Below are 72,089 nucleotides of genomic sequence, written 5' to 3'. Positions count from 1 at the left end.
TTCCTATCAAACATTATTATCTCCTTTGTTTTTATCCAATGCTACCTTCCCACCAACCTCCGCAACTCACCCCTCTCAGCCTAATTTGTAAAATTTGTTTTCAGCACCGTGTCTTGTACATCTCATTGTCACAATGGGTTAACCTGTATCCCCATTTAAGCATTTTGTTTTTTCTTTCATATCCCAAATTAGAGAAGTGTATGTACAAAATACAGGACACTGACATCAAATACCATGAAAACAGGGGTTATATCGTGTGGGAGGAACATACAAAAAAAATTTTACTTTACAAATAGGTTAGGAACAATAGCTAGAAAGCAAAAAACTCACTTGTGTCCCTATATTGGGGTTCTTTTAGCTTAACATCATATCTATGGTCATACGTAAATAGCTTTAAATCTTTTCTGCTTGTCCCAGACACATATTGTTTATTGCACATATATAAATGAACACAATAGGATCTATGTTATTTTGGGCCTGGCTTACTTCACTTAATATAATTTTTCCATGTTTTTCCATTTTCTAACAAATGGGGCAATGTTAGTCTTTCTGATGGAGGCATAGAATTCTATTATGTATATATAATACATATATTATAGAAAATTATACATAATATGATATATATAATTTTATTTAATTATATATTATTCCATTTCCATATATGATATATATATATATATACCATATTTTCTTGATCCCGTCATCTAGATTGGATTTGTATCTTAGCTATAGTAAATAATTCCGCAATAAACATAGTTGTGCTGATAGCTTTAGTAAGGTTAGGAGAAACCCTAGTATTACTAGGGACAGGCCGAAAGTTTCTCAATACAGATCAAGAAATACAACAAATCAAAGAAAGATTGGACAAATCTGATAGTATGAGCCTCAGAGCTTCTACATGGCACAGGACATAGCAAGGAAGATCAATAGAAAGGTCATGGATTGGGAGAAGATATTCCAAACATACATGGAACTCAAAAGATAAAATCCTCCAAGAACAAATCCTCAAAGGAACAACTGTCTGATAAGTGGTCTAACGACATAAAGAGAAACTTCTCTGAAGAGGAAATGAGAATGCTCAATCGACACATGAAGAGATGCTCAACCTCTTTAGCCAGGAAAGAGATTCAAATGAAAACAACATTGAGATTGCATCTAACATGGTGAGGGAGGCTATAATCAAGAGATCTAATAACAGCAGTTGTTAGAGTGGATGTGGCCAGAAGGAAACCCTATTGCTTTGTTGGTGGCAATATAAACTTGTTCAACCACTTTGGAAAGCTGTATGGAGGTTCCTCACCTACTCCATATAGAGCTCCACTATGACTCAGCAATCCCACTTTTTGCCATTTGCCTAAATAATCACATATTTTCCCATTTTGTGTTTGCGACTCACACTCCAAACAACACTCCTATTTTCTCTTTTTCTGTACAATAAATTTTCTTTCAAAGTCTACCAAATTTTCCTACACAGCTTCGGTTCTTTTAGGTTCAAGAGTACATGATTTGGTCTCTTTCACCTAAAAATAGAAATTTCATCTTGGAAATAAAGTTTCATTCCACTTATGGTGGCACAAACCTGTAATCTCAGCATTCGATTAGTAAAGATAAAATCATCCCAAGTTCAAGGCCAGCCTGAACTACGTGTAAAAAGGAAAAAAATTAATTCTTTTTTCTCTAAGTGCTTGCTTTTCCAAAGACTGCCAAGTGTGCACTTGATTCATCCCACAAGAAAACATGAAAGACTAGCAGGATTTTCACCATAACTATTTGAAAACAAACTCTAGTATTTGTAAATCCAAGCTTAAATATTCTGACATTTAATCTTTTAACAGTAACAAAAGCTAAACCATAAGCTCTTTCAAGGGTTATAACTCCTTCATCTTATTTCACAAATTTCCAGACGATAATAAGAAAAAAAAATTCAAAATGGCATTCCTGATGGTACCTTCTAGAAGTTCAAAACAGTTCAGCTCTCATGTAAATTAATTTAATAACTCAATAATATCATCATAATTCTTCCATTATTTCATTCTGTCAATTTTAATGCTGTATTCATCTCAGAGTTTCAGTAAAATGGTAGTGCCAGTTCAGTTCATGATAATTACAGACACAAATAAATAACCCTAGAATTTACTTAACAAGAAAACCTGTTATAGAATTGCCAGCTACTTTTTTAAAAATCACATTATTTTGAAATAGATGCCACTCTAATGACTAAAGTTTTCCAGGAATTGAATACAAATATATTGACTTAAATATAACAAGAATTTTCCTGTTGTTAACAATAGAAGATAATTGTACATCTGCGCAGCACATAAGTCATCACAACCAGGACATATTAAGTTACGGAAAGAAAAAATGAGGTAGATTGTTAAAGTATTTGCTATCCTTTAAATGTGGTCAAATTGTATATGTTGAAGCAATACTTACCAATATAGATAAACACCTGGAAAATTTATATTAACCTACGTGTTTGCTTAAAAATTTCTGTGTTCAATTTATTTGGAAAATTGTTTCTTACACATAGTTTTGAAGTACTTGGTAGGACATGGTGCAATCCTGTTTCACCCTATACTTCCTTGGTTTCAAAAACAGAATTTTTTTTCTTACATTAATTAGGGAAGCATCGATCTTCCCATTTTTGTAATAGGAATAACCTATATGGCACTTTTACCTAACTCCTGTCTACACTAATGTCTTCTTCAATATACTAAGATAACTAATATCTGCAGAATTTGCAAATATTGATATCTCTATTCAGATGTCAGTCTTCTGAAACTTCTCATGTTGCCCTGTTGAATTGCTATATTCACATAGAGATTTGGCATTCACATATTTATGAAAATATAGCTAATTGTATATAATTGACTATCTTCTCTGTTATGATTTAATATTATGACTGGGACTATTTTACAAACATTTGCATTTTTCACTCATCCTAAAGGGAATAAAGCTTTTCTCTGATTAAACATATAGGCAACATATACATGAAATATCTTTCGTAATTGTATTGAAGATTTTTCTATTGTATCACTTCAAAATTTTGCATACATTGTATAACTTCAGTCAATTCATGTCAGTCGTCTCATCAAAATAATACATACCACTTCACACTTGGATGTGTGAAAGTTTGAGAAATGTGTAAAGGAGTAGAGTAGTCATATAAAATCATGAATAAAGTACTTCCAAATTTAGTAATGTTCTATTGTATTTTTATATTACATTCTGACATAATTTTCAAAACTCTGTACTTCTTTCAGTACACTCAAGTTTATGAAAGAGATGTATTATAAAAGTGTTATAAACCTTTTCAGAAGATTATTTATTCACCATAAGGCTAACTTTGTAAAGGTAGACCTAAACCATAGAACTTCTGCAATTAGTAGTGTTACAACAACATGGTAACAGCAAATGTAACAGCAGTATACAAAAGGTAATATGTTGTATATGATAGTTACAACTTGGGTGGTGGGATATTGGAGATTGAAAGAGAGAAAAATGAGGAAAGAAGTAACATGTATCACAAGAAGTTTATTCAGTCCCTTATTGATTTAATGATACCACCTTTGGATCTCACCTTGAGAATAACATTGAAAGTTAACAAAAGGTAGACCTAAATCATAGAACTGATGGAAATTCGAGTTTCACTTACAGAATTCACTTTTAAGGTGATGAGAATGACAACATCTATTAATAATCCGTTTAATTATTATTTTGCAATTAGCTATCTTTTTGACATACAAGACAAAGACAACATAAAAGAATTTTAGACAAATAAGCCAAGTGGTATATTTTAAATTCTGTTTTCTTCACTAATACCTATGATATACTTGTTAGATATTAAAATCAAATACAGTGACAACAGGGATCTGCAATAAGAGCAAGAAATTGAAATAGAAACAAAAGCTCACATAGTATAGTATAAACAAGAAAAACACATACCAAAAAAACCCTTATGCAAATATTTTGACTTAATTTCATTTGTCATCATTATTTATAGTTATATATATGCATACACATGCATTTAAATGTTTATATACATATACATATGTACATATACATATACAAATGTACATATGCATGTATATGTATAAATATCATGTATATGTACATGTACATATGTATATGTATATATTTTTGAGCTTTTATGTTCATCTGACAAGCTTACCTTAAACATATACTAATTATAGAAAATAAATGATAAATGATAAGCATTATCTTGATGGTGTACAAGTGACAATCCAAATAATTCTGAACAGAAAGACACAAGCAGGATTTGAAACTTACTTCACAAATCCACTGAAAAGAGTTAAAACCTACCTCGAAGAATACATTCAGTATATGTTGTTCAGGCAAAATTACCTCACATAAAACTATTAGATGCCTAATAACAACCATTATGTTAGTTAGGTGAAGATTACAAGATCATTTATTTAAGCCTTTTGATATCCTTTGTTTCCTGTTGTTTGGTGTTGATTAAAATTGAAGACCTTAACATTTGTTCAAATCAGCTTGGTTAAAAACTAATTGACTAAATGGACATGAAAAGTGTTTGACTGATTCATTGTAGTATGAGATAATGAATTTGACAGAATAATAAAAGGCAGAAATTCAAAATTAAGGATCTATATTAATAGCTCAAATTCTCTTTCTATTATCGTTTGTTACATTTAATTTTAGGTGAAAGTCATCTTGGCCAATACTTTGAGATGTCCACTACCCTAGTAATAGAATGATGAAGAAGAGATGAAAGCTACTCATTGAATATTAATAAAATAAGCCAACAAAAAATACATGAAATATGTAGAAGAAAGTGAATCGAGGAACATTCTATAACTTTCTAACTCTTTGAAAGAGTGATGAAAACCAAAATATCCAATATCATTCTCCTTGAGATCAATGCAATGTTGAGTTTTCAAAACTATTTCCTTAAAAGAATTTTAGAATAATGAATTTGACCATTTTTTCTTACTTGAGTCAAAGTTAAAATACAGTTTTCTATTATACAATTAGGATAAATGCTAAGATCTATACTTCCTACATATTTTGAATGTACTGATGTGCCATAAGCAAACCCTGTCCAAGACCTTACCAATTATAGATATGAATTTACAAATGAGTACAATCATTAAGTACTAATGTGTTGCACATAAAATCTTGCATTGTTCATATAAACTGGTGTATTTTCCTTTCTAAAACTACAACTTAGTTTTAGACATTGTTGCACATGAATAAATAATACACTAGCCCCATTTCTGCTGCTAATTGAACTAGTTCTTTAGGCATATTTTATGAAGATCTACATTGTGAAAAAAATTGGAATATTGTATTTAGGATATAGGTTACATATGCGAGTTCATAAGATGATTACCAGACATGCTAGTTTTGAAAACATGTTGTTTCTGGTGATATGCATATCCAGCAGTTTTATTTTTCCTATTGAATAATAATTTAAAAAAACTGAAATATTTGCAAAAAACGTTGAAAATGACTACAATTCTTGTGACTGATTCACTTGTAACAATTATTGAAATCCTGCAGAGTCTATAAGTAAACTGTACCATTTTTCTATTCATATTGCAGTATGTCTCAAGGAACCAATATAAGGAGAAAACTCTCACAAGGCATATTAAAATGGAAGAATAAGAGAATATAAAGAGATTGAGTGTTTCTGCAAGTTACACACAGTGACCAACATAAACTAAGAACAGATATTTTCTGACATATTCCTACATTTTTGCATAAGTGTTAATGGAAGGAAATGGAAGACTGTTTGTGGTGGGTTGAGAAATTATCCATGACTATGTTTTTAGACTCTATGTTAGACTTTTTTCCAGGCATAAAACACCTGTTTAAGGAACGGAAAGCCAGTATAATCACTAAGAAATGGATATATTCTTGATTTTAGAAGCTCCAAATATTCCCTATTGCTAATCAGCTTATGGATGTTTACCTGAGAAAACGGTGATTTCTTTGTATTCATTTTTTGACAGTTATTCAGATTGTTTCCTGTCATTCTGACTCTAGTATTGCCACAAAGGAAAATTTTCATTAAATCTTTTTGCTCAGCCTGTGTGCACCATTTGAGTGAATGTTCTTCATACAAATTCCAAATGTTTAAATACATCAATGTCATTGACTAGAATACAATTTCAGTGATTGTTTCCTGTTTCTTCATGAGTCAATCTGTCTTATCAAGTTATTTTTTCCCAACATATACAATGTGCCCTAGTTTTTTCTAATTGTTGCCATCAGTTGACAACTTCTATGAAGAAAAACAATGGAATTCTACTCCATCTTTCAAACATTGTGTCTAAATTTATATCTCTTACTTGTTTGGAAAATAGTGTTAAGAAAAGTAACTTGTAGGTAGTCTCCTACTGGAACACTAAGGAAGACAGAGAAAATATCACTGGATTAGAAGACAGAATGAGAATGAAGATCAGATTGCAGGCTGGTCAATAACAGGGAAAATTCCATCTAGTGCTCAAATGAACTGAATTTTATTACAGTTGAAATGAATTTCAGATCATTTCACCATAAGAAGAAGGAATTGGATATTATGTTATACATTGACTCAATTGACTGGAGCACATGTGCGGAAATTTCGGGTATCTTGGTTCTTACCTCAGCTCACTAGAATGCTGAACACACCCAAACTAGAGAGTTAGAAAGTGTGATCATTGCTTCTGAGAAGCTTTCTGATTGGAATCATTTCCTGCTCATCTTTGGTGCATCTGATTAATTTCAGGAGATATCAAGTACGACCATACCATCCCTTCTTTTATCAGAACCTGTGTCCAAGTTATTTGGATTGTTCAGAAATTTTGTCAGATTCTCCATTTAAAGAATAAACTGACTTCTAAGTTTTCTCTCCCATGTCAGTCTTATTAAAATCGTCTCAAACCATATGCATAACAATATTGAAATACTTCAGTTCCTTAGGATTCATAAAATAGTAATTCCAAACAGGCAGATTTGGAAACCCACAATAAGATGCCCTTATTATTGTAACACCAAACAGTTTTATTACCATTTTGTTCTTCATATACACTATATATTGATAAAGAACTTGCCACTTAATAATGCATACTTACAATGCCGATATTTAATTACCCTTACTCCCAAAGTTCCCTCAGTGTAACCGTGGTAGAAGATTTAGATTAAAAAAAATTGCGAGGTGTTTATGAAAAATAAGGATTGGAAATGTACCTAATGCTAAAACAGTGACATATAATAGACAATAGCTTCTACATGTCAATGTCTACTGATATATTTTACTCCTACTTTTAAAAGTTGTATAATTAAATCATATTTTTATTAATTCCTAATTGACTTTCATGTTCTAAATAAACCTGTCAACTGAGGCATTACTAAAAAATTATCCAATTATTGTTTATATTCCAGGATATCAGTAAATCATTTATACAATTTTGATTAAATGTAATATCAATGCAAAACCTATATGTATATATATAAATGACATTTTCACTGATATATCTCTATATATTCCATGTTTATTTCTTATATTAGTTAGTAACATTAATATTTATTTAATAAGATATACTATATTTATACATAAAAACTCCTTCTGCGAAACTTTCTCTTTCCTGCTTATTTTATTTAACATTTGCTAGTACTTGTTTTGAGAAATCTTTGCCCGTTTCACTGTTACTTTGAATCAATTTGTATATAAGATGTGAAATAAGAAGATATACACAAAGATAAAGCATATCTATAAGGCAGGCAAAGCAAAATATGTGTCAGAAACTGGATAACTTCTAAAAATGGTTCATATTGAAATTGCCCTCTAATAAACGTAAACATAAAATGAGAGATTTATGAAAAAATAATCACTATCATTCTCATACAAAGTCTACCATTGGTGGAAAGTTGTCACCTTCGTGTTATAATGGTGATCCAGAATGTTCATTAAAGTTTTATATAGAACCAGCATACAAACGTAACCCAAAACAATTTGAAATAGAAAATTTGCACTTGAAATGTTTATATTTGTGTTGTGTTTGCATCATTGTTCAGTAGTCACCATTCATGAACACAAGCATTTTCTGAAAGCTCAAATAACACAGCCTATTTCTTTCCCTAAGAAACCATTTTCAAATTTTTCCTAGCTATCATTACGAAAAAAAGATACTAAAGAAATGAAGAAAATAATATTTGTTTTTGGTCCAGTCGTGGGGCCTGAACTCTGGGCCTGGATGCTGTCCGGCAGCTCTTCAGCTCAAGCCTAGCACTCTACCACTTGAGCCACAGCGCCACTGCTGGCTGTTTTCTATTTTGCTTATGTGGTGCTGAGGAATCAAACCTAGGGTCTCAGGCATGCAAGTGCTCTAACACTGAAACACCTTCCCAGCCCCATGAAAATAATATTTAAAATTGATTTATTGCAGCTGTGTGGGACATAGAAAGACTGCAGAACAACTTAGAAAGAAGGAGCAGTTGATAGTTAGATGAAAATGTGTGAAAAAATTAAAATACCAAGGAGTTTACTAAAGAAGTGAGGGACCTCAATGATGAAAACTTTAAAAACCTGAAAAAGGAAATTAAAATTTGACTAAGGAAATGGAAAAAAAAAGTCCATGCTCCTCTATTCAGAGGTTTAACATCATGAAAATGGCAATACTGCCAAAGACTATCTACAAATTCAATATGATTCCTATCAATATCCTAACCTCATTCTTCAAGGAAATAGAAAAAGTAATACAGAAATTGGTATGGAACAATGAAAGAATACAAATATCCAAAGGAACCTTTACCACAAAGAACACCACTGGAACAATACCAATACCAACCTTCAAACTCCACTTCAAAGACATAGTAATCAAAGGAGCTTGGCACTGGCAAAAGAATATATCTGAGGACCAATGGAATAGAATAAAGAATGGAACAATGGGCTAGACAAAGTAATAAACACACCGTCCTATAGCCATCTAATCTTTGATAAGGGAGCCAAAAAAATAGAATGGAAGAAAAACAGCCTCTTCAATAAATGGTGCTGACCAAATTGGTTAAACCTCAGGAAAACTACTGCTACAACTTTAGATATCACCCTGCACCAGAATCAATTCCAAATAGATCAAAGACATAGAAGTCAAAGAAGACACCCTGAAAATATTACAGGAAGGAACAGGAGAAACTCTAGGGCTACATACCATGGGCCAAAATTTTCTTATTTTTTAGTGGTAATTTTTTTTCTTTTAGTAATAAGTTTCTTATTGTGAAAAATACTGTACAGGGGGTTACAGTTACATGAGCAAGGTAATGGGTAAATTACTTATCGAGCATTGAATGATAACACAGACACACAGCAAATCAATGAAACTTTTGACACGTAGGATCGCATGAAACTCCATAGCTTCTGCAAGGCAAAGGACATAAGAAGCAAGATCTATAGAAATCCAACCGATTGAGAGTAGATCTTCACTACCCATAAAACAGACAAGGATGTCATATCTAAAATATATTTCGAAAAATTAAATCCCCCAAGAAAAAATTCTCAAAGAAACAACCATCAATTAACAGGTGCGCTAAAGACTTAAAGAGAAACGTCTCTGAAGAAGAAATAAGAATGGCCAATAGATATGTGAGAATCGGTCAAGTTCTCTAGCCATAAAATAATTGCAACCCCCGATGTCACTGTATTTGATTCAATTTTCCTGCAACATGTATGTATATTTTTTTTGTAATTCCGGGGGGGGGGGAAGCAAAATAACAAAGTGATGAAATAAGTATATAGGATGACCCATTGTAACAACTAGATGTACAAGACACTACGTTGAAAAGGAACTTTAAAATTTGCAAAGGAATTGAAGGGAGGAATTGGAGGGGGGAGGGAGTAAACGGGTGGTAGGGAAAAGCAAATGAAGGGGAAAAAAGTTCGATATGATATGAACTTTTTACCTTGCTTATAAAATTATAAGCGTTCTGTGTAGTCTCTTTTCAATAAAAATACATATTTAAAATACAGAAATAAAAATAAAAAGAGAAAAACAATATTGAGATTACACTTTACACAGTTATAATCAAGTATAATGAAGAATGTACTACCAACAGATGCTGGAGGGGATGTGGCAAAAAGGGAACACTACTGCATTGTTGGTGGCAATTTAAATGTGTTCAACCACTTTGCAAAGTATAGAGGTTCCTCAAAAACTACACAGACAGCTCCCTTATTACGAAGCAATCCAACTTTTAATCATTTACCCAAATGATAACAAATAAGACTGTCCTAAAGCTACCAGCACAAGTATGTTTATTGCAGCGTTACTTACAATAGCTAAGATATGAAATCAACACAAATGCCCCTCAGTAGATGAATTGAGCAAGGAATACATGAATTCTATATCTCTATCAAAAAGAATGACATGGTACCAATTGTTAGGAAATGGAAAGGCTTAGAAAAAAATATATTAAGTGAAATGAATCGGACCCTAACAAATATAAGTCCATGTTTTCCCTTATCTAAAATAAATAGCATATGTTTAGGATAAGTAAAAGAGTTCTAAAGCTATGTACATTTCACCAGGTAAGCTGATGCTCAATGAAATTAACCCCATAAAGAGATAGAAGTTTTTTTACCTTTCTTACTCTTCTTTTTAATGTACCTAAAATTTACTATGTAATTTTAGTAGTTGCTGATTTTTCTTGTACGTTCTTCCCCCATGGAATGGAATAACTCCGATTGTCACTATATTTGCTTTTAGTGTCTTGCATTTTGTATACACATTTTTCTAATTTGGGAAGGGGGTTAGAAATATCAAAATGCTGGATGACCCATTTTAACATTGAGATGTATAATATACTATGTTGAAAACGAACCTTACAACATTGGGTGGGGGAGGGAACAGTTGGGGATGTAGGGCGGATACGAATGGTAAGGGAAAATCAAGGAAGGTTAACAATGCTCTAGAGAAATGGATTCATCATCTTGCTCATGTATTTGCAACCCCTCTGCAGAGTATCTAAATGACACACACACACACACACACACACACACACACGAAAAATGTGGGAAATGAATTCACAGTGTTTGACTACTGAGTGCTCATGCATTTCTCTTCCACAGAATTATACTCCAACAATGAAAAGTAAGAGAAAGTGAGATGTTGTCTCCCGGGTTCTCGCCAGCAGTAGCCATTTCTGTTTTCATATATGAAAGAGGGTTGACTTTCCTCTGCTGGTTAAAAAGAAATGAGGATTATTGTTACATCACAGTAACTGTGTGCCCACCCAGAGAAGACTCTACACTGAAGTACTGATTGTTGTAGAAAATTACGAGTGGGATATCATCCATCGTTGAGAGGAAGGGATACTGAACATTTTTGGTGAATTCAGTTAACTTTATGAAACAGGTCACAGTTCCTTTCCGTCATTTCCTTCTTCCCCATCTAACATATACTTACTATCTATTTGGCTCGTGACTGTCACGGGGATATTTCTCTCTTAATGGCTTGTTTTCTTTCTTCAAATGACATCCCAAATTATATTTACTAAAATTTTCTCCAAGTGGGCACTATTGTTCAAAAGTACTGATAAAAGTATCAAAATATTTTCCTTACCACACATCAGAAAATAGCAATTTCCATTCTAGTAATCTTGAAATTTACTTCTCCTCCTGTCACTTTTATGTGAGTCCTATGTTTAAATGTCTTCTGGCTCTGCTTCATCGCCTACTAAACACTGTTCTACTGAAAGTTAATTCTTATTGAACAACAGCCCCAGTCTCAATCTTTGATTCTCATGATTCACAATGATTCCTTTGCTTTGTGATATATATCATCTCTAAGAAACAGTTACCTGAATGATTCTTCCTACTGATGTTATAAGCATAGTAGTAATCAAGATAGATGTAAAAGAATTGCAAATCCTCTTTCAGATGAGTGTATATTTTAATAGGTGTTTGATATTTTAAAAGGGTTAATGGAATTGGTTAATTCGGACATCCATACTTTAGAAAATTTTTTCCAAATTCGTTCAAAAGTTGTCCATTTACTCATTGTTCCTTTACTGGTTGTCCATGATGAAGAAAGAAAAGCTAACTAACCAACCTACCAAGCCAACCATCAACCACTCAATCATCCAAACAACCAACCAAATAACCCAACTTCCGATCAGTCGTCCAACTCACCTTTTCTGAGTGAGGTCTGATCTTTGCCAGAGGTCATCACAAACATAATTTTTCCTGGGATGCTATCCCAAACCCTACATCTCTGTGAATGCTTTCTATTTCTTAGACTCCCTACTCCCTGAACCTCCCTGCATCCATCTTCCCCAGTGATTCCTGATACTGGTGCAGGACTTCCTGCTGTCCCTGGCCTTCTATGGCTGAACTGGCTGCAGCATGGTGCTATGCCTTTGGCCAATGCTCATCCAATGCTTGTCCATGCCCTCCTTGTGGTTGATGGAGGTAAAGAAAGAGGAAGAGGACGACAAGGAGGAGGAGAGCAGCTGCTCTCTGTCCCCTCCCCCCCACACACCTACCTGGGGCACGATGGATAATTCAAATGAGGCTCTGAATACACTGTGGAAGAAATAATCAACAAAATCTGACCACTAGTAGCCTATTTTCCCTTTCCTCTCCTTGGCATTTATGTAAAGATATTCCGGCCAACCCTCAGGCCCAAAAAGTGTTTGGGGCTGGATCAAGCCCGGGTAGCCTTGAACTGGCAACTCCAATAGCGTGGAGTTGAACATGGGACCCATTGCCTTTAAATTCCCTCACACAAGTACATGGTCTGGTAACAGTTATTTTCCAGCCACTAGTCCTACCATCCCCAATGTCAGCATCCAGTTCCCTTGGCATCCCACATAGATATCAAGACCCAGGTGGGAAACCAAGCCAATTCAGACACCCCAGCTATGAGGGATGTGTGCAACATGGTCACAACTCCTCCCTCATCCTTTATTTCCCTTAGTTCCAGCTTACCCTTCTTTTCCCCTTCTTCCTCCCTTTCTTTCTTTCTTTCTTTTTATTTCCTCACTCTCATTTTTTATTCCATCCTTCCTTTCCACTTACCTCCCTCCATTACTACCTTCCTTCTTCATTTCACTTCCTCGCTCCTACGTTGCTTGTCCCTCTTTTCTTTCTTCCCTTCTTCCTTCCTGCCTTCAGTCCTCCTTTCCGTACTTTGTCTGTTCCTTGCTGTCTACTTCCCTCCTCTCCTCCCTTCATCCCCTCTTTCCCCTCGCTTACTACCATTCTTCCTTCTTCCTCCCATCCTTTTCTACCTCCTTCTTCCCTCCTTCCCTTCTACCTTCTTTTCTCTCTGCCCTCCTTTCTTTATCTCTGCCTTCCTTCTTTCCTTACATGCTTCCTCCCTTTCTTCCTTCTTCTCTCTCTCCATGTATACATTTCTTCCTTTGCCTTTTAATATTCCCTTAATCCTTAGGCCCTTCGTTGCCTCCTTCCCTACTTTTTTGCCAATTCCACCCTTTAGCCTGGTCCATACTTCCTTTCATCTTCCATTTTTCTATTCCCTTTCCCTTCCCTCTTCTTTCTATCATTCCTTGCTTCTCTTTTCCCTTATGGCCTCCTTTTTCCCACCTTCATTGCCCCACTCCCTCTCTCCCTTTACCACCTTCATTCTTCCTTCTCTACCTACCATCCACTATCACAATTCACACAGCTTGGCTAAAGGAGGAACCTGGGTGTTGCAAGCAAGAACCAGATCCTTAGGATAATATTTCCATCAAACAAACGATCATGCCGAGGCCTTCCCACCCAGGGAGCATCAGGAAAAAGAAAAGGAGGGGAAGGAGAGGAAGAGGAGACAGAAATAGAAACAAAGAATTTAGGAGATTCTTTCACTTCACAAAGGCCCTGTCTCAGGAAACCTGGGTCTTTCTTGATATTGAAAAAAAAAAAAAAAAAAAAAAAAAACAGGTAAATAGCAATGAAACAAAACAACATAACAAGTCCTGTGGTATAATTTTGGGAGCTTTAATCTTCCCACAGCAGGGCAGGTGGGCCTCTGGACATGAAGAAGGTGAGGTGAATGTAGAAAAGGTCTGGGATCAATATCAATCCCTCAACCCTAACCTGAAGGAAAAAGCAGCTGGCAAGGTAGAGAACACCTTATGCAAAGCGGGGCCTGGTTCGTGAAACTTCTCTCAAGCCTCTTTGTGTGCACATGTGTACAACTCTATTCCTGTGTGCTTTATACTTTGGTCTTGCAATTAATTCTTTTTTTGCACAATTGTCTCTGTACCCTGTCCACCTACCTATCTCCCGACAGGTTGGAAGGCCTGATAATGCCCTCTTCTCCCTTTCTATTGAAAGCGTACAAGTGTAGAGGCCCTCCCCACACACACATTACATGCTCCCTGCCTTCCAGCCCACCCCTCCATTTTCACATAAAGGAACTATATACATATAAAGCTGAAGCAAATAAACCCAATGTGAGAAATATGGAACCAGATGAACTGACTTCTCTTGTAGCAAAAAGTACATTTGTGATTCAAAAACTAAAAGAAAACGAAAAATCTTTCTCCATCCATGGAACAAACACAGAAAAACAGTTGAGTCTCCAGTAGTTGAGAAGCAGTATTGAATACAGAGAAGCTCAGAAACTTTACCGAGTTTCCAAATTTAAGACCCCGAACCATATTCAAGGTTTAGATCACTTGTTCAAGGCTCAGAACTGAGTTCAAGCCCCAGGCTCCTAGTTCAAGGCACAGGCTGTGAGTTCACTTTCTAGGTCCAATTTTCAGGGCCCAGGCTACAAATTCAAGGCCCAGAAATGAGTTCAAGTTCCTGGGCCAACATTCATGGCATAGACAGTTAGGTCAATGAACAGAATGGAGTTCAAGACCAAGGCTGAGATGAAGGCCTAGGAACCAGTTTCAAAGCCCCAGCTGTGAGTTCAATTCCCAGGCAATGAGCTCAGGCAAGGATCTCTGTTCAGATCCCATTCTTGGAATTATGTATGCCATGCCCTAAAGACAAACAATTATCAACCAAGAATACTGTACTCAGTAAACTCTCTTTCATAACCCAAGGTAAAATAAAAAACCTTCCATAACAAAGAAAAAGGGAAAGAATATATCTCAACCAAAGCAGCCCTACACAAGATACTTAAAGTTGTCCTACACATATAAAACCAACAAGACCACAATAAAGGCCAGGAAACCGCACCCAAACTGAGAATTCAAGAACCATAGGAAGAATCCAGTTGCCACAGGTCCCAAGAGAGTGGATAAAATGGCTGGACATCCCAATTACCTCTCAGTCCTATCTCTCAACGTTAACGGATTTAACTCTCCAATTAAGCGACATAAACTGACTAGTTGGATTAAAAACCAAGATCCTCCTATCTACTGTCTTCAGGACTCAAACCTTGCCCATAAAAACAAACACATTTTGAAAGTGAAAGGATAGAATAAAATCTACCAAGCCAATCACCCCCATAAACAAACAGGAGTTGCAATCATAAAATCAGATATAATAGACTTCAAATTAAAATTAGTGAGAAGAGATAAAATCACTGCATAATAATTAAGGGATCTCTCCCTCAGGAGGATATTATAATTCTAAATCTCCATTCGCCAAAGAGTAGAGCACCAAAATTTATGCAAAAAACACTACTTTCCCTCAAATCTCACATAGATCTAAAGACGTTAATTGTTGGGGACATTAACACACTACTATTCCTACTAGGTAGCTCAACTCGGCAAAATCTCAACAGAGAAAATACAGATGTAAACAACAGTCTAGATCAACTAGATTTAAAACCATGTACCGAATATTTCACTCAGCAGCATCAAAATGCACGTTGTTCTCAGCAGCACATGCAATATTTTCCACAAAGCACACTTTTCCAAGTTCAGAAAAATTGAAGTTATACTATGCATTCTCTGAGGCCATAGGGAATAAAATGCAAACTCAACACAAAAGCCACCAAAGAAAGTCCCGTAACACCTGGAGCTGAACAACACACTGTAGAATCACAAGTTGGTCATGGATGAGATTTGAAATGAAATTCAAAGATTCACGATATTCAACAAAAATAAACACACAAATGACCAGCTCCTCTGGGACACAGCCAAGGCAGGACTCAGAGGCAAGTTTATAGGTCTGAGTTTCTACATCAAAATATTGGAGAGATCTGAAACCAACAAGTTAATGAGACATCTGAACATCTTTGAAAAAGAGCAGCAAGATAAACCCCAATCCAGTGGACGGAAATTTTCCAAAAGAAGAAGGATTTAGGGTTTTTTGTGTTTTTTTTTTAATTCCTCATGATTGGCAACCCAGAGTGCTCTAGACTTCACTGGTCCACACCAGGTACTTGCTAGATAAAACTGGCAGATAAAAAACAAAAAACGGAATTAAATAAATTAGAATAAAAAATAGAATCAACAAAACAGAGATTTGGTTCTTCACAAAAACTAACAAAGTTGACAGACCATTAGCAAATCTTATCAGAAGAAGAAGAGAACACACCCAAATAAATAAACTTAGCGATGAGAATAGAAAATTCAGAACAGAAACAACCATCAATCAGACATTCTAAAGGAATACTTCTCAAAACTTTATTCTAATATGTTTGAGACCTTGGCAGAAATGGACCTCTTCCTAGCAAATATCCACATAAGGAAACAAAACCAAGATGAGTTAAACGGTCTTAACAGTCCCATATCAAGCATTGAAATAGAAAAAACAATAAGAGACCTCTCATATATGAAAAGCCCAGGACCAGATGATTTTACCCCAGAATTTTACCACGCCTTAAATAAGAGCTCACACCAATACTCCTCCAAACTCTTCAAGGAAATTGAAAGAGAAAGTTCGCTAACAAAGTCATTCTATGAAGCCATCATAACTCTCATCCGAAAACCAGGCAAGGATTCATAAAACAAAGAGAGGTACAGACCCATTTCTTTGATGAGTATTGATGCAAAAGTTCTCAACAAAATTTTGGCAAATCGACTTTAACAATTCATGCAATAAATAATCCACCATAATGAATCCACAGGATTCATTTCAGGAATGCAAATCTGGTTCAGTATATGTAAATAAATTAATATAATTCATCACATCAACAAGAGCAAGGATAAGAACCACATGGTTATCTCAATAAATGCAGGAAAAGTATCTGACAAAATCCAACACCTTTTTATGATGAAGAATCTGGAAAAAATTAGGACTCCAGGGAACATTCCTCAATACAATGAAGGCTGTATATGACAAACCACAGCCTGTAATATACTCAATGGTGAAAAATTAAAGCCATTTACTCTTAACGCAGGAACAAGACAAGGAAGTCCAGTCTCTTCACTTCTCTTTAATCTAGTATTAGAGTGCCTAGCTACAGCTTATGACAAGAAGCAAACATAAGTGTTCCAAATAGGGAAAGGTGAAGTAGAACTCTCTCTCTTGAGAGATGACATGATCTTGTATTTAAAGAATCCAATGTACTCTATCCCCAAATTACTCAAGATGATTCAAAACTTTGGCAAAGTACCAGAGTGTGAAATTAACCCTCAAAAATCAATGGCTTTTCTGTATGCCAACAATGAGAAAAGCGTTGCTGAAATTAAGAAACTCCATTCATAATATCCACACACAAAATAAAATACCTACGAATTAACTTAACCAAAGAAATGAAGTACCACTCTGATGACAACTTTACAAACATGAAAAAGGAAATCACAACAGAACCCAGAAAGTGGAAAAACCTCTCATTCTTCTGGATTGGAAGGATCAACATCGTGAAAATGGCAATACTTCCTAAGGCTATCTACAAATTCAATGCGATACCTATCAATATTCCAACCTCATTCTTCAAGGAAATAGAAGAGGCAATCCAAAATTTCATATGGAACTATAAAAGACCCCAAATACATGGAGGAATACCAACACCATATTTCAAACTCTTCTACAAACGATAGGAATCAAAATAGCTTATTACTGGCACAAGAACAGAAATTAGGATCAATGGAATAGAATTGAAACCCGAAACAGAACCTACAGCCCTATAGCTAACTAATCTTGGAGTAGAGAGCTAAAAAAATAGAATGGAAGAAAGACAGCCTCTCTGGTAAATGGTGCTGGCAAAATTAGTTAATCACATGTAGCAAACTAAGCTAGATCCTTATATATCACCCAGCACCCGAATCACCTCCAAATGGATCAAAGCCCTGGGAGTCAAAGCAGACACTGAAAACATTACAGGATGGATGGAGAAATCCTAGGTCTCCTTTGCAAGGGCCGAAATTTTCTTAATAAAGACTCAGAAACACAAAAAATCAAAAAGGTTGGACAAATGGGATTCCATGAGCTTCTGCATGGCAAAGGACATAGCTTGCAAGATCAATAGAAAACCCATGGATTGGGATAAGATCTTCACTAAACATACAACGGATAGGGGTCTTATATCTAAAATATACCTCAAAAATCTAAATCCCACAACAACAAATCCTCAAAGAAACAACTGCCCAATAAGTACGTGGGCTAAGGACTTAAAGAGAAACTTCTATGAAGAGGAAAGAAGGATGACCAGTAGACACATGTAGAAATGCTCTACCTCCGTAACCATAAAATAAATGCATATCAGAACAACATTGAGATACCACCTCACCCCAGTTAGAATGGCTATAATCAAGAACTCTAATAACAACAGATGTTTGAGGGGATGTGGACAGAAATGGACCTTACTGCATTGTTGGTGGGAGTGTAAACTTGTTCAACCACTTTGGAAAGCAGTATAGACGTTCCTTAAAAAACTTCACATATGACACAGCAATCCCATTTTTGGGTATTTACCCAAATGATCACAAACAAGACTATACTAAACCTACCAGTACAACTATGATTTTTGCAGCATTATTTACCATAGCTAAGATATGGAACCAACCCAGATGTCCCTCAGAAGATGAATCGATCAAGAAAATTGGTATATATACACAATGGAATTCTATGCCTCCATCAGAAAAAATGACATTGCCCCATTTGTAAGGAAATGGAAAGTATGAAAGACTTGGAAAAAATTATGTGAAGTGAAGTAAGCCATGCCCAAAGAAACATGGGTCTTATAGTTTCCTTTATTTCCAATAACTAGTATATATCTGAGACAAACAGAAAAGTTCAGATATGGTGATGTTAGGTGAAATGAACCCCAAGATAAGCATTCAAATATTGTTTCTTTCTTGGGATTGTTTCTAACATATTCATAAGATGAATTTTTGTTATTTTATATGTCCCTCCACCACTGTATAACCCCTGTTATCACTTTATTTGACGTTGGTGTAATTTGTGGTGAGGAAGAGTAAAGAAAAATCATTCAAATAGGGATACAGGTGGGCCCACTGCAACAATGAGAGTTACAAGGCATTATGTTGTAAATCGAGCTGGGGTGGCAGGGGGGAAAATGTATGGGGGTGGGAGAGTGGGAGATGATAAGGGATGGGAAGGGTAAAGAAAGGAGCAGGCAACTATGCTTGAAAAGAAATGTACTCCTTACATGCGGTTCCAGGAAGATGGCAGAGGAAAAGCTGGAGGCTAAACAAGCTCTCACATAGAAAGCAGTTTTAGAGCTCCAGTGAACAGTCCCAAGCCAGAGAAACACCAAGTGTGCCATCACAGGACAGAGAGTTAGACCAGAGAGGGAAAATCCAGGCAAGGAGACAGATCTGAGCGCTTGCCAGCAGCCGAAGCTGCGGCAGCAGTGGTGGGGGCGGTAGCCACAGTTGCCATACCTGCAAAACAGAGAGTTCAGGAAGAAGGAGCCAGATGCTGTGGTTGAGGGGATTCTACTCAACACCAGCAAGAACTGGACATCTTCAAGGAGTGGGCATCTTCATCCTGCAGTTTGCAGACCAGACACGACCCAGGAACCAAGACTCATAGTGAGTAAAAGCCTGTTGTCCTAACTCCTTCTCAAGATAGAGAGGAGGGAAAGCCACCCCTCCCCCCAGTACAGGAAATCTCCATCTTGAATACTGACAAAGCTCTGCGGAGCTGCTAGTTCCAACTCAGGCCTTGGAAGAAAACTAGAGTCATTTAGCAGGTCACAAGAACATAACCTGACCTGCCAGACTCAGCTCCATCCAGGGAAAATTCACCCAGCTAGGACACCAGCCCCAGGAGTGGCTTTCTTCACTGGGTAATCAGAGCCAGAGGCTGCCCCTCCATTTAGCAGCCCTGACAATCAATTGAAATTCGGTAAACATAAACCCTGAGAGTGGCTCCAACCTGGGCTCTGTGACTTTTGCACAAACTAGCCCCTGGAAAAAGCTACTGTTTGCTGAAAGGCCTCAACTCTACCCAGAACCTAGCCTCATCACAGCATCTCCAAAGTTGAGGAAAAAGCCATATCCTTCTTTTGTGATACCCAAGGCAGATCTCCCTCCCATTGAACTAGCCTGGGAAGAGGATCACAAAATCCTGGGATAAGCAGAGCATTTTTCTGCCTGTTCAAACAAACTGATTTAAGAAACCAACCAAGCCACAGAAAAATCAAACTCCACAATCAGACCAGAGACTCCAACAAGAGACTGGTTATGGACACAAGGGAGATGCAGGATTTTTCCCACCCCTCCTCCACAAAAACAAATCAAAAAAACTTTTTTTCCTTTTTTTTTTGCATCTTTTATGAAAATTTTTTAAACTTTTTTTTTAATTTTTACCTTTTTTGAAAAATATTGTTTTATAGTAACTTTTTTTCCTCTTAAAATTTTTATTTTAAGGGTATATGTGTGTGTGCGTTTTTATTTCTCTTTTTTTCCTTTGTCAAAAAACATTTTTTTTGTTTTTTGTCTAGCTATACTGAACTTCTGATCTTTTTCTTCTTTCTTATCCTTTTCACTTTTTCTTCTCTTTCATTTTCTTTATGTGACTTAATTGTTGTTCTGCACATCCTCAGATAAACCCGTACTCGATTATTAGACCTTATCGTCCGTTGTGTACACACTTTGTCCTCAAATTTATTACTCAATTCAAAACCTCTTATACTTAAATTCCTTAATAGCAGTACTACCTCTTTATACCTCTATAATATTTTAAGTATTTTTATTTTTAAGTTTTTCACATTTCGTCTATATCCCTCCCTTTCTCTCACTATATCCATGTTCATCTCTCCATATTTTGTTTTCATTTCTGCATAATATGTTTAATTATTACTTTTCTATTTTTTCTGGTCTCATTTTTCCCCTTTCTCTTAATTCTTTTTTGCTCTCTCTTGGCTTTCATCCTATTCAACCTATTTCCTTCTTTGAGATTAGGACTTATTTAACTCTCCCTGTGCCTTCCCACATCACCCTATTCCTATTTTTTAGACACATCTTTCCCTAAACCTAATAATTTCTGGTTTAATAAAATTCTTCTTTGTAGTTCGTAGCCCATTAATACATAGTTGTTTGATGTTGAATAGATGTATCTGTTGAATCAGATTGTATCTACAGACTATTGACTGTGCAAATACAGACTTTGGTTGATGCTTGCCTTAAGTTAGTGTTCTAGCACAAAACGTGTTATTTTCATCCCAAATCGGCAGAGTAAGCTGGAAAAACACACAAAAAATGGCAAGTCTGGGTATCTCAATTGCCAATCATGATAATCAGGGGACAGAACAGATAATGAATAATTCAGAGGAGTGTTCCCAAATAGCTATACAAACAATGCTGGCAAACACGATAAATGAAAATATTGAAAACATACAAAGGACTCTGAATGAGCATGATAGGGAGAGCGAGGAGGCAATCCAAAGGTTTATACAGGAATATCATGAGCTTGAGGAAGCTACTCGAAAACTGATAAAGGACTTGTGTGAGCTGCATGAGAATACTCAAAGAGAAAGGCAGGAATGGTGATAGCTGGCTGAGAACACTCAAAGAGAACTACAAGAATGACATCAACAGGAGCGAGAGGAAGCTAAGCAAAGAGTAACACAGGAATTCAGCGAGCAGGCTGAGACTACACACAGATCACTAAAGGCATTCATGGAATCCATTAACAAAGAGCTGAAGGAAGTCAGGGAGACACAAAGGGAATGCTGAATGGAACCCAACATAAGGAATGGGAGTCCAAAGAAATCATAACCAATCAACTAATTGATTTGAGAATAAACAGTGAACCCCAAGTTAAGGAAGTAAAGAAGTTCATACAAGATCTAAGTCAAAGCTTCAACAAAGATTTGAAACCATCAATGCTGACCAATTCGAAGGAAAATAAATAAAAGCAAAGTAGAAAGTCTTGACAGCCGGTTAGACCGTGCAGAAAATCGAATCTCAGGGTTTGAAGACAGCATAGATATTATAAAGAAAGAACATACAACCATCCAAGACAAGTGCAAGAAATATGGTAGATCTATCCAACACTGGGAAGGCTCCATCAGAAGACCTAATCTAAGGATAATGTGTGTAAAGGAGCACCTAGAAACAGAAGTTAATGTTCTAGGAAATTTGTTTAACAGGATCCTAGCAGAGAACTTCCCAAACATGCAAAAAGATAGGTCTATTCAGATAAAAGAAGCTTCTAGATCTCGAAATAGACCAGACCAGAATAGGACATCCAACCGTCACATTCTAATCCACACTGGATCAACTCAGACCAAGGAAAAGTTCCTTAAAGCTGTGAAGGAAAAAGATTAGTCACCTATAAAGGGAAACCAATTAGAATCACCTCAGATTGCTCAGCAGAGACAATCAAAGCAAGAAGACCCTGGAATGATGTATGCCATACCCTAAAAACAAACAACTATCAACCAAGAAGACTTTAGCCAGTTAAACTCTCCTTCATAACTGAAGGCCAAATAAAAACCTTCCATAGCAAAAAAAAAAAAAAAAAAAAAAAATTAAAACAGTACATCTCCATCGGCTCTACAAAAGATTCTTAAAGATGTTCTACATATAGAAAACCAACAAGACCACAATAAAGGCCAAGAAACCGCACCCAAACTGAACATCCAAGAACCATAGGAAGAACACTGTTTTCACAGCCCCCAAGAAGGTGGATAACAAGACAGGACCTCCCAAATACCTCTCAGTCCTCTCTATCAACATTAACGGACTTAACTCTCCAATTAAGGGTCATGGACTGTCTAATTGGATAAAAAAACAAGTTCCTTGTACTTGCTGCCTTCAGCAGGTACATCTTGCCCGTAAAAGCAAACACATCTTCAATGTTAAAAGCTGGAACAAAATTTACCAAGCAAACAGCCCCCATAAACAGGCAGGAGTTGCAATCCTAATACCAGATAAAATAGACTTCAAATTAAAATTCGTGAGCAGAGATACAGAAGGTCGCCAAATACTAATTAAGGGATCTCTCCTTCAGGAGGATATTACAATTCTAAATATCTATTCGCCAAACAACAGAGCACCAAATTTTATCCAAGAAACACTACTTTCCCTCAAATCTCCCATAGATCCAAAGACATTAATTTTTGGGGATTTTAACACACCACTCTCCCACTAGACAGATCAACTTGGCAAAAACTCAACAGGAAACCACAGATCTAAACAGCTGCATAGATCAACTAGATTTAACAGACATCTATGGGAAGCTAGAATACACCCAACTGCATCAGAATACACGTTTTTCTCAGCAGAACATGGAACATTTTCTAAAATAGACCACATTTTAGGCCACAACGCTAATTTGTCCACGTTCAGAAAAATTGAAGTTATAACTTGCATTCTCTCTTACCACTAAGGAATAAAACTAGCACTCAAGACCAAAAGCCACCAAAGGAAGTCCAGTAACACATGGAAGCTGAACAACACACTGCTGAAACAGGAGTGGGTCATGGAAGAGATTAGAAAGGAAACCCAAATGTTCATGCTATTCATCAAAAATGAGCACACAAATGACGAGCTCCTCTTGGACACACCAAAGTCTGTACTGAGAGGCAAGTTTATAGCTCTGTATTTCTACATCACCAAATTGGAGAGATCTGAAACAAACAATATAATGACATGTCTGAACCTCCTTGAAAAAGAGCAGCAAGATAAACCCCAATCCAGTAGACGGAAAGAAATAAGTAAAATTAAATCAGAATTAAATGATTTAGAATCCAAAAAATAACTACAGAAAGAATCAACAAAACAAAGAGTTGGTTCTTCGAAAAAATTAACAAAATTGACAGACCCTTAGCAAATCTTATCAGAAAAAGAAGAGAACACACCCAAATAAATAAACTCAGAGATGAGAATGAAAACATCACCACGGAAACAACCAAGATTCAGAACATTATAAGGGAATACTTCTCAAACCATTATGCTAATAAGTTTGAGAACTTGGCAGAAATGGACCTTTTCCTAGCAAATATTGATATGCCAAACTAAACCAAGATGAGTTAAAACATCTTAACAGGCCCATGTCAAGCATTGAAATAGAAACAGCAATAAGAGACCTCCCAGCTAAGAAAAGTCCAGGACCAGATGGTTTTACAGCGGAATTAATCAAGGCCTTCAAAGCAGAGCTCACACCTACACATTCTATAACCCTCATCCCAAAACCAGAGACTCATCAAAGAAAGAAAACTGTAGACCCATTTCTTTGATGAACATTGTTGGAAAACTTCTCAACAAAACTTTGGCCAATCGAATTCAAAAACTCATCCAAAATCTCATACACCACTTTCAAACAGGATTCATTTCAGGGATGCAAAGCTGGTTCAATATATGCAAATCAATTAATATTATTCATCACATAAACAGGAGCAAGGATAAAAACCACATGGATATCTCAATAGATGAAGAAAAAGCATTTCACAAGTTCCAACACCCATTTATGATGAAGGTTTTGGAAAAATTAGGAATCCATGGAAGATTGCTCAATACAATAAAGTCTGTATATGACAAACCTACAGCCAGCATTATACTTAATGGTGAAAAATTAAAGCCATTTTCTCTTAACTCAGGAACAGGACAAGGATCTCCACTCTCTCCACTTCTCTTCAATCTAGTATTAGAATGCCTAGTAATATGACAAGATGCAAACATAAAGGGGATCCAAATAGGGAATGAAGAAATAAAACTCTTCCACTTTGCAGATGACATGATCTTGTATTTAAATAATCCCAGAGACTCCACTCCCAAATTACTCAAGCTGATTCAAAACTTTGACAAAGTAGAAGGGTATAAAATTAACTCCCCAAAATCAATGACTTTTCTGTATGCCAACAATGAAAAAAGTGTGGCTGAAATTAGGAAAGCAACTCCATATGTAGTAGCCCAACAAAAAATAAATTACCTAGGAATTAACTTAACCAAAGCAGTGAAGGATCTCTATGATGAAAACTTTAAAAACTTGACAAAGGAAATGTAAACAAAACTTAGAAAATGGCAAAACCTCCCATGCTCCTGGATTGGAAAGAATAATATCGTGAAAATGGCAACACTTCCCAAGGCTATCTACAAATTCAATGCCATACCTATCAAAATTCTAATCTTATTCTCCAAGGAAATACAAGAGGCAATCCAAAAATTCATATGGAACAATAAAAGACGCCGAATAGCAATAACGCTCCTCAACGGAAAGAACACTGCTGGAAGAATATCAATACCAAATTTCAAACTATACTATAAAGCCACAGTAATCAAAACAGCTTGGTACGGGCACAAGAACAGACCTCAGGACCAATGGAATAGAATTGAAAACCCAGAAATGAACCTACAGACCTATAGCCATCTAATGTTGATAAGGGAGCTAAAAAAATAGAATGGAAGAAAGACAGCATCTTCAGTAAATGGTGCTGTCAAAATTGGTTAACTACTTGTAGAAAACTAGAGCTAGATCCTTATATATCACCCTGAACCAGAATCAACTCCAAATGGATCAGAGACCTCGGAGGCAAAGCAGACACTCTGAAAACATTACAGGATGGAATAGGAGAAACTCTAGGTCTCCTTGGTGCAGGCCTAAATTATCATAATAGACACCCGGAAACACAACAAATCAAAGAAAGATTGGACAAATGGGATTTCATGAAGTTGCAGAGCTTCTGCATGGCAAAAGACATAGTTAGCAAGATCAATAGAAAGCCCATGGATTGGGAGAAGATCTTCACTACCCATTACAACAGACAAGGGTCTCATATCTAAAATATACTTGGAATTCAAAAAATTAAATCCCCCAACAACAAATCCTCAATGAAACAACTGCCCAATAAATATGTTGGCTAAAGACTTAAAGAGAAACTTCTCTCAAGAGGAAAGAAGGATGACCAGTAGACACATGTAGAAATGCTCAACATCACAAGCCATAAAAGAAATGCAAATCAAAAAAACACTGAGATACCACCTCACCCCGGTTAAAATGGCTAAAAGCAAGAACTCTAACAAAAAACAGATGATGGAGGGGATTTGGACAGAAGGGATCCGTACTGCATTGTTGATGGGAGTGTAAACTTGTTCTACCACTTTGGAAAGCAGTAAACGCTTCCTCAAAAGACTTCATCGGAGCTCCCCTATGACCCAGCAATCCCATTTCTGGGTATTCTCCCAAAGGTTTACAAACAAGACCACACTAAAGCTACCAGCACAGCTATGTTTGTTGCAGCATTATTTACTGTAGCTTAGAGAACCAACCGAGATGCCCCTCAGTAGGTGAATGGATCAAGAAAATGTGGTATATGTACACAATGGAATTCTAATGCTCCATCAGAAAGAATGACATTTCCTCATTTGTTAGGATATGGAAAAACTTGGAAAAAATTATATTAAGTGAAGTAAGCCAAATCCAAAGAAACAGAGGTCCCATGGTTTCCCTTATTTGCAATATCTACTATATATATATATGAGTCAAGCAGTTAAGGTCAAATAATATGATGTTAGGAAAATGAACGCTTAGATATGTATTTAAATGTTTTTTTTTGTTTCATGCATTTGTCTCTAATGCATTTATACGGTTATTTCTTTGTTGCTTTGTATGTCCCTCCCCAACAGTATAACCCCTGCTTTCACTATATTTGATGTCGCTATAATTTGTAGAGGAGATGGGGAAAAACAAGTCGTTTAAGGATACAGGTGGACCGGTTGCAACAATTAGAATTACAAGTTCTCATGTCGAAAACGAATTTCCCAATTTTGGTGCGGGGGGGGGGGGGGTGGGGATGATGGGAGGCTGGGAAGGGATATGAATGAAGGGTAAACAAAGCATGAGGCTGCAATGCTTGATAAGAAATGTTCTCATTATCTTGCCCATTCAATTGTAACGACTCTGTACAGTATGTTCACAATTAATTAATTAATTAAAGAAATGATATACACATTTATTTCCTTTTTCTTACTGTCAGCTTTTCCCTCTAGGTCCCTCATTCCCTCCCTTCCATCACTGTCCTTGAGTTGCTTAGTTAATTTTCATTAATGTCCAATGCAGCTGATGCATCCTTCTGGTGTGTTTTCCTCTATCTATCTCTGATTCTGTGTCCTCTTCTTAGTTTCCCTCAGATGTGTGCATATATACCTTAAATGTGGTCAGTAGCTTTGGGTTATTTTGTAATGAAACAAGATTACTGGAATCTTTGTTTGTCGAGTCCTGTTTACTTTTTTGTATCTCTTTACATGTTGTATTTAATATCCACATATCAAGGAGATGGTTTTCCATTTGTCTCTTTTGGCTTACCACACACAAAATTATTTTCCTAGTTCCATCCATATCCCTGCAAATGCCATTATTTTTTCCGTTCTAATGGCTGCATAATATTCCATTGTATATTGGTACCACAATATTTGGATCTATTTATCCATTAGGATCATCCAGTAGGGCATCAGGGTTGTTTGCATATCTTGACTATTGTGAGCAGTGCTGCAATAAACATGGAAGTGCATGTGTACTTGTATCCTGGTTCCTGTTGTTCAGCATAGATACCTAGGAGTGGTATGGCTGGGTCATTGGGAAGGTCTATGATTAGTTCTGGGGTACCTCCAGACTGCTTTGCAAAGTGGTTGTTTTAGTGTCTATTCCCAGCAGCAATGCAATAGAGTTCCTTTCTGTGCATTTGTCAATGGCTCCCTCCAGCCTTTGTTTTGGCTGACCTTAGGATGCAGACTATGCTGAATGGCATAAGGTGATATCTCAGGATTGTTTTTAATTGCATTTCTTTTACAGCCACGGATGAATAGCATTTCCTCATGTGCTCGTTGCCAATTTATCTCTTCTGAGAAGTCTCTTTGTAGTTCCTTTGACCATTTCGCAATTGGTTCAATAGGTTTGGGAGAGATTAGTGTATATACTGTAGGCCTTTGTCTGATATATTGCTGGTAAATATTTTTCCCAATTGTTTCTTTCTAGTTTGGTTGCTATGTCTTTAGCTGTGCAGAAACGTTTTGTTTTAAAGTAGTCCCATTTGTTGAGTCTCTCCCCAATTTGTTGTGATCGTGGAACTCTGCTAAAGAAGTTCCTGCCTGTGCCTATAAATTCAAGTGTCTCTCTTAGTATGTGCTTCAGTAGATTCAGATTTTTGGGATTGATGTTATGGTCTTTTATCCATTTTGAGTTGTCAAATATCAGATGATAGTAAGCATGTGGTTTTATTTCTGGATCTTCTAAACTATTCCATTATTTTGCTTTTATGCAATACCAAATTGCCTTTGTTATTATGGCTCCATAGTAGAGTTTGAAGTCCAATATAGGGAACCCTCCCTTTTTTTTGCCTAGAATTGTTTTGGCACCATTTCCAGGTGTCCTGATATCTTTATGTTTTTATACTTTTCTTTAAATAGATCCTTTCCATCTTTGGTTAAGTTAATTCCAAAATATTTTATTTTTTGATGTCATTGTGTGAGTAGTGTTATTTCCTTGATTTTCTTTTCAGCTTATTTGTTGTTGCTGTACATACAGAGAACTGATTTTTGTGAGTTTTTGTATCCTGCTACTTTGCCAAAGTGGTTTATAAACTGTTTTGGGGTGGAGAAAACTTTTAGGATCATTGAGGTGTAATATCATTTCATCTGCAAAAAAGGATAGTTTAACTTCTTCCTTCCAAATACAGATCCCTTTAAAGTCTTTCTCTTGCCTTATTACTCTGGTTAAGCATTGCAGGACTATATTAACCAGGAGAGGTTAGAGTGGGCATATTTGCCTTGTTCTTAATTTTAGGAGAATTTGTTGTAATATCTCCCCATTAAGTATAATATTGACTATTGCTCTCTCATATACGGCTTACAGAGTTTTAAGAAAATTCCTCTACTATTCTCTTCAGAGCATTTAACATGAATAAATTTGTATTTTATCAAAAGCCTTTTCCACATCAATAGAGATCATCATGTGGTTCTTTTCTTTTATCTGTTGTAGGGCCTAAACTGTGGGCTTTGGTGTTGTCCCTCAGATCTTCAGATCAAGGATAGCACTCTACCATTTGAGCCACATTTCCACATTTAGTTTTCTCTGCTTATGTGGTGCTGAGGAATTGAACCAGGTTCTCATGTATGCAAGGCATACACTTTATCACAGCCTCCTTTCCAGCCCATTCCTGACTATTATTAGGTGCTGGTGGCCTGAGTTGTTCAATAACCAGTCTGGGATACACAAGTGAGGCTCTGGTGTTGGCTCCCTGCACACGCAAAGATCTTTTGCTGTCATGGTTTGGTTTCTGAGGGCTGTTGTGACTTTCTTTGCAACCTCTTCGGAAACCTGTATGCAGTCTCTGACTTCAATCAGGAGAGGTCGTTTATGTAGCTCAGTCACCCATCCCCCTGCCTGGTCCTGTGTTTCAGTCATCATCCTGGGACACACTCTTTGGGCTTAGGTGGGACTTGTGCTGCTGCGTTTCCCACGCAGGTTACACAGTTTGGATTTCTTCTTCTGCTGGATCCTGTGGTCCATTGTTGATCTTCACAACTTGAGGGTTTAAGCTCCCTTATGGGTTGCTTTTTTCAAGCCTGGTGGGCTAGGTGTGTGCCAAAGGCTGATGGGGTCCTTGCACAGTTTTACTGGAACCTGTAGTCCAGGTTGTAGGGTGAAGGGTATGGGTCAAGCTCTGGAGATTACTGCCAGCACTGGTGTCTCTTGGAACGGGGTAAGGCTGTTCCTGTTGGAGTAATTAGCTAGAAGTGGTTGAGAGCTGTTGAATGGTGAGGGCACAGATCATTGTCTCTGTGCACTGTAGATTGCATGTTGCTACCAGGGTTAGCATTGTATTGAGATGATTGTGGTCTGGGCTGGGTGATGTTGGTGGCTCAGGGCCTCTGTTTTACACCATCTCTGACTCTGTTTATGCTGTCCTGGTAAGCACCACGGGTGTTTATGCATTGGCTTCCTATGGGTCACTGTGGTTCTGGGGGCCCTGGAGTTTTGGCAGAATGGCATCGTACCCCTTTGCCAGTGTGGGGTCCAATAGGATCTTTCTGCATGTTCTGAGTTCCTATGTTTTTGTCTCTATTTGCAATGTCCATATCAGCACAGGCACCTGGGATCTCCTGCACTGGCCTTCTGTGGATGGACCCCTGTAGTTCTTGGCTTCCCACCACTGTTTGTGGCCTGGGAAATTTAGTAGGATTATGCAAATTTGCTCTACCGATGAGGGGTTGGAGAAAACTCTTTGTTAAGTTTCCAACCTCTGAGGTTCCTCTTTTTACAATCACTGATTCTGGCACCAGCACTTTGGGTATGTTCTTCGTAGGCATTCTTCAGATAGCCTACTGTGGTTCTGGGTGTTCTGGGCTGGGCTCTGGTTTGGCACAAATTTGCAAGGACATCAATGGTTGGGGAAGGGTCTTCGTGTTTTTTCCCATTGTAATTTTTTTCCTGTACTTTTTATTGCACCTCTTTTTGTCTGCGTGGTCATCTTTTCAGTCATGGGTCTTTTGGAGAAATTGATTTTTGGAACTCTCTGTTTGTTTGGAGAGAGCTGTGGTGTTTCCCTATTGTTTGGGCACCATCTTGGTCCCCCGTTCCTTAATTATGTTTGATGTAAAAAATAGTTGGTTATACCAAAGTGTTGAGGAGCTCACAATAGATTTGTAATATCACTATGGGTTGATGATGTCACAAGGACATGGTGGATCTCAATTGTCATTAACTTACAATGATTATGAGTTCTCAAAGGACAGTGATGTCTCCAAAGTTAAGTGTTGTCTCAATAGTTGACAGGCTTGTGATGTCACAATGTAACAGAGTGGTCAATGATATCGAGCTGTGTGATGTCACAGTGGCCATGAAGTAAGTGTGGATAGCTGATACCATATATTCCTGAAATATTATCATGTGAAAAACAGATTATGAACTTACCTAGAATCTAAGATGTCGAAAAGGAAACATGTCACAAAAATTAATAGGACAGGACCAATTTGTGACGTCATAATGGGTTAATGGTATCACAATGGCAAAGTGAGGTCACAAAGGGATTGTCTTGTCACAATGGTTATGAAGTCAATATGGGTTTCTGATATCAACCACATGCCTCATTTGAAAGAAAGAAATCACAACATAGGCATTCACATTGTGTCTATAATGTCACATTGGCTATATGATGCTATAATAGATAATGTCATTGTATTTGGTGATATCAAAATAAGGTGATGATGTCAAAATGACAATTATGGTGTCATAATTGTTTGTGGTATTACACTGGCCTATCTGTTGCAGTAGTCATTAGTTCACAATGAAAATATGGATAAAAAATGGGACTATGATATCACAAAAATGATGTGTTTTATCAAAGGTGCTCAGAGACCATAATAGGATTGAGATGTCACAATTTGATTTTGATGTCACAACAGCAATGTGATGTCACTATAGGACTGTGCTGTCACAGATGTAATGAGGTGATTTTATAATATTAGTAATATCGATTACATATTCCATTTCAATTGCTCTGTTAGAAATAAGGATAGGGGTACACAGAAGGAGCTTGAAGTCATAAAGGCCATGATTTGAAAAATGTAATGAAGTTATTTTAGTTTTTCGAAAACACAATGGGAGTTATATACCGAATATGATATGCTGTCACACTGGTTACTGCATCATAAGGGTTTCTGCTATCAACCCAGAGTCCACATTTGAAATAGAATTAAATCAGAGAATAGGCATTCACAATCTGCCTATGACATCACAATGACAATTCGAAGTATTAATGCTATGGTGACGTGGAAGGTTGGTTATGTCCGAATGAGCAATGTGATGTTACACTGATGATGATCTCAGAAAGGCTTTGTGATGATACAATGGCATGTCTGATCTCAATTGTCATAGTACACAATGAGTATAGGGGCACACAAAGGGACTTTGATGTCACAAAGACCATGTGTTTTTTCCAATGATTGTAAGAGGTCATAATAGTTTTGTGATGTCACAATGTGATCGTGGCTAAAAGCATGAGTGATGTCATATTGGTGATGAGGTCACAATTGTTTGCTGCTGTCATAATGAGTTTGTAATATCAATTTCAATTGGTGCTTGTTATCAATGAGGATGCTGGAATAAGCACCTGGGCTCCAATCATTTATGGGACCTAATCATCATCTTGCCCCTATGGCCTGGCCTATGGAAGAGGGTGGTTTATGCTTCTGAACGGGTTGAGCTGTCCTGTAACACACGGAGAGATGTCAAGAAGGGATTGGGCATTGTGCAGTTTGAGAAGTGACAATTGAAAACTTAGGCAAGTGATCTGTTGGAGTGCTGGAGGTATACATCCCTTATATAGGCTGGGTTCATATCAAACGAAGGGGAGAGGAAGAGGGGAAATAACTGGAGGGAAGAAAGTGGTGAGACAGCAGGAGGGCAAGACTTGACAAGAGAGGAAGTTGAGTGAGAGCAGGAGGGTAAGGATGGCAACTCATCGATGGGGCACAGCCCTGTGGAAAGTAGAGAGGCCTAAAAAGAAGAAGGAACTGGTGGAAAGGGAATAGGGAAAGACCAGGAACAAAGGACAGATCTGTAGAGGAGTGAGGAAGGGAAAAGAAAAACCTCGTCTTTTGAACTTTGGAGCTGTGGAGATCATAATTTTGGTATTGATGGTTTGCAGATGAATTAACAAAGGGCATTGCTGCCCACTGGATGTCTGAGGTTTGGTGTTCAATGCTGCTCTTGGCCTGATTATCCAGCCCAGAACAAGATAAACACAGACCCCTTTGTAGTGTAAATTATTTTATTATCTTGATCGTACCTTGATGAATTATTTCATGCTTTACAGGACTTAAATTTTGGAGGCCCCATAGAGATAATACATATCGATCGATCTGGGCCTTGGCCCCTGGGTAAACCTCCTTGTATGTGAGTTTCTCATCCCTCAGGGGTGAAAGCCTCCATAGAGTTGTTGTTTCTTGTGGACCAACAGGGATAAGAGTCATTTCAGGGCTAGGAAAGTACTCAGTGGTAGAATGCTTGCCCTGCATGCCTGAGGCCCTGGCTTCCATTCCTCAAAACCAAATAAGCAGAAAAAGCTAGAAGTGGCACTGTGGCTCAAGTGTTAGAATGCTAGCGTTGAGCAGATCAGCTGAGGGACAGGGCCTAGGCCCAGAGTTCAGGCCTCATGACCAGACCCAAAAAAAAAAAAAAATAAGACCCCAAAAAACAGAAAACAAGAGTAATTTCAGACCCATGTAGAAGTGAAAGTCTCGGCAAACTTGTCAGCCTGATTTTGAAACTTCTTCTGGAGCTCATTTGTGGCATTCTCAAGAGGCCATTTGGGCCTTCTCTGGAGGATATTTTGGGTAATCTCATCCTTGAGGCCATCCTTGAGAGGGCATTAAGGGCCTTCTTGAGGGTTCATCTTGGGTTTCCTTTAGAAGCCATCTGTGACCTAATCTGGAGGTTATCTTTGCCCTTCTCGAGGTCGTCATCTAGGCCTTCCTCCAATCTGGTGTTTTACTGGAAGGACATCTGGGACTGACTCGAGTGGAAATTTGGGTCTTTTTTGAGAGGCTATTTGGGGCCTGTCCTATAGTGTACCTGGGAATTCCTCTGGTGGTCATTTGGGGTCCCTGAAGAGGCCAAATGGGAATTCCTCCACTGGTCATCAAGGCACTTAAGTGAGAAGGCATCTGTGACCTCTTCCAGGGGTCATGTTAGGCGTTCTCAACAGGTCATCTCAGATGTCCTCTGGAGGTCAACTAGAGACTTCCAGAGGTCATCTGGAGTTTCTTTAAAGCCATCTGAGACCTCCTTGAGTGGTCTTTTGTAGCCTCCTTGAATGGCCATCTGGGACCTTCTCCAGAGGTCATCTAGGATCTCTTCAGTAGCCCTTATGGGATCTCGCCAGAGATCAACTCATACTTCCTCAAGAGGGCATTACTGAGAGATATTGGACATGTGAGTTTAGGGTTTATGGCTATTTGTGTGTGCTGATAGTTCTGTTTCCTGTATAAACATCTGCTTACTCCTTTTTTTTCCAGGATGGGAGTACAATATGTGAAAGTTCCTGTAACTGAAATATATACCTTCTGGTGTTACAGGATCCCCCAGAAGAAGACACGTCCTCCTAATCTGTGCCATCAGCATCTCTGATGTTTAGTCCCTCCACAACCGAATTAGTTTCTTGAAGCAGCCTGAGGTGGTACACAACAGGCACATTGGGGTGACGGTGGGCAAACTAACCTTGTAATACATGTTCCCTTTACAATTAGTGTCATGTATAAGGGGAAATAGCACAATCCGTCCTTTTCTGAAAAAGCCCAGGGCCACATCTCTTTACATCAGCTCACCTGGGATGACTGAGTGCAACTTTCACAGGTGCTTTCCATCTGGGAGGAAGAGAGCGAATCCGGCACAGTGGCTTGAAGGCGGTCCTTGGACCGGATCATTCCCCCACTGAAGACCCATTCCTATTGGAGCAAGTCTTTCCCCAAACTCAACCAAGCTGGGAGTAGAACAGCAGTCACGGTAAGGATGTGCTTAGCAATACTGCAAGCCTGTTAGCAGGATAAGGGCAGCAGCTTGGAATCCAACTAATTTAATTAAGATGAATGAGACTATACTTCCCCAATGAATCCCCTAATGCTTTTCTAGAAATCCTCCAAGAGGCCTAAAGGAACTATATGGCTTTAGACCCTGAGGCCCAGGATAATTGAAGAGCCTTCAATATATCTTTCACTACACCGTCGGCCCAGATATTTGGAAAAAAACTTCACAATTTAGAAGGTTTTAGTAAAGGTATTATCTGTGTTGGTAGCAGTTGCCCAACAGATGTTTCATAACAGTTATGCAGTGGGAAAAAAAAAACAGTCTAAGAAGGGGTTTCACATAGCAGCACCAGGACAGGGATCAAGAGACTCATGGTGAAGACAGTTTAATTCATTTGCAAATATCAATAGAGGTCCTCTAGGACTAGATCTGTGTGCTTAGTGGAAGTAAACAGCAAGGGAAAAAGGAATTTCCAAGGAAGAGAAGGATTAAAAATGACACGTTAAGTAGGCAGGTTGCCACTGGGAAACTGTGATTATATCTCCTGAGAACAAGGCAAATGAGCTCGGGAGTCTGAAATCCAACTGTGGTAAACTTAAAAATCAGGCCACTGAACTTAAGAAAAAATATGGTGATGAAAAATTTCACATATTTCTGTTCAAAAACACAGGCTAAAAAATATTCTAAATCTCAAATACATGCCAATCAAAATCCACAAATAGGTTAAAAGTGCATTAAACAGCACAGTGGAGAAAAGAAAGAATTATCAGATGTGAAGAAACGATTTGAAGACATAAATCATAAAATTGTGAGAGTCAAATATAAGAACAAAAATTCACAAAATGAAACTGAGAAAAACGCAGAATCAAATGAAATCCAAGTACATCAGAAAAGGTGTGCCTGATGCAAAGCTCGAGCCCACAGGTCGCAGGCTGAAGAGGACAAGGACATCAATGCTTCCATCCTTGCTGACTTCAAGCAAGGCCAGGAAAATATCCTGACACTGTACATGAAATCAAGGCCAGGTAAAAGGAGCTGGTCATGATACAAGAGTGCATTAAGCTTTTACATTTGAAGGATGTGAGCAGAAATTCCAAGCACCAGAGGAAAAACTGAAAGGCCAGTTAGAACAATAGACAAAAAATTCCTTTGTCTTTGAAGAAGAGGCCAAGAAAAGTGAGCAGAATAATAAATGGGTCAAAATACGGATTGTTACTCTTTCGAAAGAGTTAAGGACACTCATATTTTGATGGGGAATACCTGGGAAAACAGCATTAGGCACAAAAAAAAACAAGAGTTAAACAGTGGAAAGACTTGTCATAAAAATACAAGGAAGTGTAAAACAAGAAAGAGGAGCTACTAGAGGAAAACACAAAGACAATGACAAGATCCTCACCATAAATGTAATGCAGAAGTGGTATGTCCCAATGAAACAGAGGAAGGTGAAAAAAACCCCTCTCAATAGCACCACTGAGAATTGAACGGAGGAGATGAAGAGCAAGCAAAAGTGCTACTGAAAGAGCAGCAGTTGAACATTCAAAGGAACTTTCCTGTGACCCTGGAAGAACACTTGCAAGGTCAGGAGGAATTAAAAAAGGAGATTGGAATCATAAAACCAAGCTGTAATGAGTGAAAAGCAGGAGTATAAATGGAAGAAGTCTCCAAACTCCAAACAGGTTCAGAATAATAAAAGGGAGTTAAAGAAACTAGAGATCATGTAGATGCAGGGAAACAACTGAGCTGATCAGGTAGCTCAGGAAACCACTCTAAAATCAGTGGTGTTTCTAGTGCTACTACTCGTTAAGATTAAAGAATGGAACAAAAAAGTGGTAACATATGTGTAAATGTGGATACTGATCTTGTGAAAAGAATTACATGTTCAAACCTTCTGTCTGTATCTGGTTATTTGACATGGTGGTAATTTGCCAGCAGCAAAAACTATCTTGAAAACCATTGGGGCCCCTGCCTGACAAACTTGTATATAGAAAGTTGCCAACAGGTAAATTCTGGAAAGCTCCAACATGTAGTTCTCAGAAGGAACTTCAAGTCAAAATCTGATCATGATGTCACATCAGTAATTAGATATCACAGTGCTGATGAGGTCCCAATGTATTTGGGATATCACAATGAGCTTGTAATATCACAGTGATATGTTCGACTTCAGTTGCTACTAGTTCACAATGAATTCAATGTTTACAATGTTCAAGGAAGGAGCTTGATATATAAAATGTTATGAGGTCATGATGAAGTAGGGAGGTCAGTTCTGGCCATCACCTTAGTGGCCACATGGTTGATTGTGGAATCTAGCATCTTGCTTTCATGCTGGTGGAAAAAAAACCCTGCCTATCACCTAACTCCAAGGTAGTGTGCATGACCATAACCCTGGAGACAGGTGAGGGTACTTGGCTGATAGGTAACTGGATTTGCTTGGACTGGGAATTTCCTGATGATCTGAACTCTGCACCGACCTACTTAGGTCTGAACCAGCTTAGACATCATTACGTCATGCCAATTGTCTCACTGATCATGTCCTGTGTCCTGTCTCCTGGTTCAGCTTCGGTCATCATTGCAGCCCAAGTAAGCTATCCATACCTTGTTGGCGTGGTTTTTGTTTTTTGTTTCTCTTTAGCATGTTTCCTAGCTGTGTTACTTTTCTTTGCTTGATGTAGTTCTTTGAAACAATTTGCTACTGCAACCTGTATACTCTATTATAAATATTACGATATACTATATTTCAAAATGAGCCTTCTGGGAGGATTTCCCTTACAGCAATTAAAGTGTTCTGAAAACACTGTGGGACAATGATATCACAATGAAAATGTGGTCGAAATATAATGTCATAATAATGTTTTGAAGTCACCATTAGCTGTTGATGCCTACTGTGATGAGATCACACTAGGTTTGAGATGTCACAATGAGGTATGGATAGCAAAATGGCATACAGGATCATAATTTTCATTAACTTATAATGAATATATGAGTTCACAGAAGAACTATGATGTCTCTAAAGTATGTATTGTGAAAAATGTGATGAAGTGCTAGCAGGTTTCTGATTTCACTATGGGACAGAATGGTCATGACCTCTGGCATTGTGATGTCAGAGTGGCCTTGATATCACAGAAGAAGTCTTTTATAACATGTCATATCGGAAATTTTATCAGTTTGAAAACAAATTATTAGCTCACAAATTGAAAAATTATTAGCCTAAAGTATCACATGGCAAAGAAATTTTGCGGAGAAGACAGGTTTGTGATGGCACAGTGGGTTACTGATATCATTATGGCAATGTGATGTCACAATGCTGATTAGTTCACAATGGGTTTCTGATAACACACATGCCACATTTGAAATAGGATGACATTGCAGAATAGGCATTTACAAAGTGTTCATGATGTCACAATGCAATGTGATGTCAAAGGGTATGATATGATTGTAAGTTTTGTGATATCACAATGATATGATGCTATCATAAGGACAATGTGAGACAGTTGTTGTCACAAAAGGTTTTGATGTTACAATGGCAGGTTGAATCTCAATTGTCTGTAATTCACAATGAATATATGGGTATACTAGAGACTATTGTGTCACAAATGACATGTAATTTTTAAAAGTGCTTAGCGGTCCCAATTGTTTTAATCAACATCTCTCATAGAAACGAGTTTTATTGTTCCAGTGCAAAGTCCAAGACTTTAGACTCACATGATGTGCTAAAATAGTACAGAGAGCTTGGTCAGATGGGAAAAATGCTTGCAGCTTGGTTATGGAGACAAACTTGAGCTCTCCAAAATGTCCTTAGCAGTGACTACAGCAGCTGCTACCATTGCCACCTCATCAACAAATACAGCCCAGAACACAGTCACCAGATGTGGCTTGTGAGAAGATTAAACTCACCACCAGCAAAAACTGACAAGGAGCAAACATCTTCATCCTGCTCATCACAGATATTTGCAGACCATAGATGGCCTGGAAACCCATGGGAAGGCGTGAGTACCACACAAGCAAGACTTCCTTAATCCTTTCCACAGAGCAAGAGTGGGGAAAGTATATACTCCCCAACCACAAGAGGAGAACTCCTTCCTTGATACAGACAAAGACATGACAGAACACCCCATAGTAAGACTTTTGAAGAAACCAGTAGGATCCATTTAACAGATGAAAGGAACCTGACATGCCAGCTCCAGATCCAGGCAAGGAGATAGTTTTACTTTCCAGGCAGAGGAATTTCTACCCGTAGATGACTGACTTTAATCACTGGGTACAAGGCTATCCCACCACAATGTAGCACAGTCAGCAGACCTAGCTGCCTGAGAGTAAAAGAAAAAAATTGGAAACAGTAAATATATATCCTGACAATGGCTCCAGGCTGGTCTATATGAGGGTCTCAGGAGCTAGCCCTACAGGGAAAAGCTACACATTCTGACAGGCCTCAACATTACCCTGAGCCTAGCCCCATCAGAGTAACTCCAAGCTAGAAGAAACAGCCATCTCTCTCTTTTGTGATACTCAAAGGAATTCACCATCACATTGAATTACCCTGGGAAGGTGTTATAAAATCTCTAGTAAGGAAGAGCATTGTTCTGCCTGCTGAAACAAACATTTAAGAAACCAATGAAGCCACAGGAAAATCAAACACTGTAAGCAAACCAGAGCACCAATAAACTGGTTAAGGACTCAGGGAAGATAGAAGATCCAGCCTGAAAAAAAAGCTTAAAGAACACTTTTGTCTATCTGTTTTTAGAATTATTAAAAAATTGTTTTCTATTTTTTCATCATTTTTTTTATTGTTTTTACTTATTTCTCTTGGTACTTTTGTGCTTCCTTTGCTATATTTAGTAGCTGTTCAATTCATCTTCAGATATATATCCATATTCAATTATTTGATCTTATTCTTAATTGTGAACATACTAATTAATGTATTGATTACTTAATTCACAAACACTCATCATTAAATCCCTTAGTTGTATTTTTCCTTTATACATTTTTAAGTGTTTCATTTTAAAAATGTTTTCTTTTTCCTTTTCCTGTCTCTCCCTTTTCCTTTCCTTCTATCCATTACCTCCCTCAGCATTTAGGTATTATGTTATCTCTCTCCCTGTCCATTCCCATATGTCTCTAATTTTATTTTCTCCTCACAATTCTCCCTGAAGTTACTAATTTCTGCTCTTCTGACTTCTTCTTTGATTTTCTTAGTCTAGGTATCCCTAGTTGTTTGTTGTTGAACTAGATTGTATCTAATGAACTGGATTGTACATGTACTTATTTTGAGTGTGTTAAACAATTTGTGCAACTACAGAGCTTAGGTTGATGATTTACTAAAACAGTGTGCTAGCACAGTATTGGTTTTGCCTTCATACAAAAATTGGCAGAACCCGGTGGAGAAAGACAAGAAAAATGGTATGGCCAGGTATCTCTACTCCCACTAACAATGAGTGGGAGTCCTTATCTTGGGGTTCATTTTGCCTAATAACTTATCTGACCGTTTCTGCTTGTTTCAAACATATACTAGTTATTGCAAATAAGGAAAACAATGAGACCTATTTTTCTTTGAGCCTGGCTTGCTTCACTTAATATAATTTTTTCCAAGTTCTTCTATTTCCTAACAAATGGCGAAATGGCATTCTTTCTGAGAGAAGCAGAGAATTCCATTGTGTCTATATACCACATTTTCTTGATCCACTCATCTATTAAGGGGCATCTGAGCTGGTTCCGTATCGTAGTTATCATAAATAATGCTGTAATATAAATAGTTGTGCTGGTAGCTTTAATATGGTCTTGGTCTTGCTTGTGATTCTTCAGGTAAATGCCCAAAAGTGGGATTACTGGGTCAAGGGGAGGTCTATATGAAGTCTTTTGAGGAACCTCCAATACTACTTTCCAAATTGGTTAAACAAATTTACAAGATAAGGTCTCAAATATTTTTTTCTAACATATTTATGATTTTTTTTGTTGATTTGCATGCCCCCCCAAGAAATAACTCCTGATTTCATTGTATTTGTGGAGGGGAAGGCAAAAACCAATTGTTTAAATAGGAATACAGGTGGACTCATTGTAAAAATGAGATGTACAAGACCTAATGTCGAAAAATGAACTTTACAACATTAGTGCAGAAGTGGTGGTGGGATGGGAATAAATGGGAAGATGAAACAAAGGAGGAGGCAATAATGATTCATAAGAAATAGACTCATTAATTGCTTATGTAATTGTAACCCCTCTGTATAGTATTTTCACAATAAAAATAATATAATAAATAAATATAATAATCCAGAGGAGAGTTCCCAAAACCCTCTACAAACACTACTGGTACATATGTTGAATGAAAAGTTTGAAAGCCCGCAAAAGACTCTGTGTGAACGTGATAGGGAAATGCAAGAGCATGATGAGGCCAATGAACGATTAATACAGGAATTAATGAGCCTGAGAGGCTTATCAAAGTGTAAATGAGGAATTGCTTGAGCAAGATGAGAAAAAAATGATTAATAGATGCATTAATGGAATCCATAAACAGAAAGCTTGGGCAATCCCTAGAGGCTACAAAGGAAATGCTGAGTGAAGCCCAATGAAAGGAAAGTTTGTCCAATTAACTTATAACCAATCAAGAGATTTTAGAATACATACTGAAAACCATATTAAGAAGGTAAAGAAGTCCATACAAGACGTAAAACAAAGCTCCAACAAAGAATCTGAAGCCATCAAATTCGACCAATTAGAAGGAAAGGAAATAAGAACACAATAGAAAGCCTTGAGAGTAGTTTAGTCTGTGCAGTGGATCCAGTCTCTGGTACTGAAGACAGCCTTGACACTATAAAAAAAAAAAAAAAAAAACAAACTACAAATCTAAGCAATATGATAGATCTATTCAATAGTTAGAAGAGACCACCAAAAGGCCTAATTTAAGGCTAATGGTTGTAGAAGAAGGCTAAGAGCAGTGAAACGTCTAGGACATTTATTTAACAGGATTCTAGCAGAGAACTTCCCAAACATGCAAAATGATATGTCCATTCAGACACAAGAAGATTTTAGAACACCAGATAGAACAGACCAGAATAGAACATCACACTGTCACATTGTAATCCACACAGGATCTATTGAGACAATGGAAAGGCTGAGTAAAGCTTTTAGGAAGAAAAACTAATCACCTATAAAAGGAAACCAATCAGAAAAGTTTCAGAATTCTCAGCAGAGTCAATGAAAGTAAAAGGGCCTGGAATGGCCTGGGAAGGTGGCTCACACCCTGGGTTTGACTCCTCAGCACCACATAAGCAAAAAGTAAAAAGCCAGAAGTGGCTTTGTGGCTCAAGTGGAAGAGCTCTAGCCTTGAGATGAAGAGCCGAGGGACAGCGCCCAGGCCCAGAGTTCAGGCCCCACGACTGGACCTCCCCCAAAAATAAGGTCCTGGAATGATGCCTGCCAGCTTCTAACGACAACAACTATCAACTAAGAATACACCGCTCAGCTAAATTCTCCTTCATAGCATCAGGACAAATGAAAATCTTTCAGAAAAAACAAACACTGAAACCATATATCTCCACCAAATAGCATTATAAAATACATGTAAATGTATCCTACACATAGAAAACCAGCAAGAGCACAATAAAAGCCAAGGAGCAGCCCCCAAACAAAGAGTCTAAGAATCCTAGGTAGAATCCAGTGGGCATAGCCCCAGAGAAGATGGATACCATGGCAGCAATTACCAAACACATCAATCCTAATTCTCAGTTTTAAATGGAATCAACTCTTCAATTAAGGGACATAGATTGTCTACTTGGATAAAAAAATCTACCTTCAAGAAACATACCTTGTCCACAAAAATAAACGTCTTGTGAAAATGGAAGGATGGAGTAAAATCTAACAAGCGAACATCACCATAAACAGGTGGGAGGTGAAATCAAAATGTCAGGTAAAATGGACTTCAAGTTAAAATTAGCAAGAAGAGATATAGAATGTCATTACATATTCTTTAAGGGATCTCTCCTTCAGAAGTATTTGACAATTTTAAATATCTGTTCACCAAAAACAGAGGACCGAAATTAATCCAAGGAACACTAATTGCCCTAAAATCTCATATAGATTGAAAGACATTAATTGTTGGTGACTTTAAATCACCACTATCTAGCTGGATACAACAACACAGCAAAGCACAAGAGAGAAACCTCAGATATAAAGAACTGCATAGACCAACTAGACGTAACAGACATGTACAGAATATAACACCCATCAGCATCTGAATACATATTCTCCTCAGCAGCTCATGGAACTTTCTCCAAAATAGATCAAATTTTAGGTCAAAAGAAAATTTGTCCAAATTCAGAGACATTGAAATTATCCCCTGCATTATCTCAAAACACAAGGGAATAAAAGGAGAATTCAGCACCAAAAGCCACGCAAGAAAATCCTGTAACACATGGAGGCTGAACAACACCTTGTTGAATCACCAGGGGGTCATGGAACACATTAAAATGGACATTCAAATACTCATGATATTTAACAAATATCATGTTCCTCTGGGACACAGCGAAGATAGTACTCAGATGCAAGTTTATAGCTGATTCATATACCAACAAAATGGAGAGATTTGAAAACCAATAATTTGCCAATTCTGCCAAGGGCTATCTACAAATTTAATGCAATACCTATCAACATTTCAACCTCATTCATAAATGAAATAGAAGAAGCAACCCCCAAATTCACATTCAACACTGAATAACAAAAGCAATCTTTAGCAGAAAGAACAGTGCTGGGAGAATATCAATACAAAATTTCAAATTCCAATACAAAGCTATAGTAATCAAAGCAGCTTTTTCCTGGCACAAGAATAGACCTGAGGTACAATGGAATTGAACTGAAGACCTAGAAATGAACCCACAGACCTGTAGCTGCCTAAACTTATATTAGGGAGCTAAAACGATGGAATGGATGAAAGACAGCCTCTTTCCAAATTTAGTAAACAAAAAGATGAACCTAAATTCTTATATATCACCCTGTACCAGAATCAATTCCAAATGGATCAAAATCTTCACCATGGAAGCAGACACATGGAAACATTAGAGGAAGGAAAAGGAGTTATTCTAGGGTTCATTGACAATGGACAAATTTTTCTGAAGAAAGACCCAGAAACACAAAAACTCAAAGAATAGGTTGGACAAAAGGGATTTCAAGCAAAAGATACTTCTGCAGGAGAAAGTACATAGCTACCAAGGTGAAAGTAAAGCCGAGAGATTGGGAAAAAAATCTTCATTACCCATCCAACAGACAAGGGTCTCTTACCTAAAATATAATTAGAACTCACAAAATTGAACCCAGCACTAACAAATTCTCAAAGAAACAGCCGCCCCAGTAATAAATGGGTTAAAGACTTACAAAGAAATAATAGCAAGAAAGATAAAACCACTTTTTTCGCTACCTTGCTGTTGATTTCACTTAACATCATCTTATCTGGTCAATATTACATAGCATTTGACTTTTTGCTTGCCCAGACATATACTAGTTATAGCAAATAGCTTGTTTCTTTTCTTTTCTTTTTTTTTTTTTTTTTTTTTTTGCTTTGTATGTTCCTCCCCTACAGTATAACTCCTGTTGTCACTGTATATAATGTGGTGTATTGCATCTTTTATATACACTTCTCTAATTTGGGGAGAGAAAGATAAAAAAAAGTTTATATAGGGATACAGGTTGCCCATTGTAACAATGCCATCTACAAGACACTTTGTTGAAAATGGAACTTTGCAATAGGTGTGTGAGCGGAGAATGTAGTTGTCGAGGCGGAAGGGATGGTAGGGCAAAACAAAGGAAGAGGCAATGCTTGATAGGAAATGTACTCATTACCTTGCTCAGGTAACTGTTAGCTCTCTGCACAGTATTCTTTTTTTATTGTGGAAATACCATACAGAGGGATTACTATTACATGGGCAATGAAATGAGTACATTTCTACTTCAGCATTGTTGCATCCTTCTTTGTTTCCCCGTACTATCCCTTCCCATTTCCTCCAATAACCATTCACCCCGCATACCTCCCTAACAAAGTTGAAAAGTTCGTTTTTCGACATAATATCTTGTACATCTCCTTGTTGCAATGGGTCCACGTGTATTCCAATTTAAACAATTTGTTTATCCCTTCCCCTCCACAAATTATACTAACACCAAATACAGTGAAAACACGGGTGATACCGTCTGCAAGGGTCCAACGAAACAATAAAGAAATATTTATAAAATACGTTAGAAACAATAGCAATAAAGAAAAAAAAACTTTTAGGTCCTTATCTTGGGGTTCATTTCGCCTAACATCAACTTGTCTTAACGTTTCTGCATGTTTCAGATATACTAGGTACTACGAATATGGGAAACAATGGGACCTATTTTTCTTTGCACTGGGTTACTTCACTTAATGTAATTTTTTCCAAGTCTTTGCATTTCCTAGCAAATGGAGCTACATCATTTTTTTCTGATGGAGGCATTTAATTCCATTGTATATATATATATATATACATACATATATATATATATATACATACATACATATATATATGTATATACATATACATATATATATGTGTATGTATATATATATGTATACATATATATATACATACATATATATATATATGTATACATATATATATACATACATATATATATATGTATATGTATATACATATATATATGTATGTATGTATATATATATATATATATATGTGTATATATATATATATATACATATATATACCACATTTTCTTGATCCATTCATCTACTGAGTAGCATCTACTTTGGAATACAGTATGGAGATTCCTCAAAATACTCCACATAGAACTCCTCTATGACCCAGCAATCCCACTTTTGGGCATTTACCCAAATGATCACAATCAAGACAATACTAAATATACCAGCACAACTATGTTTACTGCAGCATTATTTACCATAGCTAAGATATATAGAGTATTCTTACAATAAAAAAAACTTATTTAAAAAGACTTCTAGAGAGATATCTCTGAAGAGGAAATAAGAATAGCCAACAGACACATGAAGAAATGCTCAACTTCTCTAGCCACAAAAGACCTGCAAGTCAACACAACATTGAAATTCCACATCACCTCAGTTAAAATGACCATGATCAAGAACTCTAATAAAAGATCCTGGAATGTATGTGGTCAAATGTATACCCTAGTTCACTTAAGGTGGGAGAATTAACTTGTTTTACCACCTTTGAAAGGAGTATAGAAGCTACTCAAGGGACAATGCATAGAGCTCATGCATCATCCAGCAATCCCATGTTTGGCCATTGGCACAAATGGTCACAAACAAGGCCATAAAACATCAATCAGCATAAGAATGTTTATCACAGCATTATTCACCCCCAAAACTTCAGTAGATGAACTGATCAAAAAAATATGATAGATAGAGAGATATAGAGAGAGAGAATATATTTTCTTGAATATATAGTTCATATGTATAAACATGTATATATGTACATGTTTATACATATATTCATATATATTTATATATGTATATAGATGTATATAGATGTAAATTAAAGACATTATTTATATATTAGATATGTATATATTCATATATTCTATATATTGTATATGTATTATATAAGCATATACAGTATATATAATATATATTTCTATATATTTGTATATATAACATTTACAATATTTGTATATATACATATATTTATATATACAATATGTACTCTATATTATTATAAATAATATTATAACAAAATATATCAAATATAGATTATATAAAATGAATAATAAACATATTATCATTTATATATATACATATCTATAGATATAAATATATATTCTATATAATATATAATATAATATAGGTATATATGGATATATACATATAATATATAAGCATATGTATTATATATAATAACTATGTTATGTATTTTTAGGTATATATTAAATATAAATATGTCATAAAGTTAGATATTTATATAATATAAATTTTATTTAATATAATATGTAATATATTCTGTATATTTATATACCATATATATATATGCATATATATATATATATACCTATGTATACATATATATATCTGCCTATATATACCTAAATTTTATAGGTAAACATCTGTATATATTCCTTTATGTTTACCTACATAGGTAAATATTATATGTATATATCTGTATATATACCTATATATTATATATGACATATGTAATATATATATACATATGTATTCATATTATGTACATATCTATATATACATGTTTTCTATATACTATATATTTCAAATTTTACATTACACATTTATGAATTATATATTACATATACACCGATATAATACTTATTATATAGGTACATACATGTATATATCTATCTATATGTAGGTACATATATATTTGTATATAATATTTATTATATAGTTTTATATACATATAATATATATAACATGTAGGTATATATACAGTATATATTATAGTAATAATTCTTAATAGACAGTGTACTAATTATTTTACTCATGTAACTCCAACATCTTTGGTTTATTGTTTTTTGATGCCTAGAAAGAATGTCAATGCCCCATTTGTTAGGAAATGGAAAGACTTAGAATAAATTATGTAAAGTAAAGTAAGCCTGGGCCAAAAAACATAGGTCCCATGGTTTCCATTATGTGCAATAACTAGTATATTTCGAGGAGGAGCAGAAATGGTCAAATAAGTTGATGTTAGGTGAAATGAAGTGCAAGGTAAGGACCCAAATGTGTTTTTTTTTTCTTTTTTGCGATGGTTTCTAACACATTTATAAGATGATTTTTTTTTTACTTTGTATGTCCCTCCCCCATGACATCACCCCTGTTTTCATTGTATTTGTTGTTGGTATACTTTGTGGAGCAGAAAGGAAAAAAAAAAATGTTTAAATAGGAATAGAGGTGGAACCATTACAATGAAATGTGCAAGATGTAATGTCGAAAATGAACTTTATGACTTTGGCCAGACGTGGGGTGTGGGTGGGGGGTAGGGAAGGGGTAAGCGACGCAAGAGAGAGGAGTCAGGGAGTGGGGATGAGAAGTGGGAAGGGATGGGAAGTTGAAACAAAGGGGGAAGGAAAAGTGTTGATAAGAAAGGTACTCATTACCTTGCCCATGTAATTGTAACTCCTGTGACAGAATTTTGACAGTAAAATAAATAAATAAATAGAATAAATCTCTTTGGACAGCATCTTTACAATGAAGTATATAATGAAATAAGTTAGGACTTCATAACTTTGCTTACAACCCATGACTTGGAGACATCACAGCCCTTTTGTGAACATTTGTGCATTAAAGACAATTGAGTTTTGGCATTCCATTGTGACATCACCAACCAATTGTGGCTTCACAAATGTATCGTGATTTCAACATGCTTGTGGCACCACCAACTAATTGTGACATTAAAACATTATTACATCATATTTTTACATCACATTGCCATTATGATATAACTGCCCATTGTGTTTTCCCAAACCTAGTATGTTCTCATAATATTTTAGAAATTTCCTGGCCTTTGGGACTCCCAGCTCTTTCCTTGAACTCCTGTACTCCTGAACTAGGAGCAAATAAAATTGAAGAAGTGCTTGTCTTATTTCAATCTCACTTTTTTTAATCGCAAACACAATTTGACCTAATCACCCCTCTGATATAACAAACCCATTATGATGTTACATTGCCCTTTTGAAATCATGATCACATTGTGACAATTATAGGTTTGTGAAAACCCCATGGGACAGTAATATCACCCTTATAATGTGATGTCAAAAGATCATGTCATGATTACTTCTTAGCATAGGACTATTTCTTAGCTCCTTGGAATAAACACAAGTCCATTGTGACATCACAATCCCTTTTTCTACCCATATTCTCTTTGTGAACTAGTGACAATTGAGATCAGATATGCCATGGTAATATCACAAACCCCTTGTTACATCATCACTATTTGGACGTCACATTCCTGGTATGACACCATCAGCTCATTTTGGCCGCACAATACTACAATTTCATAATAGTATTATGATATTACATATGCATTGTTACATCATACATCCAATATGGATGTGTATCATATGAAATCCTTTTGTTTCAAATGTGACATGTGTCTTGTTATCAGAAACCCATTGTGACTGCATAACCATTGTGGTATCAATAATCCATTGTGACATCACAAACTCCTGTTCTCATAATTTTGATAAAATATTACCTTTGTGATATCTTAGGCCATTTGTAGGCTCATTATCTGTTTTCGACTTCCTAATATTTCATGTATGACATGTCATAGAAAACCACTGTGACAGCATGACTGCTGTAACATCACACTGCCAGATGTCATGAACATTGTGTCACATAGCCACATCTCAAACCTCTTTGGACTTTCTCGCATTTGTGTTGAGACCTGCATTTGGAAATACCCCAATCCCTTTTTGAACCTATGTATTCATTTAGAGTAAATGACAATAGAGATCTACCATGACATTTTGATTTCAGCATCCCATTGTGACCACAGAAACCTTCTGTGACCTCATCACAATTGTGGCATCAACAGCTATTTATGACATCAAATCATTATGTCATGGTATGGTGACACCACATTTTCTTTGGGATATCATTGTCCCATTTTGTTTTCACAAACATATTTTAACTCCATCACATGTTAGAAAACTCATGTGCTTTGGGACTCCTATCTCCTTCCTTGAAAGCAGGTCCTCATTGTAAAACAGTAGCAATTGAAATCATACCTGTGATTGAAATATTACAAGTGTGGTCACATCATTATCCTATTGCTGATGTCATAACCACTGTGACATCACAAAAACATTTTGACATCACATTGCTGTTGTGACATGATTATCACATTGAGACATCCCAACTTGTTACGACCTCTCAGAACCATTGAAAAAAACACAAGGCTTCCTTTGTGACATCAAAGTCTCTTTATTTACTTATATCCTCATTGTGGATTACGGACAACACACCTTCCATTGCAACATCAGAAACCTATAGTGACCTCATCACCAGTATGAAATCACAAGCTTATCCCCTCGTCATAATTTTTGAAATGCTGCCAATGTGATACTTAGACTCTTTGTGAGCTCATATTCTGTTTTCAAGCACATAATATTTATGACATGTGATATTATAAAAACACTGTGACGTCATGGTAATTGTGACATAATATTGTCAGAGGTCATGACCACTTTACCATATTTTGACCATCAAAAGCTCGTTAGGAATTCATCACATTCCTGCCAAGACATGCCTTTGGAGAGCTCACAATCCCTTTCTGAGCTCATATAATCATTGGCAGTTAGACAACCCATAGGGATATCACAAAAATCTTGTGACATCGTCATCATTATGACATCAAAAAATAATTGTCACAACCTTACATAATCATGACATATCATTTGACATTGTGATATTTCTGTTCCATTGGGTTTTCCCAAGAATTATTACTTTGTAACATTTTAGAAAATTCATAGGCTTTGGGACTTTAAGCTCCATATGAACTTATATATTAGGACCCATAAAATCAAGACAATCCTTAGAGACACATTTAAGATAACAAAGTTATTTACAATAGAAAAGGACCTGCAGCTATCTTGTACTGGACTAGATACCCAGAGACATGAGCAACTTCGACCACCTCAGATCACCAATGGGCAGCCCTGTCCTTTATTATTTGGTCTGCAAAACAAGTGCCCTCCAAATTAAAATCTCCAAAGCTCCAAACTTCAAAGGGCAAGGCTTTTTGCTTTTCCCTTCCTCCCAACTTTTCTGCACACCTCTCCTATCTTCCTGTTCTTCCCCATTCCCCTTCCACCACTTCCTTCTCTTCAGTCCCCTCCACCCTCCACACCATTGACCTGCTCTACCCTAGTGGCCAATCGTCATGCGTCCCCTCCTACTATCTCTCAACTCCGTTTCCTTCCAGGGCTTTCTCATCCTACAGTCTCACCAATATCTTCTACCAGGACTTTCTCCTCTTTCTCTCCTGGTCTATTATTCTGAACACACAGCCTATAGATAGGCTGTACCCCTCTGTCACATCAATGGCTCTCCAGCCGTACAATTTTAAAAAATCTCAAACTGCAAGTGCCCAGTCACTACGTGACAGCTCACCATGTCGGGCTTGACACACTATCCCCTCCAGCAGCATGCTCAGTCCTATTTGGTGGAAAGCCTTGTCCACTCCAGCATATCAAGCCAAGGGGCTACACTGATTATTGAGCCGTGGTGACCATTGGGGCCCCACTGGTTTTCATGTACAATCAAATCATTGATTCCTTCTGGAACAAATCCTAAACTTTCCCTTTTCTTCCCTACCCTCAACAGAATTAAAATACAATTATAACAAATAATAGGGAGTAAACCATAAAAACAGTAGTTAGCAGTAACCCTTGGTAAATCTTTCCCAAATCGATTCTTTAAGTTTCTCTGAACTGTACATAGTGCTGCCTTATCTAGATATTGTTCCAATTGAGAATGATGGATCCAGTGCTGTTTCCCTGCAGCATTAATAGCCGATGTTGTAATTATCAACACCAAGTAAGTTTCTTTCCAAATGGGCTCAGGTTTAGGAGCAAGATGCCTTTTTAACCAGACCAGCTTTCCAGGCAAGAAAGAGTGGTGGAATTTTTCTCAGGAGGACAGCGGATAAGCCAAACAACATGTAGCAAAGACTGCAGGGACTGTACAGATTGTGGTTAGACATATCTGTTGATATAGCTTTCCCAAGTTTAGGAACAAAGATCAGAGGCTGAAGAAGGCACAGGACGCAATGCTGCCATCCTTGCTGACTACAAAGTAGGGCAGGAGAATATGCTAACACTCTACATGGAAATCAAGGCCCAGAGAAAGGAGCTGGACATGATGCAAAAATGTATTAGGATGAAGTGCATAGTAATTGTAAGCTATGAATCATGTGAGCTGAAATTCAACAAAGAAAGAATAGAAAGAGCAGCTGATGGGGCTGACTATAGGTGCCATGTCATAGAAGAAGAGACCATGAAAACTGAACAGCAAAATATCAGAATCAAGAAAGAGATTGTTATTCTTCAGAAAGAGTAAAAGGACAGCCATGCTCTGACAACATAGTGAGTACATTTCTTGTCAAGCATTGTAGCCTCCTCCTTTGCTTACCTTTCCCATACCTTCCCATTCTCCCTGCTCCCCAACCAATCCTCCCCCCCCCCCAAGTTGTAAAGTTCGTTTTTGACATGACAACTTGGACTTGCTTTGTTGCAATAGGTCCACCTGTATCCTTATTTAAACGACTTGTTTTTCCTCTTCCACTCCACAAATTATACCGACATCAAATACAGTGATAGCAGGGGTTATACTGTCGGAGAGGGACATACAAAACAACAAAGAATTAATCTTATAATTGCATTAGAAACAAGTGCATGGAAGAGAAAAAACATTTAAAATACATATCTTAGGGTTCATTTTCCTAACATCACCTTATCTGACCTTTTGTGCTTGACGCATACATATACTAGATATTGCAAATAAGGGAAACCATGGGACATTTGTTTCTTTGGGTTGGCTTACTTCACTTAATATAATTTTTTCCAAGTCTTTCCATTTCCTAACCAATGTGGCAATGTCATTCTTTCTGATGGAGGCACAGGATTCCATTATGTATATATACCACATTTTCTTGATCCATTCACCTAGTGAGGGGCATCTGGGTTGGTTCCATATCTTAGCTATGGTAAATAATTCTGCAATAAACATAGTTGTGCTGGTAGCTTTAGTGTGGTCTTGTTTGTAAACATTTGGGTTTACAAAGTGGGATTGCTTGGTCATAGGGGAGCTCTTTTTATTGAAGTCTTTTGAGGAACCTAAAGCCATGGAAAAAATAAAGTGATTGTGTAGCACAGATTTACTAGGGAGCAAACCTACACATGAGAGCCTCGGCCAATGCTCAAACTTTACTCGCTATTATAGCTAGGATATTTATAGTGGGTTTAAATGAACATAAGAGTTTTCCAGCTGGAATTAGTAAGAAAATAACTGATGGTAAGACACAGATAACATGTGAAATGATTTGAAGCACGAGAAAGGCGAGATTAAGGCAGGGGGTAAAGCTCGAAGCCTAGCTAGGTGCCAGCTAAGGAAGGTATAGTTACACAAGGGAAAGGCAGTAAATCAGGCCTGTTTATCAACAAAAGCACTGGTCTGAATCATCAAAATGAGGACCTCCTTCTATGTGGACTGAACAGTCTCTAACATGATGTTTCATTTAAATTACGAAGCAAGATTTGTGATTTTTGCAGTATTGGATGGTGCATAGTCACAGGCAATCTCTGCTATGTCAGCTAATCCAATATACTCATTCTTGTGTAACCTAATAGCCAGGTTTCAACACAAACCAGTCAAATGAGATTGTACAAATGAAACTTTGACTTTTCCTTTTGCTGAATGAAAATTCTGCGAAATAATTTATCTTCCATATATTTATAAAACATTCTCATGATCTTTTCCACTTTTTTGGCTTGATTACTGATGTTCATAGTACTTTTCTTTGGGGGGATCTGATCGTGAAGCCTGAACTGGGCCTTGGCCATTTCCCTGAGCTCTTCAGCTCAAGGCTAGAGCCTCTACTCCTTTAACCACATCGCCACTTCTGGCTTTATTCTTTCTGCTTATGTGGTGCTGAGAAATCAAACCAGGGCCTCATTCAGGCAAGGCAAGTGCTCTACCTGTGAGACACATTTGTGGGGCATAAACTCAGTATTTCATGGTCTCCATAGATTTTTTTTTTTGCTAATGAATGATCACACTCTGTTCTTTGAGCCATATCCTCACATTCTTCTTCTTGCGGGATAATTGAAGATGTTTTCACATTTTTGTCTGTTTAGGCTGACTTTGAACCAAAATCTTCAGGTCTTATCCTCCTGATTTTCTAGGATTCTACACAAGAGGCCACTAACATCAAGCTTTGTTTTACTGTTAGTTAAATTATGTAGTAGAAGAATGAGGAATTATATTTTTGTTGTGTAATTTTCAAAAACAAGTTTGAATCAACTTGTTATAATGTAACTGTTATCAATTTTAACTATTAAACAAATTAATATTTCACATTCCCACAGAAATATAATTAAAAAAAAGGTATATTTGATTTCTTAAAAGAAGTATTGGACCATGAATTTCTTTCACTTTACATTCATGTTTTATACCTTAATTAGCAGATTTCAATGAATAAAATAAATATAGTAATTGTATACCACAATAAGCAAAGTTAGTATAGTTAAAAATAGATATTTCAACAAAGCCAAAGACAAGATTTTTGAGTAGTCTCCTAAAAATGCAATATTACTTAAAGCAACTAATAGATATTATATAGTTTGATCATTACACAACATATAAATGTATGGCACTACCACTAAATTCTTCATAACTATGTAAACAATAATTATGTAGGTAGGGGCCATTGTCTAATGCTTGTAAACTTAGCTACTATAGAGGTTCAGATCTAGAAAGGCCAAGGTTGGAAAGTCCATGAGACTCTTATCTCCATTGAACCACCAAAAAACTGGCAATGGCTTAAGTGGTAGGGCACTAGCCTTGAGCTGAAAAGCTGAGGGAGAGCATCCAGTGGCAGATTTCAAGCCCCATGACTAAAAAAAATTAAAATTAAACAATTAAAAATAAACTAATATTTTGCCACGAATGTTAAAATATATATTCTAAAAAAATTTAAATCCTCACTAAATATACTGGTTTATATAAATGTAGAGATGTGTTTTCTGGTTTTAGTTGTCAGTGAATTGTGTAAATCAAACAATTCTCACTCAATTCACATTTATATGTTTATATGCCATAAGTATACTTGTTAAGTGATAGGCAATGCTGTTTTAGGAAGCTCCTTTGACTTTCTAACATTGCCTTCTAACCTAAGGTCGATATGCCCTTCAACCTTGTCAGAGTTTTCATTGAGAGTAGTCACTCATCTCATTGGAGTAGGAAAGTATAAGCCAAAATCATTGTTTGGAACAACTGTCACATTTTACATGTTTTTCACTTCCTTTCAGATCTAAAACATTGAAGTCATCTTAACCATGCCAGTAATAGCAAAATGTCTTCTGAGCCTTTCAATCTCTTAAGAGCTGAAACTCTTTAGTTATCCATGAATTTCTTTTTTTTTTTTTGTATCCTCGCTAACATCCTATTCCTTAGGATAATCTTTTTATTTAACCTGTTCCTGATTAGAAGACTGGAACAAAGGCAATAATGAAAATAGCCAAGGAAATACGTGAAACTAATTAAAAAGCAATCACAGACCCACCTGATTTCACTGACAATATACAATAAAATATGACTTTTGTTGTCATTTAAAGAACAACAAATAAACTTTAATTAGCAGTGAAGAAGTGAAAAGAAAATATTTGAAGACAGTATGACTTTGAAAATTTTAACATAAGCATACTAAATTTATCTTTTTTTTCTATGTAGTTGCCAACATAGTAGAGAGCAACACCGAAAGGGAGAAAAGCACCAAAATCACAGCAGTAAAATTTTATCTATAAAATAAATTTGAGGGTGTGACTCTTTCAAAGATCAGTCTTACAAAGAGGAAAAGTGTATTTGCTTTAATGTAAACAACAAAATATAAAAATCATTTATTAATGTTTTACATATGTTGACTAGGATTTCTTATGTTGGAGAAAAGGAATGATATGAAAAAGTTCAGTATTTTTTTTTTACTATTTCCCAAGATCATTATCGTTCTTATTTATTACTATAGTAACAAAAAGAAAGTAGTCTTGGTTACTCTTAGGATCATGCTTGTTTACATTTAGAAACAATATTTGTTGCTGGGGTACAGGGTGCAAACACTTGCATATTAATAAAGAGTCATTTCCTGAGGAAGGAAAGTTGTGGTGTAAAGAAACCTAAAAAATAAAAGACAGCATACTGGAAATTATTTTCTATCAATATCAGTCTCTAGGTGTAGATTTTGTTTCCCATTATTTCAGGAGGTCCATTTTTGTTATCTTTCTTTTCTCCATCTGGTTATCCTATAATATCTAATAATATCTTGGAATTGTTGTATCTTTAATGGATTCTCTCATTTCTGATGGAAGGGCCTGAAGGATAAAAAATTGAATTTCTGTTTTGGTTTTACCTTTTTTTTTTATTATTTTAGGAACTGTCACTCAAAATGAGATATAATAACAGGAGACAGATTTCATTTCCATCTTCCTACCCTAGTCTTTGGTACTTACTGATCCCCAAATGTGAAAATAAAGACAGGGAGCTGCTTATTTAGATATTCTTTAGAATTTCAAGATTTCATTAATGCAATGTACATTGCATTAGTATGTACATCATACATGGGTACAAAACTGGTGGCAATTTTTACTTATTCTCAGAAACTAGGATATGTGGTGTCCATGTAGTTGCATCAGGAAAACTGTGTAGTTGAGTTTAGTTTACTAAACTAAGACTGCTGTAACAAATTTCTTCAAGTATAATGGATTGCATTATCCATATTTATAATTTTACAGTTGTAAAGGACAGATATCTAAAAGAAGTCTCACTAGATTAAAATCTAGCCACAAACAGAGCTGAAATATTTTCAGATGATTCTAGGGGAAAAGGCATTTACTTTTTTTTCTTTTTTCTTTTTTAAATTGTGAGAATACCATACAGAGGAGTTACAATTACATGGGCAAGATAAAAAGTAGAGTTCTTATCAAGCATTGTTGTCTCCTCTTTGTTTCCCCTTCCCATCCCTTCCCCAACTCTCCCTACGTCCCCACACTGGGTCCTAACCCGGAAACCAAAGTTGTAGTTGATGTTGGTATAATTCGTAGAGGGGAAGGGCAAATACAAATCATTTAACTAGGGATGCAGTTGGACTGATTGCAACAATGACATGTACAAGTTGTAATGTCGAAAAACGAACTTTACAAGGTAGTTATATTCTGTTCCACTTTCCAGAACTTTCACAATATGGTTGTTGTCTTTTCCTTTATTTCACAATCTAGTTGTTCTCTTTTCCTTCATTTACTTTTTCTTTAATTTAATTTGATTTAATTTTTTTCTGTGAACATTCTGTACAGTGGGGTTACAATTACATGGACAGGATAATGCATACATTTCTTATCAATCATTGCAGCCTCCTCTTTGTTTACACTTCATATCCCTTCCCAGCCTCCAGTCCATCCCCCCACCTAAACCGCCCCCCCCCCACGCCCGAACACCATCAACAATGTTGTAAAGCTCGTTTTCGACATGACAGCTTGTACTTCTCATTGTTGCAACAGGTCCACCTATATCCTTAAACGACTTGTTTTTCCCCATCTCCTCCACAAGTTATACTGACATCAAATATAGTGAAAGCAGGGGTTATACTGTAGGGGAGGGACATAAAAAGCAACAAAGATATAATTTTATAACTGCGTTAGAAACAAATGCATGAAAGAAAAAAAAACATTAAAATACATATCTAAGGGTTCATTTTCCTAACATAACATTATCTGACCTTTTCCGCTTGGCATACATATACTAGATACTGCAAATAAGGGAAACCATGGGACTTATGTTTCTTTGGGCCTGGCTTCCTTCACTTAATATAATTTTTTCCAAGTTTTTCCATTTCCTAACAAATGGGGAAATGTCATTATTTCTGATGGAGGCATAGAAGTCCATTGTGTATATATACCAGTTTTTCTTGATCCATTCATCTACTGAGGGGCATTGGAGTTGGATCCATATCTTAGCTATGGGAAATAATGCTGCAATAAACATAGTTGTTCTGGTAGCTTTAGTGTGGTCTTGTTTGTAAACCTGGGTAAATGCCCAAAAGTGGGATTGCTGGATCATAGGGGAGACCTATGTGAAGTCTTTTGAGAAAGCTCCATACTGCTTTCCAAATTGGTTGAACACGTCTACATTCCCACCAACAATGAAGTAAGTTTCCCTTCTGTCCACATCCCCTCCAGCATCTGTTGTTGTTAGAGTTCTTCATTTTTGCCACTCTAACTGGAGTGAGGTGGTATCTCAATGTTGTTTTGATTTGCATTTTTTTTATGACTAGGGATGTTGAGCATTTCTTCATGTGTCTATTGGCCATCCTTCTTTCTTCTTCAGAGAAGTTTCTCTTTAGGTCTTTCGCCCACTTATTTATTTATTTTTTTTTTTTTTTTTTTTTTTTTTTTTTTTTTTTTTCATTTTCATATATGTTTTTATTGTAAAAATACTGTACAGAGGGGTTTCAGTTACATGAGTAAGGTAATGAGTACATTTCTTTTTTTTTTTTTTTTTTTTTTTTTTTTTAATTTAATTTAATTTTATCTGTGAACATACTGTACAGAGGAGTTACAGTTACATGGGCAGGATAATGTGTACATTTCTTACCAAGCATTGCAGCCTCCTCCTTTGTTTATCCTTCACATCCCTTCCCAGCCTCCCCCCTCCCCCCCTAATCCCAATCCTTCCCCTTCCTCCCTCCCCCCAGCCCCCCCCCCACCAACATTGTAAAGTTCGTTTTGGACATGACAACTTGTACTTCTCATTGTTGCAACAGGTCCACCTGTATCCTTAAACAACTGGTTTTTCCCCATCTCCTCCACAAGTTATACTGACATCAAATATAGTGAAAGCAAGGGTTATACTGTGGGGGAGGGACATACAAAGCAACAAAGAGATAATCTTATAAATGTGTTAGAAACACATGCATGAAAGAAAAAAACATTAAAATACACATCTAAGGGTTCATTTTCCTGACATCACATTATCTGACCTTTTCCGCTTGACTCATACATATACTAGATATTACAAATAAGGGAAACCATGGGACCTACGTTTCTTTGGGCCTGGCTTACTTCACTTACTATAATTTTTTCCAAGTTTTTCCATTTCCTAACAAATGGTCGCCCACTTATTTATTGGGCAGTTGTTTCTTTGAGGATTTGTTGTTGGGGGATTTAGTTTTTTGAATTCCAAGTATATTTTAGATGTGAGACCCTTGTCCGTTGTATGGCTAGTGAAGATCTTCTCCCAATCCGTGGGCTTTCTATTGATATTGCTAGCTATGTCCTTTGCCATGCAAAAGCTCTGCAACTTCATGCAGTCCCATTTGTTCAACCTTTCTTTGATTTGTTGTGTTTCTGGGTCTCCATTCAGAAAATTTCAGCCTGAGCCAAGGAGACCTAGGGTTTCTCCTATTCCAATCTGTAATATTTTCAGAGTGTCTGCTATGACTTCGAGGTCTTTGATCTATTTGGAGTTGATTCTGGTGCAGGGTGATATATAAGGATCTAGCTTTTGTTTTCTACAAGTAGTTAACCAATTTTGCCAGCACCATGTACTGAAGAGGCTGTCTTTCTTCCACTCTATTGTTTTAGCTCCCTTATCGAAGATTAGATGGCTATAGGTCTGTAGGTTCATTTCTGGGTTTCAATTCTATTCCACTGGTCCTGAGGTCTGTTCTTGTGTCAGTACCAAGCTGTTTTGATTACTGTGGCTTTATAGTAGAGTTTGAAATTTGGTATTGATATTCCTCCAGCAGTGTTCTTTCCATTGAGGAACGTTTTTGCTATTCTGGGTCTTTTATTGTTCCATATGAATTTTTGGATTGCGTCATCTATTTCCTTGAAGAATGAGGTTGGAATTTTGATAGGTATCGCATTGAATTTGTAGATAGCCTTGGGAAGTATTGCCATTTTCACGATTACACGATAATATAAATTGATATGCTTTTATTGAACCGGATTTGCATCCCTGAAATGAATCCTGTTTGATCGTGTTGTTTGATGTTTTGGATGAGTTGTTGAAGTTGATTGGTCAAAATATTGTTGAGAAGTTTTGCATGAAGTTTCATCAAAGTTATGGGTCTATAGTTCTCTTTCTTTGATGAGTCCCTGCCTGGTTTTGTGATGAGGGTTATGATGGCTTCATAGAATGTGTTCGGTAGTGAACTCTCTCATTCAATTTCATTGAAGAGTTGGATGAGTATTGGTGTGAGCTCTCCATTGAAGGCATTGTATAATTGTGTTGTAAAACCATCTGCTCCTGGACTTTTCTTATCTGAGAGGTCTCTTATTGCTGTTTGTATTTCAATGCTTGATATGGGCCTGTTAAGATGGTTTAACTTATCTTGGTTTAGTTTTAGCATGTCAATATTTGCTAGGAAAAGGTCCTTTTCTGTCAAGTTCTCAAACTTATTAGCATAAAGTTTTGAGAAGTATTCCCTTATAATGTTCTGAATCTTGGTTGTTTCCTTGGTGATGTTTCCATTCTCATCTCTGAGTTTATTTATTTGGGTGTGTTCTCTTCTTTTTCTGATAAAATTTGCTAAGGGTCTGTCAATTTTGTTAATTTTTTCGAAGAACCAACTCTTTGTTTTGTTGATTCTTTCTATAGTTTTTTTGAATTCTAATTCATTTAACTCTGATTTAATTTTAGTTATTTCTTTCTGTCTACTGTATTTGGATTTATCTTGCTGCTCTTTTTCAAGGAAGTTTAAATGTGTCATTAAATTGTTGGTTTCAGATCTCTCCAATTTGTTGATGTAGGAGCTCAGAGCTATAAACTTGCCTCTGAGTACTGCCTTTGCTGTGTCCCAGAGGAGCTGGTAATTTCTGTGTTCATTTTTGTTGAATAGCAAGAACATTTGAATTTCCTTTCTAATCTCTTCCATGACCCACTTGTGATTCAGTAGTGTGTTGTTCAGCCTTCAGGTGATACCGGAATCTCTTTGGTTGCTTTTGGTGTTGAGTTCTAATTTTATTCCCTTGTGGTAAGAGAGAATGCAAGGTATAACTTCAGTGTTTCTGAATTTAGACAAGTTTGCTTGTTGCCTAAATTGTGGTCTATTTTAGAAAATGTTCCATGTGCCGCTGAGAAAAACATGTATTCTGATGATGCTGGGTGAAATGTTCAGTACATGTCTGTTAAATCTAGTTGATCTATTCAGCTGTTCAGTTCTGCAGTTTCCCTGTTGAGTTTTTGCCGAGTTGATCTATCTAGTGGGGAGAGTGGTGTGTTAAAATCCCCAACAATTAATGTCTTTGGATCTATATGGGATTTGAAGGAAAGTAGTGTTTCTTGGATAAATTTGGGTGCTCCATTGGTTGGCGAATAGATATTTAGAATTGTAATATCCCCCTGAAGGAGAGATCCCTTAATTAGTATGCATCGAACTTCTTTATCTCTTCTCATGAATTTTAATTTGAAGTATATTTTATCTGATATTACGATTGCAACTCTTGCCTTTTTATGGGGGCCTTTTTTTTGGTAGATTTTGTTCCAGCCTTTAACATTGAAAATGTGTTTGTTTTTATAGGCAAGATGTGACTCCTGAAGGCAGCAGATGGAAGGATCTTATTTTTTTAATCCAACTAGACAGTCTATGTCGCTTAATTGGAGAGTTCAGTCCGTTAACGTTAAGAGATAGGACTGAGAGGTATTTGGGAGTTCCTGCCATGTAATCCACCTTCTTGGGGGCCATGAAAACTGGGTTCTTCCTATGGTTCTTGGATTCTCAGTGTTTGAGTGCACTTTCTTGGCCTTTATTGTGGTCTTGTTGGTATTCCATGTGTAGGACATCTTTAAGAATCTTTTGTAGGGCTAGTTTTGTGGAAATGTATTGTTTCAAATTTTCTTTGCTATGGAAGGTTTTTATTTGGCCTTCAGTTATGAAGGAGAGTTTAGCTGGGTACAGTATTCTTGGTTGATAGTTGTTTGTTTTTAGGGCTTGGCATACATCATTCCAGGCTCTTCTTGCTTTGATTGTCTCTGCTGAGAAATCTGAGGTGATTCTAATTGGTTTCCCTTTATAGGTGATTAATCTTTTCTCCTTCACAGCTTCAAGGATCTTTTCCTTGGTCTGAGTTGATCTGGTGTGGATTATAATGTGACGGTGGGATGTCCTATTCTGGTCTGGTCTATTTGGGGTTCTAAAAGTTTCTTGTATCGGAATAGGCCTATCTTTTTGCATGTTTGGGAAGTTCTCTGCTAGGATCCTGTTAAATTTCCTAGACCATTAACTTCTCTTTCTAGGTGCTCCTCTACACACATTATCCTTAGATTAGGCCTTCTGATGGTGTCTTCCAAGTGTTGGATAGATCTATCATATTTCTTGGACTTGTCTTGGATGGTTATATGTTCTTTCTCTGTAATATCTAGGCTTTCTTCAATCCCTGAGATTCGATCTTTTGCATGGCCTAACCTGCTGTCAAGACTTCATACTTTGTTTTCCATCTCTTTTCTTTCTAATTGGTCAGCTTTGATGGCTTCAAATTCTTTGTTGAAGCTTTGGTTTAGATCTTGTATGAACTTCTTTATTGCCTTAACGTGGGGTTCAGTGTTTATTCTGAAATCACGTTAGTTGATTGGTTATGGTTTCCTTGGACTCCCATTCCTTCTGTTGGATTCCATTCAGCATTCCATTTGTTGACTCCCTGACTTCCTTCAGCTCTTTGTTAATGGATTCCATGAATCCCTTTATTGATCTTTGTGTATTCTCTTCCTGCTCTCTCAATTCCTGTATTACTCTTTGATTAGCTTCCCCCCGTACGTGGGATCCCTGTTGTTCTCTTTGAGTGTTCTCAACCTGCTCATGCCATTCCTGCCTTTCTCTTTGAGTATTCTCAAGCTGCTCACGCAAATCCTGTATCAGTTTTTGAGTAGCTTCCTCACACTTCTGAAATTCCTGTATAAACTTTTGGATTGCCTCCTCTCTCTACCTATCACGCTCATACAGATTTATTTTTATGTTTTCAATCTTTTCATTTTAGCAAGTTTGCCAGCAGTGTTTGTAGAACTATTTGGGAACTCTCCTCTGGATTATTCATTATGTTTTGTCCCCTGATTATCATGAATGGCTGTTGATATACCCGGTTTTACCATTTTTCTTGTGTTTTTCTGGCTTACTCTTTCCATTTGAGATGAAAATAGCACCAGTTTTGTGCTAGAACTCTATGTTAAGGCAAGCATCAACAAAAGTCTGAATTTGCACAGTCAACAGTCTACAGATACAATCGAGTTCAACAGATACATCTATTCAACATCAAACAATTATATGTAAATGGGCTACAACCGCAAAGAAGAATTTGGAAAACCAGAAATTATTAGGGTTAGGGAGAGATGTGGCTAAAAAATAGGAATAGAGTGATGTGGGAAGGCACAGAGAGAGTTAACTAAGTCCTAATCTTAAAACAGGAAATAGTTTGGGTAGGATGAAAGTAGAGGGAGATAAAAAAAAAAGAAGAAAGGGAAAGGGAAAAGAAAAGAGACCAGAAAAATAGAAAAGTAAAAATTAATAAAATTATGTAGACACCAAAACAATCTATTTAGAGAAGAACGTGAATACATTGAGAGAAGGGGATGGATATAAATGATATGTGATAAACTTAAAAATAAAAATGATTAAAATATTATATAGGTATAAAGAGGTAGTACTGCTATTAAGGAATTTAAGTCTCAGAGGTTTTGAATTGAGTAATAAATTGGTTGATTATGTGTTGCACAATGGGGGATAGGGTCTAATAATCAACTACGTGTGTATCTGAGGATGTGCAGAACAAGAATTAAGTCACATAAAGAAGAACGAAAGAGAGGAAAAGGTGAAAAGCATAAGAAAGTAAGAAAAAAGATGAGGAGTTAAGTAGAGCTTAACAAAAAACAAAAAGATAATTAAAAAAGAAAAAAGAGAGAAAGAAAACAAAAAATGAAAAAAACGCACTCACATATTCCTAAAATAAAAATTGTAAGAGGAAAGAAAAGTTACTGGAAATCAATTTTTTTCCAAAAAGGGCAAAAATTAAAGATTAAAAAAAGTTTTAGAAAAGAAAAAAATTTTTATATAAGGTACCAAAAGAAAAAAAGAAGAAGAAGAAGAAGAAAGTTCTTTGATTTTTTTGGGAGGTGTGGGAAAAATCCTCTATCTCCCTTGTGTCTGTCACCAGCCTCTTGTTGGAGTCTCTGGTCTGCTTGTGGTCCTGTGGCTTGGTTGGTTTCTTAAGTCAGTTTGGTCGAACCGGCAGAAAAATGCTCTGCTTTACCCAGAATTTGGCAATCCTCCTCTCAGGCTAGTTCAATGGGAGGCAGATCTGCTTTGAGTATCACAAAAGAGGGGGATGCAGTAATGAGGCTAGGTTCTGGGTAGAGTTGAGGCCTTTCAACAGACAGTAGCTTTTCCCAGGGGCTAGTTTGTGAAAAACTCACAGAGCACAGCCTGGAGGCATTCTCTGGGTTTCTGTTTACTGAATTTCAATTGATTGTCCAGGCTGGAAGAGGGAGGGGCAGATTCTGGCTCTGATTACTCAGTGAATACAGCCACTCCTAGGGCTGCTACCCGAGCTGAGTGACTTTTTCCTGGGGGGAGCTGAGTCTGGCAGGTCACACCACCATTAAGTTCTTGTGACCTGCTAAATGACTCATTTTATTTCAAGGCTTGAGTTGGAGCTAATAGCTCCTCCGAGCTTTATCAGTATCCAAGATGGAGATCTCCAGTAGTGGGAGGGGGGCAAGGGTGGCCTTCCCTCCTCTTCTCCCTGAGAAGAAGTGAGGACATCAGGCTTCTACTCACACAGAGTCTTGGTTCTTGGGTCGTCACTGGTCTGTGAACTGCAAGATAAAGGTGTGTGCTACTTGTTGGTTCTTGCTGGTGTTGAGTAGAATCTGCTTACCTGTTGTGTCTGGCTCCTTGGTTCAGATTCTCTGTGGCTCAAGTATGGGACCTGCAATCGCCACCGACACGGCTGCCGCTGCCGCGGTGGCTACTGAGAAGAGCTCAGATGTATCTCCTTGCCTGGATTTTCCCTCTCTGGCCTGACTCTCTGTCCTGTGATGGCACACTTGGTGTGATTCTCTGGCTTAGGACTGTTCACTGGAACTCTAAAACTACTTTCTATGAGTGAGCTTGTTTAGACTCTAGCTTCTCCTCCACCATCTTCCTGGAACCCTGTGTTTTCTTCATTTTCTAGTGTACCATCTTTACAACTTTCTGATGGTTAGGTCCCAATCCTTTCCCTTTCCAACTAAAGCTGGGAAATTTAAGTACCCATTTGAGTATAGTTCCTCCATGTGATAGTTATTCAAATTTGCATTCCTTGGGTAAGGAAAGGTGATTATTTTACTGCTAACCCAAATCTACATTTGAGGGATTACATATTTGGGGGCAATAGATGTTTTGGGAAGGTTTTTTTGTGCCTACCACAATGAATGTGTAGCTTTCTTTCTACTATATCCTGTTATACTTTCATTAGATTTGAACAACATATTCCTTCATTGAAATCTAACTAAAAAAAATAAAATTATTCCCTGAAAGTAATACTGATTAAAACATTGTCACCTCCTAGAAACTTTAAATACCAGAGAGCAGCTACTGAAACAATTCTGGCACTTTTTATACACTCTGTTTAAAGTTTCTCTTTTCAAAAGCATTTGACTGCTATTTTTGGTAATATGGTTTATATTTATTTGACTGCTATTTTTAAAGAATGCATCACCCAATTCTTGGTCTCTTTTTCTTACTTTCTTGTGCCTAATCTATTTCTGAAATAAACATAACTATTTGAATTATTTGAACTGCTTATTGAAGTTGAATCAGTATGGAGAGGAAAAGAAAAAAAAAATATGTCTCTTTGTATATGTCACTTTCAAAATGTACCTACAAGCTATTTATCTTAAAATCAACTATTTTTCATTAGGTTTATATTCTGATAAAATTTAGCCTCTCAAGACACAATGTTATTGCAACATTATTTCAGATCTCTCAAAAGCAAGCAAAAAATTCCTATTTATTCCTTTTAAAAGCTTAGCCAAAGCAAATGGTTTATTAGATATATAGAGTCATGTTCAGATACTATGGTGCAAACCAGAGAAGGAAAGAAAATAATGTTTTAATTCTTCTATGAGCCACTGTGATTTATTGAAGTGATTTCTGAAAGAATGAAATTGTTGCATGGATGCCTTTTGCTTAATATCCACAATGAGTCATTCATCCTTTATTAATAGGAGATTTTAGAGAAAGGATGATAATTCATATTAGAAAAAGGAGAAGGTGAATATGAAGGAGAAATGTAGGCATTTTGTTTCTCCACATCTCAATCACAATTATGGATAATGATTGTGGATATTAGATATCGTGCTCAAGAGTGATTAAACTCATTTATAGAAAAGATAACCCCACATGCAAGTGACTACATGGAGAATGCTTATTGATAGACAAAATGTAATAGCATCCAGCAGGAAATTCTATCTATATGTTTACTTCTTGTTTAGAATTTGTTAAATTCTGGTGTTCTATGGTCAATTCTTATGAAGGTATACAAGGATGGTAAGAAACTAACATATTGATATTATGTTATAATAATAGCTTAGTTTTTGCTGTGTTATATGAGGCTACAATTGAGTTTTGCCTTTATTTCCCATGCTTTAGTCTCCCAGAATATAATTTGAAGGAAGAGTCCCCTGGAAATATGCTACTTTTATTTGTTTATTTATTTATTTATTTATTTTGGGTTTGTTCATGGGCCTGAACTCTGAGCCTGGGCGCTGCCCCTCAGCTCTTCAGTTCAAGGCTAGCACTCTACCACTTGAGCCACAAAATATGCTACTCTTACAGATATGGGGAAACAATCATCTCTTAGGAACACACAATGGGATAAAAATCTTCCTCCAGAAATAGTTTTTTTAATGCTTGCTTCTGGTTCAATTTTTTAAGCTGAAGTAAATCACATGACCTATCTTGACATTCCAGATTAGAGGGAAATCTCACTTACAGGAAGCTGATGTAGGCCATACAGTTATTTGCAAAGATATGTAACACTTGAGAAAAAGAGAAAAAAGAAGAGTATCATAATACAATCAACAATACTTTCCAACACATGTCTCTGCAGGAACAAAGCTATTATGTAACTTTGTTTATAAAAGTATTAGAATTTCAAGTCATGTTTTCATGCCTTGGATGTTACAGGAATTAGAAAATATTGTGATACTGACTTCATAAAATTTCAAAGAAAACTGGAGCAATCTTTTCCATACTAGGAGAAGAACTTTATACTTTGTAATGTAGGATCTTTTCTTTTTATATGAATATATTTTGTTAACTACATGTGACTATCCACAAGAATAAATTTCTACATTTATCTGCGTCTTGTGCAGAGAGCATAGTCAATTAGATAAAAATGGGAGTTAATCAGTAGCACTTTTTAAAATGCGAAATAAATGGAGAGTAAGCTAATGCACATATTTTTCGACTATCGCCTACCACCTCCTCCTCCTTCCTTCCTTCCTAGAAAACACTCTCAACCAAAAAAAAAAAAAGGCTTAAGTATTTGGCTCTTGACCTTGCAAGTGGAAACAGAATGATATGGATGTGAGAGCTGACTGTTTATGCTGTTTTACATAATAATGCTACATGCAACAATTCTATGAGTCCTGCAGGTCTCAACTGTACTTTCTTAGTTATGTGACATGAATGTCAGCCTTACTGCACTTAGTATTGTTTTCTTCTTCCTTTTCAACACCTGGCCAAAATTGTGATACCGTGTAATGGAATGAAAATGTAATACCATCTTAAGAAAGTCATTTAGGACTCTGGAAATATGGCTTCATGGTTCAGTGATTGCCTAGCATGCATGGAACCCTGAATTCAATTCCTCAGTACCACATAAATAGAAAAAGAAACACTGGAAGTGGAGCTGTGGCTCAAGTGGTAGTTTGCTAGCCTTGAGTGGGGAAAAAAGCCTTGAATTCAAACCCCAGGACTGGCAGAAAAAGGTCATTTAATTAGTAAATGCAAAATAAAAAACCCATACTTGGAATATATAATTGCTCCATCCACACTGATACCTGACAAGAGTCCCTAATTCATGTGCTTACCTATATTAGGATACTGTGTTGAAAAAAAGTATTGTTCATTAGGTCATGGCAATTAATGCCAGGAATGTGCTTAGATAATAAGTGATGATTAATCCTAGAAATCCAGTGATTCCAGGTTCTTGAGTGGTCACTTCTAATTACAATGAAAAGGTTAATCGCAGTGAGATTTAGAAATCTTTTTAGTCAAGCATAGCACCAAAAACACAGAAGGTAGTTAATAGTTATGACAAAAGAGAAGGAATAATTCCAGATGGAAGGAATAAATGATAGTAAGTAAGGTATCCAGAAACTGTTCCATAGAACCATTTTTGGATATTGAAGAATTAGTCTTATTTATCGAGGCTTATTCCTCATTGCAGTTAGCATTCAAAATCTCTTACGCTAGTTCTTAACCTCTGCGTACCAAGTTGTATCTCCTTCTATGCTGATCTTTCATACCCGATCACTTTTGCTTTCTAAAAATCTGTCTTTCTCTATTTGTCTATGAACATTTTCTGATATAAAGTCCACCTGTCTAGTAGGCAGAGGATGATAATGTAAGGGTCCCATAGCGAATAAGTCATTAAGTTAACACCGAAAAAGAGGACATAATTATTGCTATTTCAATTATTCTGAATAGATGCAATGTCATTATTTCATTCGAATTTCCATGATTTGTCTACATAGTGTCATTAAGTGCACACAAATGCAAATATGAGCTGGGTGCCAGTGACTCATGTCTGTAATCCTCGCAAATCAGGAGGCTGAGACCAGAGGATTGAGGTTCAAAGTCCCCCTGGGAAGGAAAGTCCATGAGAATCTTATCTTCAATTAAGTAAGCACCAGAAAACTGGAAGCAGTGAGGTACATAAAGTGATAGAGCAATCATCTTGAGCTGAAGATTTGAGGGATCATGCCCAGAACCAGAGTTCAAGCCCCAAGACCAAAAATTAAAAAAAGAAAGTATGACTTTGCCTATCCCCAAGACAAACTATGATGTCAATAGTAATCTTCCCAAGCGGAAAAAAAATAATTTAGTGCACCTACTTTTGCTGAATTAAAGCTATGGCTTCTTTTCTGGACATATTCTCTTTCAAAAATTGTCAAATATTAGCTTTATAATAAATTTCTACTAATATTTCTCAGTTCAAAGCAGAACTCTTGATACAATTGGTGTCTCTTGTCTTAGTTTTGATCTCATTTCACAGCCAACCCAGGATGGAGAGCCTGTCAAACTCATACTTGTAATTAAAAAGAAAAACCATAAGTGGAGTTGTGGCTCAAGCAGTAGAGTACTAGCTGTGGGGGCAGGTGGACAGAGAAGTCAACTCTACCGGGACAGGGTCCAGAGCCTGGTTTTAAGCCCCAGAACCAGCAGAAACTAAACAATCAAACAAAAACAAAAAAGCCAACAGATATATCTTTGTGACCCTTCTTAAAGCAGCACTGGTCTGAGAAGAATCTCCTTTTGCTAATTATATTCACTGGATCCTGCTTTTTTGGAATTCTTGTTGCTATGGAGAATCCAGGGCCAGACTATAGGAATTAATAACTGATTCCGGCCACAAGAGAATCATTTCAGGATTGAAATATCCCCACAAAAGGTACTTTAATGCCTCCCTGATTTTGTTTCTCTGCAGTAGAACACTTTGAAAACAAAGTTATTTCCTTTTTGTCGATGTTGGCCTTCAAATTACATAAAGTTTCCTTTTGTAATACTCTTAACTAGAAGTTTACAAACAAGTTTTATATGAGTAATGAACACACTCGAAAAAGTCAGGAACAGTTTCCTTTAAGCCTTCGATTCTTTTCTTCTACAGTAAAAATGAGAGCACAAATTACCTTGAACTTTGTCATCCTCTATGTTCAATTCCTCTCCTTGGTCAGTTTCCACTTCTAGTAACAGTTCCTTCCAATAAGAATTTATGGTGCTGCTCTTTTAAAAGTGTTAATATACAATAATGTTTTCTTGCTTCACTGAATAGCACAAGGATATCTTGGACATGAGATAACATGTGTTTCAGAGACAACATAGTAAAGAGAAAATATGAAATTTAAATGGCTTATAAAAACATTAACCAGTAGTACATTGAGTTCAAATTTTGTAAGTGCTCCGTAAATTAAGACCAATTTTTTTATTATTTTATTTTATTTGTGAACATATTGTACAGAGGGGTTACAATTACATGGGCAGGATAATGCATACATTTCTTACCAAGCATTGCAGCCTCCTCCTTTGTTTACCCTTCACATCCCTTCCCATCCTTCCCCCTCCCCCAATTAAGGCCAATTTTAAGTAGGAAGAAGATTCTCAGAAATTGTGTGTGTGTATGTGTGTGTGTGTATGTGTGTGTGTGAGAGAGAGAGAGTGTGTGTGTTGTGAATTATTTCCCAAGTGTACATGAGTTAACAGTAGGGGAACAAGAGGAATAAAAAAAAAGAGAAGTACTGTCTTTAAATATAAACTATAAAATAAATATAAACTATAAAATAAAACTATAGAAGACTCTATAAATTGGACAACATTGAAACAGTAAAGCCAAGGCCAGTATGTTCATCTATGGGAGTGATATAGGGAAAGCATTACTAAGTGGAACATGAAGGATGAAGCTACCTCTTTCATCTCCTGGCTCTAAATCAGGGTTGCTAATCACACAAATTGGTGAAAAGTAGAAAGCAAGAATAATTCTGGTTCCAAAGCCAGTCAGATAGAAGAGCATAGACTTCACTGGAAAAAAGGCCATATTGAGAAAGCAGGGATTATACTAGCAATGAGTTGGTAGGAAAGATCACGTTTCCTTTCTTTTCCTTTCCTTTCCTTTCCTTTTCTTTCACTTCCTTTCCTTTCCTTTCCTTTTCTTTCACTTCCTTTCCTTTCCTTTTCTTTCCTTTTCTTTCCTTTCCTTTCCTTTCCTTTCCTTTCCTTCCTTTCCTTTCTTTTCCTTTTCTTCTCTTTCCTTTCCTTTCCTTTTGTTGATTCTGGGGCCTGAAGTCTGGGCTTAGATGTTGTCCCTCAGCTCTGCAGCTCAAGGCCAAAGTCCTACCATTTGAGCCACAGTGTCACTTCCAGGTTTCTTGTGATTAATTGGAGATAACAGTCTCCTTGAGCTGGGCACCAGTGGCTCACACATTTAATCCTAGCTACTTAGGAGGCTGAGAAGTGAGGATCACGGTCCAAAGCCTGTCAGAGCAGGAAAGTCTGTGAAACTCTTATCTCCAATAAACCACTTAGAAAACCGGAAGTTTCACTGAGGCTCAAGTGGTAGAGTGATGCCTCAAGCTGAAGAGCTGAGGGGCAGTGCCCATACCCAGAGTTCAAGCCCCACGACTGACCAAGGGAAACAAAAACAAAAACAAAAATATAAAACAAAAAAATCAAAAATCAAAAACAAGTCTCAAGGACTTTTCTATCCAAAATGGCTGTGGAATCCAATTCTCAAAACTCAGTTTTTTGCGTAGATAGGATTACAAGCATGAGCCACTGACACTCGGTTTAAGATCTCATTTGAACAGTGTACCCTCATGATATGTAATCTGTATGAACATCTTTATTTGTAGGAATTCTGGGGTTTAAAATCAGGGGCTACAACTTACACTTCACACTCACAGTTTAAAAATTGATACTCCTGGAAAAAATTAAACCTAACTACGTAAAGGGGGATGGGAAATGCAGTGTGCAGGCAGCGTTCGCAGAACAGTCTTTGAGACACTACCTATAATTAACCAGTGCAAAGCTGCTTTGGAAGAATGGCTCAAGTGATGGAATACTATTCATGAGCAAGATTGCTTAATGAGATCTTGAGGATTTTGCTTACGTAATACAAACCGACACACACACACACAGAGGGACCTTATATGTGCAAACACACATACACAAATGATACAACTCAGAATGTGTAGAAATGTTAGAAAACAGTAGAAAATATGTCCTGAGTAAGACTGGAATCAATTGATAATTTTTAATACTAGAAATTTCTCATGTGAACTGTCCTCCAAATGTTTGAGAATATTGCATAGGTAGGGAGCAGAGATAGTCAGAAAATCGAGTAATGGTTATTAAAGTATCAGAACCATAGAGGAATCAATCAGAGACCGCAGCATATTCATATGCTGTGTCCAATGTTAGAACATCTTTGAAAATAATACATACAGCCTGAACAGTCATTCTTGTGGATAAGCTCATAGGAGAAGTTCAGAATTGCTACTGTGTATCTAGATTAAATAACAAAAACAATCTATGGCAGGGCAATGTAACACAAGCCTGGAATTCTAGCAGTCAGTCTGAGACAGGAGATTACGGATTGGAATTACATAGTGATACCTTCCCTGGAAAAGGTAGTATAATTTTGTCTCAATAAAATAAACCAAACCAAAAGAAAGGGATACAGAGTTGGAAGTTTGGGTTAATTTTGTCATTATGTTTTGGGAAGTCAAGGTTCCTAATGAAATACAACTCATATGTAATCCTCATTT

This window comes from Dipodomys spectabilis, unplaced genomic scaffold, assembly GCF_019054845.1.
Source record: "Dipodomys spectabilis isolate Male_0828 unplaced genomic scaffold, ASM1905484v1 ptg000164l, whole genome shotgun sequence".
Classification (NCBI taxonomy): domain Eukaryota; kingdom Metazoa; phylum Chordata; class Mammalia; order Rodentia; family Heteromyidae; genus Dipodomys; species Dipodomys spectabilis.
This window is presented reverse-complemented; position numbering follows the sequence as displayed.